The following is a 63,750-nucleotide window of genomic DNA, read 5'->3' on the forward strand; positions in this document are numbered from 1 at the left end:
ATCATCCCATTCCTTTCTGGCTTTTAGGGTTTGTGATGAAAAGTCTGATGTTAGTCTGATTGGGGCTCCCTTGTAGGTGATTTGATGGTTTTCTCTTGCAGCTTTTAAGATTCTCTCTTTGTCTTTGAGTTTTGCCAATTTGACTGTAACATGTCTTGGAGAAGACCTTTTTGGGTTAAATACAGTTGGGGATCTTTGAGCTTCCTGAATCTGAAGATCTGTGTGTTTTCCTATACCTGGGAAGTTTTCTGCTACTATTTTGTTGAATATGCTTTCAATGCTATCTCCTTTTTCCTCCCCTTCTGGAATATCCATGACTTGGATATTTGAGTGCTTAAGGTTGTCTGATATCTCTCTTAGACTGTCTTCAATGTTTTTAATTCTTCTTTTTTTTTTTTTTGTCTGACTGTGTTATTTCAAACAGCCCATCTTCAAGGTCAGAAGTTCTGTCTTCTGCTTCTGCAAGCCTGCTGGTTAAACTCTCCTTTGTGTTTTTTATTTCGTTGAATGAATTCTTCAGCTTGGCAAGCTCTGCTACATTCTATTTCAGGGCATTGATTTCCTTGTACATTTCTTCTTTCAGGTCCTGTATACTTTCCTCTTTTCATCGTGTTGTCCAGCTGAGTTTTCTTGTATCTCATTTAGTTTCCTTAGAATTATCACTTGAAATTCCTTGTCAGACATTTCAAGGGCTTCTTGTTCTTTAGGATCTAGATCTTGAGAGGTATTACCCTTTGGTGGTGTACTTTCCTGATTTTTCATATTTCTGGTATCTTTCCTTTGTTTAGTCATTGAGGCAGGGGATTTCACGGTCCACTGGTTCGACACTATTGTCTGGCTAGGATGCTGCTGGGGCTGCCAATGTGGTATGGCTGCCTCAGTGTCTGCTCAGTTGCCCGCTGGCACCTCAGGTGCGTGGTCGCCTCAGTTCTTGGGCCTCTCTGGGGAGGCACCTCTCTGGTCGGCTCACACTCAGCCGGGCTGGGGACAGAGACCAGTGGTGGCAAGGCCTACCTGCTCAGTCGCATGCTGGCACTGCAGGGCATTTGGTTTCCACAGATCTTGTTCTTGGGCCTCTCTGGGGAGGCACCTCTCTGGTCGGCTCACACTCAGCCGGGCTGGGGACGGAGACCAGTGGTGGCAAGGCCTACCTGCTCGGTCGCGTGCTGGCACTGCAGGGCGTTTGGTTTCCACAGATCTCGGGCCTCTCCAGTGGGGCACCTCTCTGATCAGCATGCACTTGGCTGGGCTGGGGATAGAGTTGGGTGGTGGCGAGGCCTACCTGCTTGGTTGCGTGATGGCACTGTGGAGTGCATGGTCTCTGTGGATCTGATGAGTTGTCTTTTAATCACTGAACTATGGAGCCTGCTTGTAGCATTGATGAGTTGTCTTTTACTGAGTGTTTGCTCAGTGCCAGGCACTGGGTTATGTGTTTTCATATATCGTGTCTTCTGGAGAGGTTTTTAAAAGTGTCTGCAAATCCCTCGATCTCCACCTATACAGAGGTGTCCCCTCATCTTGAATCTGGTAGGCTCTGTGATTCATTCAATAGAGTATGGCAGACTTCTAATGCTCTGTTGTAAAGGGTCGTGCGTCTTCCACATGGTTCTCTGGGGAGGCTTGCTCTAGGGGAAGTCAGCCACCAAGTAAAAAATCTGACTACACTGACACTGCAATGCTGGAACAGCCACATGGGGGCACAAGAGCTTCAGCTGATCTCCCAGCAGACATCCAGCATCAACCGCCAGCCCTGTTGGTGAACCAGGTGAAACTTCCAGCCCATTTGAGCCTTCAGGTGTCTGCAGCCCCAGCCAACATCTGACTGCAGCCACATGAGGGACCCCTCAGGAAGAACCACTCAACAGGGCCTGACCCATATTACTGACTGACAAAATTATGAGCAAAATAAAATGGTTCTTTTAAGCCACTACATTTTGGGATAATTTGTTGTGCAGTAATAGTAACCATAACATCCCACTTAAGAAATTTATTTATTTAGCTCCTAGGAAATATTAAAGAGAAATGAAATAGCTCAGAAACATCCGATGGGTTCATATCACAGCAAATGGCTCAGAAACCAAGGTCACAGGCCATCTTAGTCCATTCAAGCTAGTAGAACAAAATATCATAGACTAGATGGCTTATAAACTATAGAAATTTCTTTTTCACAGTTCTGGAGACTGGGAAGTCCAAGATCCAGGTGCTGGCAGATTCAGTGTCTGCTGAGGACCCGCTTCCTGGTTCGCAGAGGGCGCCTTCTTGCTGTGTCCTTACATGGTGGGAGGGCCAAGCCAGCTCTCCGGGGCCTCTTGCACAAGGACACCAATCCCATTAATGAAAGCTCCACCCCAATGACCTAATCACCTCCCAAAGGCCCCACCTCCTAATATTGTCATGTTGCTGATTATATTTCAACATATGAATCTTGAGGGGGGACACAAATATTCAGACCATAGCATGGGCTCCAGTACTGGAGTGCTCGAGTTGGAGTCCCAACCCCACTACTGAACAGCCAAGTGACCCTGAGCAAGTGCCTTTACCTACCTGAGCCTCAGTTTCCCCATCTATAAAACAGGGCCAATGATAGCTCCTCCTATCATGGGGTTGTGAGAAGTTCACCAAACAATGCGCATGAAGCCCTGTGAACACACCTGGCCTATGGAGGTGCTTGCTGGATGTCATCGGGCAGTGGTGGGCACAATTAGGTCCTGGAGGTTCAGCAGAGAAGGTGAGAAGCAGTGAGACCAGGTGAGGAGAACACAGAAGGAGAGAAAGAGAAACTGAGGGAGAGGAGGAGGTAAAGGTCTGGAAAGTTCTGGAGCTAGGGCAGCGGCTGGCAGGCTGAACAGAAGATGGCAGCTTGGCCAGGGGATGACAGGCTTGTAGAGCAGTGATCTCTGGTTGCAGCTCTGCCAATGGTGTCCCTGGGAGATCTGGGCTGGGAAGGGTGTACCCAGAACCAACCTGGGCCAGGAAGGAGCCTGCAGGGTTGCCATAAAAAGCATCTGGGAGGAGGTGGAGGTCAGATTAGCAAAGTTGTGGACATTTCGTTATTAATAACCACCAACACCTCATCCAAATGTTGGATCCATGAAACATCTGATTCTGTGTAGCTTCCTTTTCTTTTTGCTGGGGTGGGTGTGGAGCAGGGGCCCCGTTTATCCCGTTCTCCTGTACCCAAAGTTTAATGGTCACAGGCTGTGGCAGCTGAGTGGGCAAGAGGCTGAGTTCAAATCTCAGCCCCTCCATTTGGGAGGTGTGTGTGGCTTTGGGAAAGTGACTTACACTCTCTGTGCACAGTTTTCTCATTGGAAGAATGGGGCTGATAATATCAGTACTAGTCTCAGAGGGCTGTTGGGGGTGAGTGGTTTTGGCAGGATGATGCTCGTGGGGCCAGGTACATGTTAATACCTCTGTTATAGCACCTGTTAATACAAATCTCTTCTCTCCTTGGGTTTGTCCTTTGTCAAGCAAGGGCTATTGTTCTGGAACAGTTTTATTGAACGCTGAACCCTCCAGTGCTTGGAACAAAGCCCAGCACATAGTAGATGCTCAATAGTTTTCGGATGAATGTCAATCTGAGATGATGCTTCAAAAGCTGAGAGGAGCAAGAAAAATAAAAGAAATGGAAAAAAAAAAAAAGGTAACAGAGAACACCTACATTGCTCTTTATCTGTATTTGAGCTGCACCAAAATCTTGGGCAAGGGTTTCCAGTTTGAACCCATGTCACACACGTGGTCTTCCATCATCCTTGCCCCTCCCATTCCCCATCCCTTTTCCCCCCACAAGCTCTGACCTGTCTAGAAGCCCCAGGCTCTGAGGTATCAGAGGGGTCTTGTCTGTGCCAGCTCACCAGTGCATAGCACAGCACCTGGCACAGCGTGGCTTGATGACTATCTGTGGAAGGAGTTCATGATGAATAAGCTAATTCCGGTGTCTTAGTGCAGAAGTAAGCGATGTGGGCAGGCTCCCTCCTGCTCTTGGGTGCCAGCATCATGCCTGCACACAGTAGGTCCATACTACATGACTGAGAGGGGAGTATGGGGGAGTCCCTCAGCTCTGCTAGCCTTAGTGTCTTCACCGGCCAGCAAGGGACTTGGGTTTCTATGTTTCAATGTGATTTCTTCTGGCTTTAAGTTGATTTATGTATAGGTACACCTGCATTTTTAAGTATGCCACCTGCCTTCAGGCAAATGTAGTAAGAGGAAGGTTTGAACTGCTAACTAGCCAAAGAAAGTGGGGCACTCTCTTTTCCAAGCCTCAGTGACCCAATATGGGAAATGTGATACTTTCCACCTCACTGGGTTCCTTTAAACATATACTGGGATAACGAAGGTAAAAGGCGTAGCCTAGACCCTGTATTAGTGTCCCCTACCGGTGACATCTCCAAGTCTTCGTTTCTTCATCTGTACATTGAGAATTGTGTGTGCATGTGTGTATGTATGCATGTGTGTATCAGGGTGGCAGAGTGAAGTTTCCTACCCACGTGTAGACAGAGCGTGCGAATAAACTGCCCCGCAGTTTACAGAGCCCACGCCCTCGGTGATTTCCTCTGCTACGGTCCTGGGAGGTCGCCTCCCTATTCCCATCTTCCAGTTGAGCTGGAGAGCTGGGATTTGGTAAATTTGCAAACGCCTGGTGGAAAACGCTTGGCACCGCGCCGGGCGCATAGTAAGCGCTCAGTGAAAACGCTACTTTTATGGTCACGCCAAGGAAGCTGAGCGCGTCCTCTTCCCAAGCCTGGCTCCAGTCGCCAGCGGTCCTGGCCACGCTCGCGCAGCCCGGGCGCCCGCGCCTCCTTCTGCCCGAGGAGCCCGCGGGGCGGGGCCTGGGGCGGGCGGGGCGGGGCCGGGCTGCGCGGCCCTATCAGCGCCGTCGGTCACGGGGGGGCATGGCCTCGGGGCTCCGGGCGGCCTATAAGAGGCGGAGGGCTGGCCTCAGGACCCACTCGCATCCCTCGGTGTCTCGAGTGTCGAGTCTGGCGATCGGCCCGCCGTGCCCGCCGTGCCCGCTCTGCCGCCGCCGCTGCTCGACGCAGGAGAAGCTAGCGACGTGGTGACTGGAGCCCTGCAGAGGTAAGTGTAACTTTTTGCAAGCCGCGAGCCGCTCTCCCTAGGCTCCGAGGAGCTTAAGTCACCAGAGCGGATGCCATCTCAGGGCTGACTGCGGGCAGGCACCGTGCGGAGTGCTCCGCCTGCATCTCGGAGCCATGCTTTGCCGCGTGCCCTTTCACAGATGAAGAAACTGAGGCTCAGCGAGGACAACGCACGTGCCCGGGCCTTCACAGCTAGGAAGCGAAGGAGCCGGTCTGAGCGCATCCCGTGCTCCCGGGAGGCTGCAAACCCTTCTGCTTTCCCCGTGCCGTTCGCTGGCATTTGTCGCGCTCCCGTGTTCACAGCGGGTGTCGGTAAACGGAAAGCGGAGCGCGTGGATGAAGCAGGTGTTAGAATGTGCTCCATCCACGTGTGGAGGGCTGGGGTGATTTTGGCAGCATGTGCCTTCTGCGCTGAAGTTTACAGAGCCACGCCCCTTTATGATTTCATTTGCGACAAACCTGCAAGCTAGAATTTTTCTTCCCATATTTCTGATGACACTGGAGGTCAGAGAGGTGAAGTGAGTTGTTCAGACATGGGGCCATGTCAAAGTTCTTGCAGTTTGGGGGAACACATGCAGAATTCCTCCTATAGGAAGAATTGTGCTGAGAGCTGAAGGCTTGCTCTGGGGTCCTGGGGAGATTGGCTGCCCCAGATAGAGAGAGCCAGGGCTAGCCCCCTGTGGTGCAGACACAGAGCCTCCCTTGCCAAGGGCTGGGCTGGTGGACAAGCCAGGAAGGGTTTAGCTGATGCCTGCTCATTGCAGTCTGACTTGAATTGGGTGTTTTCCAGCCTAAAGGTGAGTTGCTGCTCTAGTTCAGAGAAGCATCTGGGAACCTGTGCAAATGCCCAGCCCATCTTGCAACCAGGAGTGGGTTTGTGAGTTTACACCTTGAGCCTTTGAATCCTTTTCCCTGGTAGAATGGGGGTGAGCCTGGCTTCCCCAGGTGAGCCTGCCTTCCCGTCTAGAATCAAATCTGACAGCTGAGAGACCGGAGTCTTGCAGAACAAGACCAGGGGCATTCCTCCCAACCCCCCAAATAGACTGATAGGGGACCTCCCAGGGCTCTTTGTGTATGTGCCCCTGATGTTTGCTTCTGCCCCTGATCTGGCTTTTCCACACAGGAGAAGGAGCAGGAGGCATGGGGCTGTACTGCTGCTGAGTCAGGTACTTTACTTGTGTTATCATCCCTGCAACACATCTGGCCAGTAGTTCTCTTGATCCCTATTTCACAGCTGAGGAAACTGAGGCTCAGTGAGTGAAGTGTTTGCCCATGGTCCCCCAGCTGGTATGCAGTGCTGTCACCCCCAGGTTGGTCTGGCTGGGTCTTGCTTCCTTTAGACACTTCTCCACCCACTGCTAACTTCATCTCTGAACCTGACCTTCACACAGGCATTGTTTTGTCTGAGAGGGGCTCCAGGTAAAACAGCTGGATGGTGTATCCAGGGAGAAGAAATGAAGAGAGTCCATTGAGATAAAGAGTAGGAATAGTAATAACCCCATTTATAATAATACTAGCAACTGACATTTATCCAGCATTGACTACAGGCCAGACATGCCCAGGGTTTTCATGAATGATCTCACTGACTACTCTGTGAGGTGGGCACTTTTCACAAGGAGTAAGGTGAGGTTCAGAATGATTAAGACATGCGCCCAGCATGACACAGCCAGGGCAGGGTAGAGCTGCCATCCTGGCTGGGCCCCACCCTAGATTCTGGGGGAAGGTGCTGGTCCAATGACTAGCCACACAACTGTCACAGCAGAGCCTACTACTGGTCAAGGCTTTTCATGCCATGTGGGTGCTTTTAACGTTGCCAGGGATCTGGGTTCCCATCCCTGGTTAGCGGTGGAGCTGGAAGGGGATGCACTGACACAGGGGCTTGGGCTCAACTCTGCTGACAGGTACCAGTATCAATGCACTGAGAGTCCTGCCCCAGGACCCAGATCAGTGCTGCCTCAGGACTGGGGAGGAGAGCTGGCTGGACAGGGGGGCCTGGATCAGGGGAGGAAGAATGTGAGGCCTCTTAAAGCCCCCACACTTCATTCCTCAAAGACCCCAAGTTGACTATCTGGCCTTTTGTGGGCTGTGTTTGAAAATTTATAGAGGCAGGACTCCCAGTGCTGACCTCTTTGGCCTGTGGGGACTGGAACATTTCTTTTCTCTGTCACCAGGGTAATTTGCTATGTATGGGAGGTGCCTCCATGTCTGCCTGCTCCTGACTCAAGAGGCTTTTTTTTTGTTTTTTGTTTTTGCGAACTCACTGGTTTTTGATCAGTCCCAGATGTGCAAACCCAGCATCACTCAAAGGGGCTGATGGCTTGTCAAGAAAGGAAACTAAACAAGGGTGTGATTTTATTTCACTTCATCTCCAGTTCATTGAGCTGAACAGATGCTCAGACCTTCATGGGATGGGGACCCAGAGCAACCTTGTAAATTCCTAAATGGAGCATGTTTTGTTCTGGAACAGGCAGGGTCAGGCAGATCCGGGTGATGACTGGTAAGACTGGCCATGTTCTTTTTCTTTTTTCCCGGAAACAAATTTTTATTGTGGTAAAATACACATAAACATAAAAGTTACCACTTAAACCATTTAAAAGTATTCAATTCAGTGGCATTTAGTACACTGACAATGTTGTGCAACCATCAGCACTATCTAATTCCAGAACATTTTCATCATCCCGTAAGGAAACCCCATACCCAGTAGCAGTCACTACACATTCCCTCCTTCTCCCAACCCCTGGCAGCCACCAATCTACTTTCTGTCTCTATGGATTTTCTTATTCTGGACATTTCATATAAATAGACTAATATATCTGGGGCTGGCCCAGTGGCGCACTGCTGTAGTGCGCCGCTTGGGAAGCGCAGCGGCGCTCCCGCTGAGGGTTCAGATCCCACATACAGACCGGTTCCCGCTCACTGGCTGAGCGAGGCGTGGGAGCAACACCGAGGGTTGCGATCCCGTTGCCGGTCCCGGTCCGGTACGGGCACGACACTGAGGGTTGCGGTCCGTTGCCGGACATGAAAAAAAAAAAATGGACTAATATAATATGCGGCCCTTTGTGTTTGGGTTCTTTCACTTAGCGTAATGTTTTCAAGGTTCATTGTGCTGTACCATGTATCAGAACTTCATTCCTTTTTATGGCTGAGTAATATTTCATTATATGGATAGACCACATTTTGTTTATCCATTCTTCCTTGATGGAAGTTTGAGCTGTTTCCACCATTGGCTATTATGAATAGTTCTGATATGAACATTTGTGTATAAGGTTTTGTGTGGATGTACATTTTCATTTCTTTGGGTACATACCTAGGAGTGGAATTGCTGGGTCATATGGTCACATTATGTTTATCTTATTGAGGACCATGTGTCCTCTTCTTCTGACTTCCTTCTTGAAGAAGCATCAGCTCAGTACATCTCATTCCAGAATATGCTGAGGTCTTTCCCCATGGGTACAGGGAAATCCTGGCATTGGGATGTTTTATGGACAGTGTTGACATTCCACCCAGAGTCACAGCAGCAACTGCCAAAGAATCCTGTCTGAGACGCTGCTTTGTACCCGAGGCTGTGCAATTGTGGGTACTCTTGGACAGACACACACCCCCCTTCAAGGCTGTGAGGACATCATGGTCCAGCCCGAGGGAGATTTATCTTCTTTGATTGTCTCAAGTGCTAGGTCAGCTTAGACAAAAACCAGAGTCAGAGCAAAAAAAGTTCTAATAAAGATTATGCAACTTCTGGACCATCATTAAAAAATATTATTAATTATGAAATCCCACATTTTCAATCCCAATTTTGGAACACGTCCCATTTTGAGTGCAGAATGGCAAGGCAAGGTCCCACAGGTGGAGGCACCATGTATACCTGGAGGAAGGAAGGGGCGGGGGCCCTTGCAGACAAGCAGGAAATTCCACGCAGCTCAAGTGTAAGGTTAGGCTCTGCAAGGGTCTGTCCTGCAGGTGTGCCGAGCTGTACCTCTAGGCAGGCACCACTGAGGGGGGCACTTCACTTAGGAGAGTAGCTCGCTGGCATTTGCATTTGAAAACAGCTTACTCTAGAATGAGCTGTGTCTCCCAAAGTGTGGGGAGCCCATCGCTGGTGGTCCCCAAGATGGCTGTGTGTGTGCATAGAGCCAGGAGCAAATCCCCCCAGACCAAGAACTGTTCTTTGAATTCTATGTCAGTTCTTCTGCTTATGGTGAGGTGCAAGTCTCAGGTGGTGCCATCTGTCCCTAACATGTCCCCCACACCCTGATCTCCCTTTACAACGAAAAGTGAGCATCCCGACAACAAAGCCTTTGGCCGGCATTTGCGCCCAGCTGGGAGGGAATAACTTTGTTCTGTTTTCATCGTGTTTCATTTTATTCCCTGCTCCCCTCCATGGCAGAAGCGATCAGGTGTCTACGAATGGTGGCAATAAAAAATTATCTTTTTAAAGTAAATTTCTTGGAACCCAACTTAAATAAAAATATGAAATATGTACTGGTACAGGTAGATGGCAGGAAGGTGGGCAAAACTTGGGAAGGGGGGATGTAAAGGGCTGGGGTTTGGGAAACGCTGGATCAAGGTGAGGGAAGGGGAAGATTTGAGAGATGGTTACCACCACCTAGAGCGCCTTTTCTCCAAGTGGGTTTCTTGGAGCAGCGGCAGCAGCCTGGGAATGGGGGTGGGGCCTGCAATCTGTTTCTTAATAAGGCATCCAGCACTTTCTGATGCAGGCTCAAGTGTGAGACTCACTGCCCTAGAAAGCTGACAAAGGCTTACCCTGGGGCCCTGGCATGAAGACAGGGTATAGAGGGGCTGGCTAGAGAGGGCAGGTGTGAAGCCGCATGGAAGGTCCTATCTACAGGGCTGGTGTGACCAGAAAGAAGTCGCATCGCAAGAATGAGGGAAGTGGCTTGGGAGCTAAAAAACCACTCCCTCGAATCAGTGAGGCTCCCTAAGAACAAGTTGGCGTTTTTATAAGCTGTTGGCACTCTGTGCTAAGGGCTGTGATTCCTGGTGCTCTGGGGCCTGAGCAAGTGTCCTGAGGATTCCAGCATCTTCCTTTACAGCATTTAGTGCCCCTGTGTGCTCAGGAGCCTGCATCTGTTTATAACCCCTAAAAGCCACCCCTGAAAGAATGCACGGTTTCCTCAACAGCACTTAACATGTGTGCACGTGCATGTACGTCATCTGCTGCCATCCCTCTCTGCCACCCAGGCCAGCTCCAACACAGCCCGTCTGTTCTCATTGGGAGGGAAGCACCCACTGCTGAAAACGTTGTTTATTCCTGGGCACCTTCAAGGCCTGGGCTGCCCTGGGACTGAGGAGATATTTTCAGCAGGGCTTTGGCGTCACTGGACAAAGTGCTCTCTCAGACGTGGGATGAACTGGGCCCTGTCTGGGAGAGCTGGTGCATTGGTCCAAGGGGGAGGTCCAGCCGCCAGCAGGGCTGTATCTGGGCTCCGACGTAGACGTTCGCTTTGAAGGGCTGTCTGGACCAGACCCAGCCCTGTCTCAGCTCAGAGCCTCTCGAGGGACAGCCTATGGGGATTTTCTCCTGCATAACGGTGGAGTACTCCTTGCGGCCACTCATGCACCTCCTATCCCATCCTTCAAACCGACGTCAGAGCGATTCTTTTCCTGCTTTTTGTTGAAGATGAACACAGTAGAGAAGAGCGCATAATTGTTCGTGTCCTGGTGGATGAACTTTCATGTGGTGCAGCAGCCCCAGGCCAAGTTGCAGAGCCTGGGCAGCCCCCAGAAGTCCCTTGGGGCCCTCCCATTGCCCCGCACCCCCCAAGGGTAACCATTTCCGGACTTCTAATGGCACAGGCTGCTTTTGTCTGGTTTTGAACTTTACGTAAATGGAAACATGCGTCTTTAATCATAGGAGTCTGGCTTCTTTTGTTCAACGTGATGTGTGTGAGGTTTGTCTGCACTGCTGCATGCCAACAGGCTTTCGAAACATAAATCAGATCCTATCACCATCTGGCTTAATTCCCCCTGAGGGTTTTTTGTGTGTGTGCATTTGGGGCAAAATCAGAACTCCTCACTATGGCCTTCAAGGCCCCTTGCCACCTGTCCTGGGATACCTCTGTGGCTCATTTCTCCCAGGCCGCACTGGCTTTGTGCCTGTCCCTAGTCATACCGCCCTCTGGGCCTTTGTCCTCACAGTTCCTGCCATCTGGAATTCCCTTTCCTATCTTTGTCCACTGGACTAGAGTGTTCTCTGCCCCCTCCTCTGCCCCCACTAACCATCTCTTAGCCAGGGCTGTTTTCCTCGCACCACTCTGGCTCTGAAACCTTCTATGTTTACCTATTCGCTGCCATGTTTACTGTCTGTCTCCTCCCATTCCCGAGGGCAGACTGTCTTGTCTGCTCCCAGCTCCCAGGGACTCTGCAGGGTTTGCTATGGGGTTTTTCATCTGTAAAGCAGTGTGGAGATTCTGCAGCCTGGTGCCCCGAGTTCTTCGCTCATTCTGGCTGATGCCACCCAATACCAGTGGGCCATGCACTGCAGGCAGGGAGGCTGGTCCTGGCAGGCAGCCCTGTGGCCTGGAGCAGAGATGATCAGGGACCCTGGACTTACCCAGGGAAAGAAGGGAAAGAAACATCATTAAACATCCTTAAGTTCCTGGGATTCTGCTGCTGGGCCTTTTATAAACACTAATTTGTGTGGTCTTTGCACCCTCCTTCCCCCAGCCCTGGGAGAAACTCAGCCTCGTTGCTTAGGTGACAGACTGTCGGCTTGCAGAGGTTGAGGGCAGTAGTCTGCTCTCGTGGTAAGGTGGGATTCGAACCCAGGTCTGACCCAGTGTTGGCGCTTCTCCACACTGCCTCTGGCAGTCAGTAATTGAGGTCTCCTGTCATTTATCTAAAGCTTTACTGGGAACGTTGTTTCCTGGGAAACATCCACACATCTGCAAGAAGGGAGAGGGGGGCCCCAGGAGTTATGTACTGGATGTTTTAAGAATATACTAATTTATTATCCAGTCACATTAAAATGGCTTTTGTTTTATATTATTTTGGCTTGCATCGAACGCACCTAGTTTTCAGTTCTTTTTTTGCACAAAGTAGATAAAATAAGTGTTTGTTGAATGGTTGTTCTTCTCTTTTTGTACAGAATTTTGTACAGCCCGAATTTTAAATACTATATATTCTCAGCATAGTATTTAAAAAATCAAATGGGTTTTGTATATTGTATTTGTTTTTTTGGGGGGGGGTTTGTCTTCTTTTTTTTTACTGACCGGTAACAGGATTGCAACCCTCAGTGTCGCGCCCGTACCGGGGACCGGCAACGGGATCGCAACCCTCGGTGTTGCGCCCGCACCGCGCTCAGCCAGTGAGCAGGAACTGGTCTCCACATGAGATCCGAACCCTCGGCGGGAGCACTGCCACACTCCCAAGTGGTGCACTCTCCAGCACGCCACCGGGCCGGCCCTGTTTGATTAAGCATCCAGGCATATTGTCCCATAAATCCCACAAGGGTATATCTTTTGCAGGGGACAGAAGGAAAAAAGGTACGGGTGGGGGGCCCTGGTGTTGCTGTTGAGCCAGTGGGACTGTTGGCCATCCTTGGCTGTGGGGAGACCAGCCTGGGCAGAGTGGCAGGCAGCAAGGAGCCGGCCTGTTTCCTCCCCTGGGTCTGGCCCTAATCCTGTTGAGAACAGTTTCAGGAAAACCCACAGGATCCAGCAGAGGACGGGATGCCTCCCCACCCCCCTACTCTGGTACTTACCCAGGCAGTCTTAACGGGACTGAGATCTGCCTGAGACATGCTGTGTGTGTTGGGGGAGGGGAGGCATCCCTCCTTTCAGCCACCACTTCATTCCTGGAATTTCTGGGTGGTTTGTGGGTATGACTCTGATCTGGCCTTGGCCTCTTGCTCAAATTTTGAGTTCTCCCTTGTTAATTCTGAGGAAGAACAGAGGCTGGGGAACCCCCCAGCCTTTTGGGATTCCTGGTGTCATGTGGGCAGCGTGCCTTGGCTGAATGACGTGGGGCAGTAGGTCAGAACTGCCCTGACGTTTTGGAGAGTCGCTGCATTTAGAGCCAGGATCAGTAAGTGATTGGTGCATGATGAATAGATCGACCTTGTCTCAGGCCTTCCCATGACCCTGAGCAAGCTGTTTGTCTGTTTTGAGCCTCAGTTTTCTTATCTGTGCAAAGGCTAATAATTGTCATGACCCAGCACCGAGCCTGCTGCCTCATCTGCCCGTCTAGCACTGGCTGCATTATTGTGATAATGTTTGTTGGGGGCGTGAAGTTGGACAGGACACAGTGCCAGCCTGTGGCGTGCGAGACCTGGCTTGTACCAGCACGTGAGAGCTGATAGTTAAGTTTTCGGACAGGTTGTGAGCCAGTTAAATATAACAATCATTAAATGTTAAATTATATAAACTTACAATTCAGTAAGTTATGTTGAAAATAGGGTAATAAATACTCAAAACTTATCACTTTCTCATTTTTTATTACATTTTGTTATTATCTCTGCTCTTGAGGTTGTGATATCTACAGCATCTGTACAATGGAAAGACTACATAACGGTGTGCTGTTGTGGATAACTTTTTGGAAACTCCACGTCCAGTGACTTCATGTTGGTTGCTTGAAATTGGCCATGGTGGGAGTATTTACACCAAGGGAATTGGCAAGTGCTACAAATCAAGGGTTGTTTGGTTTGGTTTGGTTTTGAAAGTTGATTGTCAAACATTTGCCAGCACACCACTGGTTCCAACCCTTAAGAAGTTGGTAGTGTAGCTGCAGAGGCAAGCATTCTAAGCAGACACAACCCAGGGTGGTGGGTTCTAGGGCTGAAGGAGACCCATGGGCCTGTTAGCTCCCCTCAAATTGAGCCATGGAAGGGGACAGAGCCATGTGACAGAGTGGGTAATTGTCATCAGCATGAACTGCCCAGTGCATGTGCACATATGGTTCCTGGCCAGGTGTTGACGTTAACCCTCCAGACCTGGTTCACCATATCTTGGAACCTCCTTCTTCAGAAAATTGGAAAAAAATGACCAGTGTCCAAGGTCATATACTGAGCTAGAGTACGTTTCAAATTTAGTGGAGGGTTTTATTCTCCTATGCATTGGATGTTTCACAGGATTTTTACAAGTTGGATTTTGTTAAGGCCAAGGTGGTGCTTTGAAATACTATGCAGAGAGAATCACGTCTCCGCTGCCTTCCATGTCATTAGTCTCAGCCTCTGCAGCTCCTCCACACAGTGCACTTGTGCAGCGTTGTAACAGCTAGCAGTTACTGAGGGCTGACGTCCATCGTCTCAGTCATTCCTCACAGCTGCAGGGTCTGTAACTCCCCTCAGCCTTATAGATGCAAAACTGGGGCCCAGAGAAGCTAACTGCTGTGTCTGAGGCCATGCAGCACTGAGAGGCAGTGTCAGGAAATGAACCCAGGTGTCTCTTCCCTGACAGCCCTGCTGCAGTCAATAAAGAAGAAGCCAAAATCACACGTAGTCCTAATATGGCTCTTCTGATGTACTTGGGAGGAGGAGAGCCACACATTCATTCCAGAAATATTTATTGACACCAACTTATCAGACATTGGTGATTCTGCGGTGAACAAGAGCGACAGACTTGCGAGCGTGGTTAAGCCCGAGGAGGCTTCCAGGATGCGGTGACCTTTGGGTTGAGTCTTTCTTGATGGGCAGGAATGAATCTGCCCAGCCTGGGCCAGGAGCAGGGCACGTCGGGGCCATGGGATGAGCTGTGGGAACAGCATGTGCAAAAGCAGAGCGTTTGGCGCGACCTCGGTGCTGCGGCTGACGGGCTCAGTCCTGAGATTCATCTTTCTGGCAGCCTTTCCTAAACACAGGCAAACGCAGCCCGGGTGAGGTGACGCAATGCTCTTAAACCGTGTTCCCTTTCTCTCGCTAGCTCCTGGGTGTTGACTCTGAGGGGGGCGTCGCCCAGGAGGAAACCATCAAGGAGACCCCTTGCTAGATTTGGAGCACAATGATTTGCTACTAAGTGTCACAAAACCCTTGGCCAGGGTGGAGGGGGGCGGTTGGAGGACCACATTGGAGCAGAGGCATGCTGAAATTTCCCTGGGCTTTTGGAAAGCTTGATTTCCAGTCTTGGTCTCACCTTAAACTAGTCACACAACCTCACAAATACCAGTTAATGTCCCTTGGGCTTGAAAGCTCTGTTAGTTCCTGTCCCAGCCTCTGCCGTGTCATCTTGGGTGTGTTCTCATGAGATCTTGGAGCTGTGATCGTACTTGTGGTCTCACGGGCTCAGTTTTGTAACTCCGGCAAAGGAGAACGACATCTTCCAGAGATCTTGTCTGCTGTGCTGCACCGCAGTCCCTGGCGGATATTTTAAGTTGTTGGCAAGAGGCTGGGGTGACAGAGAGTCAAGGAAGTCTTCTCTAGAAATGACGCTTGCCTTCAGCAGCGCCTGGGACAGCCAGGGAGCAAAAGTGCAGAGCTGGAGTGTGGGCCTTGCCCCCAGGTACTGAGGCGAGCTCAGCTTGACGCATGACGTGGGAGCCCCTCCAGGATGCTGGGAAGGCAGTGGGGCCTGGGCATCTGGAAGGCACTCTGCACAGAGCATCCATCATGCCAGGGCCAGGGGTCAGCTTGTCACATTTGAGTCAAGGGCACAGCAAATGGACATTGGATGGGTGCCAAGGGCCAATGAGAGGTGCACTTTGGTGAAATGTCACTGTGCTGTGAAGGTTTCTTTCCTCTCCCCTGGGGGTGTTGTACTGGTGTGTTCCCATGGACAGAGTCATCATTTGGCCCCAGAGACCAGTATCCCTGCCCCACTGAGCCCAGCAGCCCTCCCAAGAGGCGGAGAAGAGTGGTTGTGTTTGTGGGAGTCCCTCTCCCTGCATGGGGGTGGGGGAGGGTCTTGGACTTTCAGACCCACAGGAAAGCCCGTCCTGGGGGAGGCAGGGCAGCAGGAACAAAAGGCCAGGTGTGGACTTTGAGGTCGGGCAGAGCCCCCAGCCCCAGGCTTCCTGCCTGTCAGTCGTGCAACCTTGGACTGGTCCCACGGACCTCGGTCTACTCATCTGCAGAATGGGAGTGATAGAACCCAAGCCTCTGGGTCACTGGAGGCGAAATGAGACAGAGGAGATGGAACGCTCACACAGCGACTGGCATGGGGTGGTCTTCCTCGGTACAGCCCCCTTGTCCCTGAGGTTCCCTGGTGCGAGCACATTCCTGTCGTTGGAAAGCCCTGCACAGGCAGCCCTGCACAGGATGTAGCCTCATTTGGGGAAAGTTTGAGTTTTTCACTTGTGAGTGAAAAAGGGTCAGAAGCACTTCAGCCCCAGGTCTGCCTGAGCCACTGCGGCAGCGGAGGCCGAAGGGTCACCCCGGCTGAGGGTGCTGGGCATCGTCCCTAGGCACCGGGCCTCAGCTGGCTCACTGTGGCTTTGACAGACAGCTCCCGCCAGCTTCCAGCAGGGACCCCAGCCTCCGCCTCCTAAGCTGCCTCTTCTTCCCACTTGTTGCCTTCCACATGGCAGCCCAGGGGTATCTGGAAACAGTTGTGTTCACACGTTTGTTATCTAACGTGTGTACTAGTCTGACAGGGCTGCTGTAACACGGTACCGCAGACACAACAGAAATCTGTTTCCTCCCAGGATCCCGAGGTCAAGATGTGGCAGGCTGGTTCCTCCCGAGGCCTCTCTCCTTGGCTGGCAGACGGCGTCTTCTCCCTGTGTCCTCACACCGTCATCCCTCTGTGCGTGTCTGTGTCCTCATCCCCTTCACTTATGATGACAGCAGTCTTATGGATTGAGGCCCGCCCCTATGACCTTATTTACCTAAATCATCCTTTAAAGGCCCTATCCAAAAACAGTCATTGGGGGCTAGGGCTTCACCATGTGACCCAATTTGGGGAAACACAATTCAGCCCCTAACTATGTGCTTGTTTCCTGTGTGCCAAGCACTGCCCTGGGCTCTGGGGACATAGACCTGAAAGAGACACTGGCCCTGTTATCATGACTTTTCTGCTTAGAATCTTCAATGTTCTCCTGCAGCCCACACAAGCAGGAGCCATCCAGATCTGGACCTTTTCCGCTCCCCAGCATGGGAACCCCCAGCCCAAACCACTTCAGACCCAATAGTTTGGCAATGCCACCCAGCACACCACTGTCAGCAGCTTGACCGAGGGCAGGTCTGCATGCCCCAGGCCAGTGACTGGCAAGAGGCATGGGGAGGCAGTGGAAAAATCACCCTCCTCTCCCACTTCTGTTCCCTTACAGTGTGGAGCTTCCACTAAACTCCGTGCTTCTCCCAACTCTTGAGCTCCACCCATCACTTTGCAAATTCCCTTTGGGATCCTCGAGAGAAAGACCAGCCTGTAAGCCAGGGAAGTCCCTTTAACAGTCAACACAAAGGCGGCTCATCCAGTCTCTTGGAATAAGGAAGCACATGTTCAGAACTTGTCGGAAGGGGGCGTTTGCTTCACTGTGTTTTCATGTGTTGGCACTTTGTTTGGGTGTGTTAAATAACACTTTCAAACAAAAGAAAATAGACAAGCACAAAGCCTAGCAGGGCCTACCACCTCGGCCTTGCCCCTGACGACGCCTTCTCATGGTCCCCATTCCGCATTTCTGCCAAGGTGCCTGTTCACCTGCATGAACAGATGTTGACATTTTGCCATGTTTGCTTGAGATTTTAGAAATAGAAATAATATATACAAAAGATGAAGAAGAAGCCATTCACATTTCCTTTCCATTTCTATTCCCCTACCCCGGAGTCAATGCCCACCATGAACTTGGTCTGAATTTAGTACTGGTTTTATTACACACACACACACACACACACACCCATATGCACATATGTACATACACATACATATATGTACACACACACCATGTACACATATGTATACATATATCCATAAATTACACAAAATATGGTTTAGATGCTTAAATTTACATAAATAGTATCGTTAACATCATTAGGATAATATCCTACTAACTTTTTAAAACTCACCATTGTTATTTGAGATTTATTTATGCTGACATGCACACAGCCCTAGTCCTTTCCTTTTACCCGCTGTGTAATATTCCACCATGTGACCCCTGTCCCCCACACTGCCACACACAATTTACTCACCAATCTCTCTATGTATAGCCCTTTGAGTTGTGCCCATTGGTGATTGAAAGCAGGCCCAGGTTTTAGTCTAGTTGGGTCACAGGATAGTCACATAAGCAGTTTATGCTTCATGCCCTTGAGGGTCCCCCGCCCCTCTTGCCACACAAGTGTAGAGTACAACAAATCAGGTGCTATGGTGACGCCAGGGGACACCCAGTGATGTCCGTTCCCACTCTCTTGAATCTGAACCTGACGTCACAGCTTTCTGAGAGTCTCTTTGAGCCTGGCCTTCTGCACTGGACATGTTCATATATGGTGGTGTGACTAACCTGAGGGAGAAGCCAGGATCTCTGAGAGAGTCCACATTCGTGGGTGGTTCCCAGCAGGGCAAGTGAGTACGCGGAAGCCCTCCCAGCCATTCCTGGGCTCTGCCCCAGAGAGGAGGCCTTCGAGGAGGCCAGCACATCCAGCCCGCTGCAGAGAAAGCCGAGCCTCTCCTCTTTGCATGGGGGCTATTTTTATCCAAGGCACAGGCTCTGTCAGGACCTTGGAGAGTTTCCAGGGGGTTAGAGATGGGAACGGCCGCATTCCCATAGCTCTTTGGCTAACTCTCTGCCGCCTGGTGCCAGCGTTTCTGCTTTCTGGGATGCCCATCTTGGACCTATCCCATCCCTGCCTCCATCCATGTGTTGCCCCTGGAAGAAGACGCCCTTCTTTGGCTGCCAGTTTGCAGTCCCAGCTATCTCGAGAGGTGAAAACCCGGCCATTGCCATGTGGGCAAAGAACAGGGAAGGCTTTTTGAAGGACTGAACCCTGTGTTGAGGCATGGCTACCACCCTCCCCATCCAGGCAGAATCCTGGAGCCCCATGCTCTGGCCCCCAAAACCCCTGCACTGTCTTTACTCAGCCTTGTCCCACTGGGTGGAGACCACGGTTTCCTCCTTGAGGCCAGGGACTGCGTCATCTTCATCTTCGTGTCCCTAGTCTCCACCCCAGGGTCCAGCACAAAATAGGTGCTCAATAAAGGCAGTTGTACAAATGACCACTCTTCCCTGGGGGTAAAGCAGAGGCTGGGGCATAAATGGACACGCCCATCCAGGCCCTCCCTTGTCTTCTTGGATGAATCATATGTATTTTTTAGACAACAAGCCAGGAGCAGGACATCTATGGTTTGTGGCCCTTCAGTGGAGGTGAGACAGTTGGCCCCCAGGGACATAGGAGCCAAGGTAGCTTGCTGGAAATGTCTGGGTCTTCAGAACTATCAGCTTGGGCATCAGCATCTCCACTTACTAGGAGGGTGGACTTGGGCTCATCTCGCCCCCACCCTATACCTTGTCTTCCTCATCTGTAAATGGGAACGGTCACAGACTGACCTCCTGGGCTGTCACAATGATCAGAAATGATGTACATAAAGTGACCGGCCCGTGCAGGTGCTTACGAAGGGTTTTCTGAAGGAACAAGAGGCACAGCAGAAATCTGCCTAGTAAAATCCTGACCTCAGCATTTTAAAGTTTGTAAGTTTGTGAGACTGGGCTAATAACAGGTAGGGAGCATAGTAGTCAGTTTTCTGTTGCTTATAATAGAAGACCTGAAACTGGGTGACTTATAAATAAATGAATTTTTTTTTTACAGTTTTGGAGTCTGGGGATGTGTCTGGTGAGGGCCTTTTTCTTGGGGACTCTCTGCAGAGTCCCGAGGTGATGCAGGACATCCCTTGGCTGGCGGGGTGGGGAGCAGGAGCACGTTAACGCATTCACTTGCTCTCCTTACAAAGCCACCAGTGAACACCCACGATGACCCATTTATCCATGCCGGAGTCCAGCTCCAGCTGGTTCTTGGAGCCCGAGAAGGATGTGTGGAGTCAGCGAAAAGAAAAAAAAAAAAGACAACGACGGACCAATGATGTCAAGTGCATCAGTGGACGACGGACAAAAGTCGTTCTCCTTTATTTACACCACGTCTATCCTCTAATTACAGAAAGCAAACATTTTTCATCAAGTTAATATTAAACTATGAGCACAAAATCGATCAATACAATATTTAAATCATCCTTTTTTGATTATACTGCATCATAACTTTTTAAAGAACTACATGTCATTATTTACAGATCATAATCTTTTAAAAAAGTACATATCACTCTTTAAAGTGAAACAAACTTGACCAGCAGGCAAGAGTTTCAAACCGAGGTCTGTGGCCAGTGGCCAGAGACCTCACGGTTGGCAGCACATGCAGTTTTTAAGTAAAACGTTTAACCCTTACAACATATGATTTACATATCCATCAGCTATTTTGATTTTAATTTTTTATCTTAATCAACTAAAAGTAACAATTATTTAAAAAGCACATCTTTTTCTTTTTTTTTGTCTTTTTTGTGACCGGTAAGGGGATCGCAACCTTTGGTGCGGTGTCACCCGCACCACGCTCAGCCAGTGAGCGCACCGGCCATCCCTATATAGGATCCGAACCCGCGGCGGGAGCGACGCTGCGCTCCCAGCACCGCACTCTCCCGGGTGCGCCATGGGGTTGGCCCAAAGCACATCTTTTTCTAATATGATTTAACTATTTGTGTAAAATGATTCTTTGTTTTAACGTTTTTGAACAACTTAGGGGCCCAAACCTAACTAATTTTTCCATAAACAAAAACTTTAAATATTTTACTCATATTTAATCTTACCATACTATATATTTATCCTCTCTATATGGCCCTGTATTTAAAAAAAAAAGGTCTATCAGCTCCTACATGTAGCATGCCATATCTTCCTCCAGGAGCCCACCAGACTTTTAATATTTAACCAACATAATTGTCGTCTCTGACAGTGAAAACCAAACCCCTGCGTGGTAGAATAATGACCCGGGCGACTTGTGCCTCGGGTAAATTTACAGGAAAACTTACTGTTATTTTACTCTGCTCCACCGCCCCATCCGTCCGTCTGTACAGGAAGCCTCTTGGCTTCTTTGTACCTTCTTTTTGGAACAATGGTTAGAACAAACCATGGACCCAGGTATACTTTTCAACATTTTTACCTGGGTTTCATTAATCAAATCAAACTTGTTTTTATTAACTGAGAGGTTTCCCAAGAGGCCGGTTTCTTTAACCAAGAAAAATGTAATTTCATTTGTATCATTATTAAAAGGTACAACTGCCGCCTCACACCAGATGCATAAGAGCATAAACGTTCCCATAAAACATCCAATTATTTCCGGGGGGTTGACAAGTACATGCAATCCAGAGAATACCAGAATAGGGATTTTCGGGAGAACTTCTGCAGGGCCCTTTACCACGCACACGGAGATTGTACGCAGCTCTGCTGAACGGAGAACCGTCCTCCTTACATTCCCACGCCGGAGTCCACGGACACATGCATGGCTTCCCACATATCCACTAACTCATTTACCCATGAATAGGTTAATCCACTCATGAGGGCAGAGCCTTCACAATCCAATCACCTCCCAAAGGCCCTGCCTTTCAGCATTTGCACACTAGGGATCGTGCTCCCTCATGAGCTTTGGAGGGGACAATCACTCAGACCATAACAGGGGGTTTCTTTATTGCAGACACGCTCAGTGTCTTTAATAAAGCCGTGGGCACCATGGATCTCTGAGAGGGATGAATCCCACCTAATGTGACCTGAGGACCATGTCCCACAGCACCCCAGCCCCAGTATGCATCAGGGTTAGGGCTCCAGGAACATGCTCGGGATGTGAAGCTCCAAGACAGGGCCATGAAGGTCCAGGAGTCCTGGGCCACCTCTTTCTTCTGTCCCCTCAGCCCTGCTGTTGGTTTTATCAGTCAAAGGAGATCTGGCTAAATTCTGGGAAATTAACCTGTCTGGACATGGTCACCAACAGGTAACCATCCTGATGTGGTCATTGGGTACTAATCACCCATATGAACCTCTAACTTAGAGCAAAGATCAGCAATGCAGTGTCTGCAGTAGACTCCGAATCAGCCAGAAGCAAGCTGTCTCATGGTTTTTGCTTAGTGGGGTCAGGGCTAAGAATGGAGTTTAGAGTCCCCCTTAGAGACCATTTCCTCTGTCCACTGTCACTTTCTCCGAGGATCAAATCAGCAGGTGAGCATTGCTCTGTGGAGCATGGGGCTGAGTCCTTGGCTGGGCTCTAGATGACTATGTCATAGTGTGTCACAGATACATGAGTGGAGCCCAGTGGGAGGGCAGTGATCAGAGGAACCTGTGCAGTGATGGGTCTGGCATGGCCTGTAGACCACTTTTGGTAAACTGAGTCTCCCTTCACAGGGACTAGGAAGTTTGCGACTAACACTGGTTAATGGTGTATCCTTTGGTGATGTGAAATGACTCTATCAATCCCTTCTGGGGACGGGAGACAGAACTTAACTCATGCATGTGTAGAAATGCTGACTTGAAATGAGAAAATACAGTGGCAAGAGAATACTTGAGGCCGGGAGAAACTGTCCCAGATCCTATTTGGTATGCAGAGAGCTCGCTTGCTGGAAACCCCTGGGTTGAACTCCAGCTCCACCACTTCCTGTCTGTGGGACCTTGGTTATTTAGCTTCTACAAGCCTCAGTTTCCACATCTACAAAATGGGGAGAATTGCCCTGCTTCATTCACTGCTCAAGTCAGTACTAACCCGACTTTCCTCCACTGCCTTCTGCTTCCTTCCAGAGCTCTGAGCGTCCAGCTCTGCCCCAGGAGCCCAGGCTGCCCTGTCGCCCGGTCGATACCACAGGTGTGGAGCCATGCGCTGTGTCCCAAGCGGCGGCATCCCCTTGGGGCTGGTGTTACTGGTCTGTGGAGCCCACGGCTTTTTCCTGCCCAATGTCACGCACTTAGAGAAGCTGCTCAGCAAATACCAGCAGGACGAGCCCCACTCGCGCATGCGGAGGGCCATCCCCAGGTCAGACAAGGAGGAGATCCTCATGCTCCACAACAAGCTGCGGGGCCAGGTGTACCCATCGGCCTCCAACATGGAGTACATGGTGAGCACTGACGCTGGACGCAGGGGCTGGCGTGAGCGGGGGGCTGGGGCCACCATCCGGCTTGGTCCCCAGTTGGTGGGCGGGGCAGGCCCAGTTACTCGTGGGTTCACCGTGGAACCCACATTGCCCTGCTGCCGACTCCTCACGTTGCCTCTTTGTAGCTGAACCCAGAACCCAGCCCTTGCCTCTCCCCACCGGGCCCCGCAGAGGCACCTCCCAGCTGTGTGACCTCGCATCGCCTCAGCTGGTGTGAGCCAGTTTCCTCCCTGAGCCTCACTACTTGCATGGCTCCGGTGACAATGGGATGAGGTGGTGCAAGATGCCCCAGCACAGAGACACATACTTGGGCTGCGGTATCACCGCCATCATTGTGCCAGCCTGGGTTCTACCCCACCCACCTTGGGCCATGTCTTCTCTGAGTGGTGAAGGGCAGCTGAGTCCATGAGAAATGGGGTGTCTGTCAGAGGGGAGGCGGTAGAGAAGAGGCAGTGGAGGGTCCTCCTGGGAGAGGAGAAATCCATCTCAGGAGCGGAGGGGAACAGGCTCTCCAAGTCTACACCTGCCGCCTCCACTCGTGGAGCCCCAGGGTCCAGTGGAAGTTTCCACGTGGATGTTGTCTGTCTAAGGCCACGCTGCCCAGGGGGATGTTCTTAAAGGTGGAGAGTTCTGTCCAATACAGGGCCATTATCCATGTGTGGCTTTTGAGCACTTGAAATGTGGCCAGTGTGATGGAGGAACTCAATTTTTAATTTGATTTCATTTTAATTAACTTAAATTTAAGTAGCCGCATGTAGCTAACAGCTACCATATTGGACAGGACAGGTCCAATGGGCCAGAGAGAAAACTTAACCACCCTCTACGCCAAAAGATCTCCCTTGTGATGCCTGTTCTGACATTATCATTTCCCATTCTCCCAGCCCTGTGAAGTAGGTACTGCTATTTCCCCACTTCATAGATTAGGAAACTGAGGCCCTAGGTCACAGCGGGTAAGTGGCAGAGCCAGGATCTGAACCTGGCTCTAGCTGACTCCAGGACCCGTGCTCTCAGCCACGGCTCTATTATATTACGAGGGCTCTTCTGCAGCATCTCCCACCCTCTCGCCCAGCCTGTTCCTGTCACACCTCGATTATTGAGCAGCCTTGCCCTGGCGGGGAGGACTTCATTGCCTCCCGTTTTTCCCACTTCCAGCCCATTCTGAATCCATTCCTAAATCTTCACTCCTTTCCATCCTTTCTCCTGCTCTGGAAACTCCTGTGACCTTCTGTGTTCCTGTGGGAACCCAAATGCTTTTGCCTGGCACCGGAGCCTCATAAGGAGCCCTCATCTGTCTTGATAACTTCTGTCACTTCGCTTCAGCCAGAAAGGCCCACCCGGTGCCCTGCAGATGCTATGCAGGCACGGCCACCACCCTTATGCTGTCCCTTCCCGGAGCCCTTTCCCCCATCGCCTGCTTTCTCCAGCTCCTGCACAGCCTTCATCCCAGGCCATGGCACCGCACCTCTCTGGACTTGGCTTGTCGATGGTCACTTTGCTCTCATGGCCATTGTGGTCAGAGACCACCGCGTGCCCGAGAGCCCCTCTGTGCACACACAAGATCTAGGACCAATGAACTGACTGTCTGAGCAGAGCCCTCTGAGCAAGGCTGGCCTTTAGGAATGTTTCTCAAAACTGTTCTTCCCTCAAGAAAATTGTCCTGGCATTTATTCCAAGGGCTTGTGCTAATTTTAGAAGGAAATATGAGCACTCTTTCAAAAACTAATGCATTGGGCAGCTTGTGCAGACTTTTTTAGGGTTAAAGATATAGAACATTAGGTTAGATTTCTTTTGGATTTCAGGTGCAGGCTCCTGCCCCATCCTCCCTGGGGCCACAGCCAGATGCCAGGGCAGGAGCTAGCTGGGCATGGTGACTGCAGGTGGGAAGCCCCTCCCAGGAGCCAGCATGCCTGGGTCCAGGTCCAAGTTCTGTCACTTGCTAGCTGTGTGATTTTGGGCAGATTACTTAGCCTCTCTGTTTATGTTTCCTCATCTGATCCCTGGCCTTTGCCAACTGGGGAAGGAGTTAATGGTGACAGAAGGCAGCCATGGTCAACCCTCCCGGGCTCTTGGGATGGGCTTTCCAGATGTGGCTGGGTGACATTGCCATTTGTCCCCAGACTCCAGAGCAGAAATTTCCTTCCTGGCTGGTTTCCCAGACCATTGGGAAATGGGCCTCACTCTGTTGGGGTCACTCCTTGTCCCACTGATCAGGAGCCTCCACTTTGTTCATTCATCAGCTCTGAATGACTTTTAAAAACCCATGTCTCAGAGGGTAAGTATCTGCCACTTTGGGAGACATATTTAAGGGGTGCCCGAATGCCACATGCATAGCCATCATCTTTGGAAGGCGCTCTTGGCCTCCAGGTGATGTCTTTGAGAGGATACATTCTCAGCCATGTCTTTAAAGCTGTTGTCATGTTACGTTGTCATGGGCTGAGCTGACCTGTTGGCACCCCTGCCTGGATGAGGGTGCTACCAGGAGCAACCCCAGGCCAGGTGGGCTGCGTGTCTCCCCCACAAAGTTGCCGTGGAGGGCTGACATGAGTGCTGAGAGGCTGTTACGTGCCATATGAATTGTGTCCTGTGTAACCCTGACAGTAATGCTGGAAAATAGGGAGTTTTAGCACCATTTTGCAGATGAGAAAATTGAAGCTTGAAGAGGTCAACCTTTAAAGGGCTTGCAGAAACCACACAGCTGTAAATGGTGAAGCTTTGATTCAAAGCTACCTTGTCTCTCCCCCAAACCTGCACACGGGAGGTGCTTAACTATTTATTGAATGAGTGGGTGGAAGGCAGTCTGGCCTCCTTTCTCCGCTGCTCTGCCTTCTGCACACCTGGGATTTCATTAACGGGTTAATTCTATGTGTTTATTAAACGCCTCCCACGTGCCCAGCACATCGTGAGATTCTTGATCTAAAGAGGTGGACAAAAATAGATGAGATCCCTGTCCTCCTGGAGCCTACACACTGGCACAGGCAGGAAGTATTTATGGAGCATCTTCTATATGCCAGGTGCTGTTCTAGATTCTGGGAGGAAACATAATTATGAGACATGCAGAGTATGATGAAGAAACACAGGGAGCTATAAGAAAGAATGTTGGACATAATTATGAGACATGCAGAGTATGATGAAGAAACACAGGGAGCTATAAGAAAGAATGTTAGGAGTGGGAGAACCTGACTGAAGTTGCGGTGTTAGGGGGCCGCTCTGTGGAAGCAGCATTTGAATTGAGACCTGAAGAGTGAGAAAGATTGAGCGACAAGTGTACAGGGAAGGGCGTTCTGGGCAGAGGGAACAGAAGTTGCCAAAGCTGCCACCACCTCACGAGTCTCTTTCCTTAAGGGGGAAAAAAGCTTGGAGCCTCAGGGGAGCTCTCAGAAAGCCAGTGGGGCTGGGACCCGGTTCTGAGGGGTGCGAGGCCATTGGAGGAGGTTAGAGAGGCAGGCAGGGGCATATCACACAGGGCTTTGAGGCCAGGTGAGGAGCCTGCATTTTATTCTATGAAAAGGGGGGTTTGAGAAGGAGGATACGTTCATGACTTTGAAACGCTGCTGCTGCCGTGCAGAGGAGGAGGATTGGAGGCCCAGTGGGAAGCAGGGATGCTCTGGGAGGCAGCTCAGTTGGGCAGGTGACAGGGTGGGGCTCGGGTGGGGAGGACATGAAGGACAAAGGACCATCTGGAAGACATTGCCCACAGGTCCTGGTGATGCTCGGTTTTCTGCTGCTGTTGCTTTTTCTCTGTTTCTCTCCGAGCTCTGCATCCCCTATAATAAAGTCCCCTGGAATCAGAGCGACCCCGTCTAGGGGCTGTTTCTGAAGGGGCGGAGAGTGGGCAGAGAGATGTCACAAGCTCAGGATCCCAGGCTTTCCCTTATGTCTGCTTTAGCCTGAATACACACTGTCGCCCTTTTAGGTTTTCCTTTTTCACTCCCAATCTCTGAGAGCAGAGGGGGCTTGCTGGAAATGCTGTGGGAATGGCTGCTTCATGAAAAATGAAAGGAAGGGGACCACAGAGAAGTTGAGACCGATGAAATGTCCCATCCGCCTAGCCCTGCTGGCATGGCCTTGGTCTCCGTGAGGCGAGGGGGCTATGCGCCTCTCTCTGGACAGCCCACCCTGCACCCTGGGACTGGGCTCAACTGAACCCTAACCCCCGGGTTTCCAGATGCTTCCTGCCTCTGTTCAGGAGCAGGATTGGTGCAAGCTGGCCTTCCACACAAGTGAAAGGAGCTCATCTGCAGCAGGGCAGGCCGGGCCACCCGGACAGCCCGTGATGGACCTTTCACACTTTCCTATTCCTGTCCTTTGTGATATTTCAGGATTGGAGTTGGGATCTGCGTCCTTTGGTCTAGATGGCCTGCCTGTCAGGGATGCCGAGCCTTTGTTGATGTTGTAGGGGCACCTCCGAGCAGCAGGGCCATGAGGAAGGGAAGGCAGCCAGGCCCAGCCGCTGCACCCCGGCCCCTCCAGCCCTGCGCTGCCCGTCTGCTCTTGTTTCCACCCAGACAAGCGCCACTGATTTGAGAAAGTGTCTTGAAAACGTGGCTTCCTACTCAGCACTGCCTGTTGGGGCTTTGAGCCACAGCCCTTTGAAATAGGCCTAGCACTGAAAGGTGGATTTTAAAACTCCTAAGAGTTAAGACACACTGTTCTGAGGTTTCACAAGTGGGCAGGTTCTGCAGCCAGCCTGCCTGGCTTGAGGTCCCAGCTCTGCCACTTGGTAGCTGTGTGACTTCAGGCAGATTGCTTAGCCACTCTGTTTCTATTTTTTCACCCACACAGTGGAAACAATTAAAGTACCTTTCTCATAGGGTTGTTTGGAGGAAGCAATGAGATAATGCATGATATGTTCTAAATAAATGTTAATTATATTGTTGTTATTATTTTAGTAACTATTATTTTTGGTGGGGTAGGACCAACATTTGGTGACAGTGTGCAGAGCAGAAGAGCCCCCTTGGAAGCCAGACAGGGCTGGGTTGTCTAAGTTCTAACTTCCTGGTTGTGTGACCTCATGCAAGTTACTTAACCTCTCTGAGCCTCAAGGTTTTTTAAAAATCTGCAACATTGGGAGAACAAAACATCTCAAGGGCTTGTTATGGGAATTAAATAAGAAAATGACACAAACGTTTCTAGGACAGCCCTGCAAGTGGAAAGTGTTCAGACAACAGCAGCTCCAGAGGTGCAGGACCCAGCACTGCCCCTGGCACATAGTAAGTGCTCAAGAAAATGAACTTCCTTGATATCAGGGTCCTGTTTACTGAGGACTACTTTGTCCCTCACCTGGGGGCTTGATGCTTGCTCTCATTTAACCTCCCCCCAATGCTATTCCAATAGGTATCATTAACACATTTAGAGATGAGCAAACTGAGGCACAGAGAGGTGAGGCCACTTGCCCAAAGTAACACAGTGAGCAAGGGGCCAAGCCCACCCAGGTACAGCTGGTGCAAACTCTCTTACCAGTAGCCCTCACTGTCCTGTGCTCTTTCTTCTCACTCCCCGAGTCATCCCTTTGAGGGGTGAAGAATGTCCCCTGTGCCCTTGCTGTAGAATGAGGTGGACCAGTGTCTTCAGGTGGGAAAGCAAAGGCTGAGTGGGAGATTAGGGCCAGGAGGGGCTGGAGGAGTCAGTGACAGCCGGGTGAGCCTGGTGAACTGGGTCTCATTCCTGCGTGCGTTATTTATATATATATATATTTTTATATATATATAAAAATATATATATATATTTTATTTTATTTTATCAATGTCCAACATGGTTGATTTTTGTGGCCCATTACCAAATCCTCCCTCCCCCTCACTCTCCCCCCTCCCTCCCATCAACCTCATATCTGTTCGCTTGTCTTAACAACTTCAAGGAATTGTGATTGTTGTGTCTTCTTCCTTCCCCCCACCATTTGTTTGTGTGTTTAATTATTTATTTTTAGCTCCCACAAATAAGTGAGAACATGTGATATTTCTCTTTCTGTGCCTGACTTGTTTTGTTTAATATAATTTTCTCTGGGTCCATCCATGTTGTTGCAAATGGCAGTATTTCATTCTTTTTTATAGCAGAGTAGTATTCCATTGTGTAGTTTATAGCTGAGTAGTATTCCATTGTGTAGATGTACCACAGTTTCCGTATCCACTCATCCGATGATGGACATTTGGGCTGGTTCCAACTCTTACCTATTGTAATGAGTGCTGCAATGAACATAGGGGAACAGGTATTCCTTCGACTTGATGATTTCCATTCCTCTGGGTATATTCCCAGCAGTGGGATAGCTGGGTCATATGGTAGATCTATCTGCAATTGTTTGAGGAACCTCCATACCATTTTCTGTAGAGCCTGCACCATTTTGCAGTCCCACCAACAATGTATGACAGTTCCTTTTTCTCACCAGCAACCTCACCAGCAATTATCATTCACAGTCTTTTGGATATTAGCCATCCTAACTGGAGTGAGATGGTATCTCAGTGTGGTTTTGATTTGCATTTCCCGAATTCTGAGTGGTGTTGAGCATTTTTTCATGTGTCTGGTGGCCATTCATATGTCTTCCTTTGAGAAATGCCTATTCAGCTCCTTTGCCCATTTTTTAATTGGGTTCCTTGGTTTTTTTCTGTAAAGTTGTTTGAGTTCCTTGTATATTCTGGATGTTAATCCTTTGTCAGATGTATATTTTGCAAATATTTTCTCCCATTCTGTTGGTTGTCTTTTAACTCCGTTAATTGTTTCTTTTGCTGTGCAGAAGCCTTTTAGTTTGATATAATCCCATCTGTTTATTTACCTTTGGTTGCCTGTGGTTTGGGGGTTGTATTCATGGTGCTCAGTCCTACTTCCTGGAGTGTTTTCCCTATGTTTTCTTTAAGAAGTTTAATTGTTTCAGGGTGTATATTTAATTCTTTAATCTATTTTGAGTTGATTTTGGTAGATGGTGAGAGTTATGGGTCTAGTTTCATTCTCCTGCATATGGATATCCAGTTATCCCAGCACCATTTGCTGAAGAGGCAATCTCTTCCCCGGTGTATAGACTTGGTGCCTTTGTCAAAGATCAGATAGCTGTAGGTGTGCAGGATGATTTCTGGATTCTCTATTCTATTCCATTGATCCATGTGTCTGTTTTTATGCCAGTACCATGCTGTTTGGGTTATTATAGCTTTGTAGTATAGTTTAAAGTCAGGTAGTGTTATGCCTCCAGCTTTATTATTATTATTATTATTGCTCAGAATTGCTTTGGCTATGTCTGGTCTTTTGTTATTCCATATAAATGTCTGGATAGTTCTTTCCGTTTCTGAGAAAAATGTCATTGGAATTTTGATGGGGATTGCATTGAATTTGTATATCACTTTGGGTAGTATGGACATTTTCACAATGTTGATTCTTCCAATCCAAGAGCATGGGATATCTTTCCATCTTCTTGTGTCCTCTGTAGAATTCTACCAAACCTTCAAAGAGGAATTCTCTACAAACTATTCCAAAAGATTGAAACAGAGGCACTTCTCCCAAACTCATTCTATGAAGCAAACATCACCCTGATACCAAAAACAAGTCAAAATATTTAACACTGTGTGGGAAGAGCCTTAGCTGGCCATTTCTAGAAGGATCTTGCTGTGTGTGCAAGCTGCTGCCCACCCCCACTGCCCACCCCTCCAGGTGGACGGTGTCTGTCCTTCATGGAGCACTGGGTGTTCTCCTGCTTGGAGATGCAGTCACCATCTGCCTCCCTGAGCCTCAGTCTCCCCAACTGTAAGTTCTGAGGGCTGTGTCATCTTCACAGGGCTGCCAAGAGAACAGAGAACACCCTTCAGGGTGCTGGCCACAGACAGGAGGCCCCGTGAACACCCTCTACCCTTGACTCTGGGTCTCATCAGTGCCCTAAGTGGGCTGATCCTCTCAGGTGAAGTGAAGGTCTTTGGAGACAGAAGTGCAAAAAGGCTGGATCTGGCTGAGTGTGAGGAAACCCATTTCAGAGCACTGATGGCAGCCATCGGTCTCTCTGGGCGTTCCTTCATTTCATCCTAGGCACACCCTGGGGGACAACAGATCAGCTCTGTTCTGCAGAGAAGGAAGCTGAGGCACAGCAGAGCCAAGCGACGACGTGCTGAGCTGGGTGTGGCAGAGCAGGAGCCGCGCCCTGACTGGGCTCTGAGAGGGGGCAGCATAGTGTGGACTCCCCCAGAGCAGAGTCCCAGACAGGACTTGGCTGCAGGTGGTTTATTGGGGAGGGGGACCCATGAGTCCAGAAGACAGGAAGAGTGAGTTCAACATCAGGGTGCTCTATGGGGGTGGCGCGGTGGGAGCAGGGGCTTAGCTCTGCCAGAATCTGCAGAGGAAATAGTGTAGAAATTGGACCTCCCTCCCGAAGGCAGGAGGTGGCTGCATTTATCCACAGGACTGTTCCCCATTGACCAAGTGTCACCCCGGGGGCCTAACGTCCCCATGTCAGGCTGTGCATGAGCACAGCTGGGGAGTGGGGGGTCTCTCACAGTATTGGAGGAAGATCTGAGGCGGAAAGTGGCTCTGGGCTTGGTGGGCACTGAAGGTGGGGCACTGTCGTCAAGAGATGAGTCTGAGCATACCCAGAATGTAATGTCCACTGCTGCTGAAATGGGAGTGTGTCCAGGAGTGTGGCCAAGGCACCAGAGGCATCTGCCCTGGGGCAGGACTTGCGCCTGGATGTGGAGGAGTCTTGGCAGGATGGGGGAGGGAGGGAGGCAAGGCGTACCGCTGTGTTGGCAGTGTCATGATATTCCACACTGGGGGCTTCCCTAGTTGATTTAACATGTCCTGGGTTCTGCCAGGACAGTTTTGCATGAGCACCTACTGTGTGCCAGGGGCTGGGGATGCCCAGAGCGAGGGGACAGCCCCTGTCTCCCCAGCACTGCAGCAGGTGTCGGAGGACTGCAGGGAGGCCCCGCAGCAGCAGCTGGCTGGCAGCAAGCCGAGGGCCGCCCGGCATCTGCTCCTCCACAGAAGCCACCCGCCTGCTTTGTTCCTGATGGCCTTTCCTGAGGAGTTACTTGTGCTCCCCGGGCCAGCTGGGAGGCAGGCCAGGCTGCAGAGCCTGTCTTCCAATTCTTTGGCCCAGACCCCTGCCCAAAGCCCCCTGATTCAGGATGGGCCGTGCTGGGAGGTGAGCAGGTGGTAAAATATACATACCGTTAAATTTACCATCTTAACCATTTTAAGTCCAGTGGCATTAATCACATTCACGCTGTTGTTTAACTGTCACCACCGTCCACCTCCTGATCTGTGTCATCATCCCACACCGAAGCCTGGTACCCAGGCATCTGGTCACTTTTGTTGCTGGATTCTCCTGCGGGAGGCCAGTGAGGATCTCAAACACCCCGCAGGCGCCTTGACCACTTTTCTTCCCCTGCCCGAGAGTGGCTGGCATGGACGAGGCTCTCACCGACCAAATCCAGGCCCTGGCTGGGCCCCTGGCAGGCTTCATCTCCCCAAGGAATACTCATGGTGAGGGCATCACCACGCCCGTGTTACAGCAGAGGAAACGGGCTCAGAGGGTGAATACGTGCACAGGTTCACACGGCCATTCTGAACCACACCCCATGCCACACGATCGTTTGTGATTTCTGTCCCCAGGCCTAGGAACAGCATCACACTATCTGCTGTGGCTGACAAAGAACAGTGCTCGTAGAGAGAGCTCAGGCTCCAGGTTTCTTCAGATCTGGGTTCAAAGCCTGGTTCTGAAACTGGCCATGGGACCCTGGGCAAATGATGTTGCACCTCTAAGCCTCGATTTTCTGTAAAATGGGAATAAGAATGTCTACCTCAGAGGCCCATGGTTAGATGCAATGGAAGCATTCTGATAAAGTCCGAGGCCTGCTGCACCTGGTACACGTTTAACGAAAGGAAGTCACGATCATCAGGACAAGCCTCCCGAAGACACCTCTGCTGACACTCACCTTCCCTTCCATACGGTGGGCGGTGCTATGCTTTGTGAGCCTTCGGCATTGCCGCCCCATCTTACAGATGCTGAGGCCCAGAGAGAAGGGACTTGCCAGGGTTGTTGGCAAGTTAGACGCTGAGCCAGAGCTCTGAGAATGGCCTTGGAGCCAGGCACCTCTGGTCCTTCCCTGACTTGCCATGTCCAACTTGCTAATATAGGAACCCAGCATTATAGAGGCTGAAAACCGGCCTGCAGGTCAACCTGGGGGTGTCGCTACAGTTGGGGTTCTTACACCCTTCCTGATCCTGACGTGGTGCCCGTTTCTCTTCCCTCTGCAGACCTGGGATGAAGAGCTGGAGAAGTCGGCGGCAGCCTGGGCCCACGAGTGCATCTGGGAGCACGGGCCCACCAGTCTGCTGGTGTCCATTGGGCAGAACCTGGCTGTCCACTGGGGCAGGTGAGAGCCGCAAGCTCCCCTTGAACTGCCGTGGTCCCCCCACGTGTGAGCTGGCTGTCACCACTGAGCACCTATGACATGCTGGGCTTGGTACTGTGTCCTTTATAGAACTCAGCCCACAGAGAGAGAGAGAGAGAGAGAGCATCTATCCCATGTGCATGTAAGAAACAGAGGCTCAGTGCCCAGGAACACTTCCAAGTGATTGACAAAATGGATTTGAGTCTGATTGGCTGACCCCAGATACTGATGACTGGTTGAGAGGTTTATAGAGCTTGGATTTCCCTTTCCATCTTTAAAGGGCTCTGCTGATGGTGGGGAAGACTTGGTTGGGTGAGCTAGGAAATGGGAGTGTCTGCTCTTTTCGTGGGTGTCTTCACTGTCTTGTCGGCCCCCAGCACGTCTGGGTTCTGTTCCCTCTTTAAGGTCGAGCCAGGTTCCACCATGTCGGGAAGATGCCCTTCGCCTTCCCCCTTTGTCCAGCCATCAGGGGTGTGCTAACTCCTCTGACCCTTCGAGGCTTCTTGGTCTGGCAACACCTTTGTCCTCTTTCCTGTAAAAGATGTTGACAGTTGTCTGTTAAGTGTGGCCACCTGGCCTTCCCAAAGTAAACTTGGGCCATATATCCATGCACCCAGAGAGGTGGGCAGTCCCTCCCAGGGGCTGAGGGCTGATTCATTGGAGGAAGTGGAGAAATTGTCTTGTGACCACAGCCAAGATACCGACTCACGACCAACAAGACCTAACCAGCAGGTGGGCATGCAGTGCCCAGAGTCCTGAATTCATGTCCTCAGACCCAGCCACACTCTGGGGCCTGGGATCTGCTTCCATTTTGCCCTGTTCATGAAAAAAATTGGATGGGCTTTGAATATACTCTCAAAATGGAGATGAGGGTTTGCTTTCACTTCAAACTGAGATATTCCCTGGCATGGAGCTCCATCTGGCTGGGAGCAGCTACACTCCCCTTCAGGCCAGTGTGTCTTCAGAGCCCTGGGCAGGTGTGAGGTGGGCCCACAGCTGTGACTTCGTGGAGGAGCACTGTCATGAGGTTTTTTTCTTCAGTGAATTTCACTTTTTATAAACAGTCTTATAATAACATTAAAAGAAAATGTCTAAAGGAAGGAAAGTCTCCCATTCCACCAGCGTGGTTCAGCTCTTCATTTTTCTGGGTTTCTTTTGTAGCATTCGGCTGTATGCCAACATAGTTTTACCTGCGGGTAACTGTAGCCTGGACAGCTTTTAATTCTTTCCCCCCACTTCTCCTACAATAGCAGATAATTTCCTATTATATAGTGTCATGATTGTCACCTCATAAAGGCCACCGAATGGTGCCTCAAGTTGACAGACCAAGATGCAGCCATTCCTTTCTTGCAGCTTAGTTTTTGTATTTTGTTTTTTTGTTTTGGTTCACTTGATTTATTTCATTAGGATAACTCCTGATGGGTCCCAGGGAACAGAGACTTTCCCCCTTCTTAAAGAATTTTGCTAACTTTCTTTCCAAAAGAGCTCCTGGTTGAGGGTCCACTTCCATATGACCATGCCTGTGACCTTAAGTCCATGGGAAGTGGATGGCGGCGAGTGCCCCTGTGCTCTGTCGCTCCCTCATTGCGGGCACGTCCTTCCCCGAGCTGGCTCCAAGAAGAGAGGCCATGTCCTGGGCACATCCCTGACCACTGCCATTCGCTGTGGGTCCAAGCAGTAATTGTTACAAGACCTCTAACTGCCTTGCTGACCACATCGCTCTTACAAATGCTCATTTTCCCCTGCAAGCCTTTTCTCTTTTCTGAAACCACTTTGTTTACACTTGCTGGTGATGGCATGACCGTGGATTTGCATCCATTTTTTTTCCTCGTTAAAAAAATTACTGGCGCCAACCTGGCAGTTGGGGCTGAAGCAAGGGGACAGTGGCCACGAAGTGATGACCTCGTGGAGGACGTCCCAGGGAGAGGGCAGCTGGTGGCTCCCCTGGGAGATGTTGATGGTGCCTGGGAACCTCCTTGTGGGTGATGGGGTGAGGGAGAGGATCCAGATGATAAAATCCTAAATAAGTTTTTAAAAATGTTTGCACCTGAGTGCAAAGCTCTGAATACTTGGAGGTTTCTGTGCCTTGAATGAGTTTTCTGCTTTGTATCTGAGTCCTTGGATACCCCATGCAGCCGAGGAATGAAGCCAGTTCTGTTGCAGAAACATGAGGCTATAGGCTCCTCTTTGGGGGGGGTGACAGGGACCCCTCTGCTCTGTCCCCCATAACCAGATATTTCTCAACTTCCAGACTCTCCTGTGCCGTGGCCGTTGCCCTATGTGGATATCACCTCTTCAACTGCTTACTTAATATTTTTCTCTATATCGACTTTATATGGACTCATGTCTTAAGTTTTGTCTTAAGCCATAATATCTGTGAAATATGCAGTTCATGGGCTGCATATGTTTCCTCAGTGACCATGAACATAGATGCATAATTAACATGAACAAGAACTCGTTGGGGGCCAGGTAAAAGTCTCCTGCATACAGGTGGACCCCAGGTGTGCTCTTCACTTTTCTGGTTTTAAGCACTTTTAACAGGTGCTGGGTGGAATTAGGGGCTATTCCCCCCAAGCAGCGCCACCCCTAGCCTGCCCCCGGGGTGGCAGTGCCTCAAGCTTCGGTCTGTACTGGTGGGTGTGCGGTGACTGGGGTATGACAAGCTGTTCCTGTCTCTGCAGGTATCGCTCACCCGGGTCCCACGTGCAGTCCTGGTATGACGAGGTGAAGGACTATACTTACCCATATCCTCACGAGTGCAACCCCTGGTGTCCAGAGAGGTGCTCGGGGCCCATGTGCACCCACTACACACAGGTAACCAGGGGGACTGGCCGTGACCTCAGTCCTGCACCCCAAACCACTCATTCACACACACACACACCCTGGGCTATCGTTGCGGAATCCATTCAACCTCTGTGCTGTTACTGCCTGAATGTTTTTTCTTCAATTCGGTTCTACCCAAAGTGTAGCCAGTGGGCCCAGCTGTTAGTGGTTAGAAACTGAGAGGAAGCACTAGAAACTTCTATGGCAATTTACTTTGGTGGAGCATTTTCATTGTTGTATGTGGAGGGTTTCTGGGGTTTTTTTTGGTTTTTTGTTTTTTAAGAAATGTATGTATCTTCAATGGGTTAAGGGAAAATATCTGCTCTTTCACCCCTTCACCGCATACCCCTCTAGTGCCACACCTTGTAGATCCAGGCCAGACTTTGTCACCCTGGTGTGCCTTGCCTGTTGAGCTGTGACACAGGGATGTCATCTTTTCAGATAGTATGGGCCACCACCAACAAGGTCGGCTGTGCTGTGAACACCTGCCAGAGGATGAACGTCTGGGGAGATGTTTGGGAGAACGCGGTCTACCTCGTCTGCAATTACTCCCCAAAGTAAGAACAAGACGGCATGGTCATGTAGGTTGGGATGCATTTGCCTGCCATGGAGGACCCAACGAAAACTGGCTTAACAGTGGAATCCCTTCATTATCTCACATAAGAAGGAGTCTAGAGGTTGGCACATGTGGTTAAGCTTCATAGCTCAGCAGTGTCAGTGAGGACTCAGGCTCTTTCTTCCTGCTCTGCCACCCTCTCTTCATGGTCCCAAGATGGCTGCAGAGCACCGGCAATCACATCTTCTCAAGCAGAAGGAAGGAGAGCGGTGGAAAGGGCCCTCTGCCGAGGCCTCTCTCACCCTTGGCCCACTTCCTCCCTATGTCATTGGCCAGATCTAGACCAGTCATGGGTAAGGGGAACAAGATAGCCCTGCTGGTTTTGATCAGTGAGGTTGTTGCAATTGGTTTTGCTTGTCATCCTCTGGGACCACGTGAGTGAGGTCAGAAGCAGGAATGGCTATTGGCTGGGCCACAAGCAGGGTCTGCCATGCAGTATTATTATTTTTTCTCTCTGTAAACACACCATAGGTAGCACCCTAGAAAACACATGTTTGCGTGAGAACTCGTTTTTCCTCTTTCTAGTTCCCCTGCTAAAAGGGCCCACATCACATCTTCATACCGCAGCCTGTGTCCCTCCTGACAGCATCCTCAGACCGTCGATGCATCATTCACCCCTTACTCATTCACCTCGACCGCTCACTGGACAAGTATGTGCTGATTCTCAGAACTGCTCGTCCAGTTTACAGCCTGCGGTTTCGCACACTGGTCACTCAGCTGGCAGCCATCCTGCACCGTCCCTGCACACAGTGGGCCCCCGAGGCATACTTGCTTAGTGACAGTGAAATGGGAATGACCTCATTTATTTGGTCTGGATCAGGAGTGGCTTCAAGAAGGTGAGATGAAAGGGAATCACTGAGGTTTGCAAGGGAAATAGAAGCACTCCAAAAACAGTCTGGCACGCCTGGGGTGGCACTCACTGTCTCAGCAGCCCACGTGTCTAAGAGCAGGGGTGTTGTGTCACCACTGGGGAGGTACGCACGTACCATGAAGAGCAGTGAACTGGTCCAAGATGGTGAAATTCCTGGTAGAGCAGCAGGTGGGGAGCAAGGAATAATTTGATTTGACTCTTTATATAAAAAAATACATAAGAAGTTTCAATCAGAAATAAAATCCTTCTCTTTTTTAGCCATCCCCCCTTGAAAAAAGAAAAACCTACATATAGTAAAATATGCTAATCTTTTTTTTTTTTTTTTTTGTCTTTTTTGTCTTTTTCCGTATCCGGCAACGGATCACAACCCTCAGTGTTGCCCCCGTACCGGACCGGGGACCGGCAACGGGATCACAACCCTCGGTGTTGCTCCCGCGCCTCGCTCAGCCAGTGAGCGGGAACCGGTCTGTATGTGGGATCCGAACCCTCGGGCGGGAGCGCCGCCGCGCTTCCCAAGCGGCACACTTATCCAGTGCGCCACCGGGCCGGCCCAAAATATGCTAATCTTAAAAGTACAGCTCAACACACACTCCATGTGTTAGTCTGCTCTGGCTGCTGTAACAAAATACCACAGACTGGGTGGAAAAATTAATTGAAAATTAATACAAATCTTCCCATGCACTTTTTGAAGTACCCTCAGATTTCACACAGTCCTGGAAGCTGGAAGTCCCAGATGAAGGCGCCAGCACGGTCGCGTTCTGGTGAGGGCTCTCTTCCTGTCTTGCAGGCAGACGCCTTCTCACTGTGTCCTCACATGGCAGCGAGAGAGCAAGCTCTCTGGTGTCTCTTCTGATAAGGACACTAATCCTGTTGGATCAGAACCCTACTCTTGTGACCTCTTTTAACATTAATTACTTCCACAGAGGCCCCATCTCCAAATAGAGTGACATTGAGGGTTAGGGCTTCAACATATGAATTTGGGGGGACACATATATTTGGTCCATAGCAATAGGTGGAACTACCATCCAGATTAAGATAGGGAATATTTCCAGTGCCCCATTATGCCCCCCAAAGTGACCACCATTCCGACCTTTGTCCCCATCAGTCAGTTGTGTCTGGTTGGGAGCCTCACATGAGTGGGGTCATACATGTCATCCTGTGCCCAGCTCTACATCGTATCTGAGAGATTCATCCAAGGTGTTGAGTGTTCAGTGGTTCTTTCTTTCTGACTGCTGCGTGATATTCCATGTTCTTTCTTAAAGAGAGACTTTGAGCCCCTGGACTGTGCAGACTCTGTCCCAGGCACCAGGGTGGGGACAGTGGCACAGTGGCAGAGAGGGTAGGCTTGGGTGTGGTGCAGGGTTCAGATCCCTTGGGGGCAATTCTTGGCTGGGGTGGGGATGGGGATGAGCTCGTACCTTGATGCTAATGATGTGTATGAGGGGAGGACAGTGACACACTTTTGGGGCTATTCCAAGATTAAGGAGCTCGTCTGTCTCATTAAATGCTAACTCAGAATCATTATTGCTCCAGGAGCATTGGAGGTGTGGTTTGTCTTTGAGGAAATCTGGAACCCTAGATATGGAGGAGATTTGGCTGGGGGGAGCAGGATGTATCCATGTGGGTTCCCAAATACTCTGAGGAAACCTACTCGCCCTCGCCTAGGATGGGCTCTGAAGCACTCTCAGTCAGCTTTGTGACATTCCATTTGAGGGAACCATCCCAAAGGCCCCTGTGAGTCCCAAGCCAGCCTGGATATCTGAGCAAGGGTGTCAGATGAGTGCGGTTTGTGGCATGGTACAGGACACTGTCACTCTGCCATCTGCAGCGTGGGAGGGTGGAAGGAGCGGTGTGCGCACTGTAAGGGCTGCGGGAGCTCCTCCCCCAACCCTGCCCATCCCCCACCCACCCTCCCTAGGTCTGATGCCCACACACCCTGGTCAGTGCCATCCCGCTATTTGGAGCTGCAGAAGGTTCTAGGCCCACCTAAGGGTATGTGTTAAACAGAGACTGTGTTCTCTGCAGCTTGTCTTCGGGCCAGCACTAGCAGGGCCCCGTTCCTCCCTGCCTGGAAAGTGGTCAGAGAACGTTCCCAGCATGAGCTTGTTGATTTAACAAACTCAGAGTGCAGCCTCTACCCTGAGCCAGGCACTCAGGCTGGCCACAGTCACCCATGTAATGCTCACAACAACCCTACTGTTACCAGCCTGTTCTACAGAGAAGGGGGCAGAGGCTTGGGGCTAGAGGAAGTCGGCTGAGACTGCCCTTCACTGCTCCCCTGAAGGAGGCCAGGATGACTGGGCAGCCAGAGGGAAGTTTCTAGAACAAATCACAAAGACTGGTCCCTGGTCACTCATGGCCCCAGCTTGTGCTGCTGAAGGGCTTAGGAATTCCACTCACCACCTGCTACCCAGCCCCCTGGAGAAATCTGATGGAGCAGCCTCCAGTTTTCCTGCCCTGGGAACTCTAGGAGGTGGATGGCATCCGTGACACACAGAGAGACCTTTGTCCCAGCCCCTGGAGCAGAGTGTGCCAATGGCTCTGAGCCTGACAGCTGGGGTTCAAGTCCCAGCCCCACCACTTGCTTGCTGTGTGACCTTAGACAAGTTACTTAACCTCTCTGTGTCTTAGTTTCCTTCTCTGCAAAAGAATGAATTTGAGCTCTTCCCTCCTGGGCTGTAGGGAGGAGGGGGTGAGGAGCACAGAGAAGCCCATAGACCAGGGCTTGGTATGTGGTAGGAACTTGGTAAATTCACGCTTTCTCTGGAACATGCAAACTTTAACTCATTTGAGAAATGGCTTAAAAGTGGCATCCTGGCAGCTTTTAGTGCAAAGGTGCTGGACTCCAGCAAGGCCCAGGGGAACGACTTCGGTAGAAGTGGGGCTACGGGGGGTGCTGGGGGCCAACAGCACACACACTGACGAGACAGGACAGAGGTGCGATGGAAAGGTGTCTTGTAGTTCCCTTCCGTAGCATCTCTGGGATTCTAGAATTCTCTAGCCTGTGCACAGAAGGGCCCAGGATGGCTGCCTAAATTTCACAGGGCGCACAGCTTCCTCCCTCTCTGACCCACCAGTGACTCTGTTCGGGCCCCAGAGTGGACCTGGGAAGAGGATCGGTCCCCAGGGTCTGGAGCGGTGTTCCCTCCTGACAGGTGTTTTTGGTCTGTCTTCAGGGGGAACTGGATTGGAGAAGCCCCCTACAGAAACGGCCGGCCCTGCTCCGCGTGCCCGCCCAGCTACGGAGGCGGCTGCAGGAACAACTTGTGTTACCGAGGTAGGAAGGGACCTCCACGCCACGTGGGATGGGTTTTTCCCTCCATCTGAGTCACACAACGGTGTTACATAAAATGGGAAAATTAAGGGCTGGCCCAGTGGTGCACTGCTACAGTGCGCCGCTTGGGAAGCGCGGCGGCGCTCCCGCCGAGGGTTCGGATCCCACATACAGACCGGTTCCCGCTCACTGGCTGAGCGAGGGGCGGGCGCAGCACCGAGGGTTGCGATCCCGTTGCCGGTCCCAGTCCGGTACGGGCGCGACACTGAGGGTTGCGATCCGTTGCCAGACACGAAAAAAGACAAAAAGGAAAAAAAAAATGGGAAAATTAAAAAGTGGAGTCAGAGATGCCCATTGCCCCACTGCAGACACCCTGAGCAGCTCCCACGCTCCCTTGCCATGAGCAGGGATTTACCTCCAGATGCCAGGAGACCCCCTGCTGTCCCCTGGGAGGTCCGCCCCCCACAATGGCGGTCTCCTGTGGCAGACACTGCACTGGGGTCTGGACGCAGCATCCAGCACAGATGCACAGCTCACCTTGGTTTGTGCTCACAGCTTTACAGTGGAGTAAAGCAGGCAATCAAACCAGAAATTAACAGCAGACAGCAAGAACATGAGGGTCCCACACAAGGGCACCAGTGTCCAGGAGGGCCCGGCAGGGGGCTCAGCCCGTCCCTCCCATCCTCTCCCCCCTCTGGCCACCCTTCCCCTGACCGTGGCATAAACGTCCCATCCCCCCACAGTCCAGTCAGACCTGGAGCTTCACAGGGTGCGTCACTGTCCACCTGTCCACCAGGTGTTTTGCCGTTGGCCATTCAGGATGTCTCCACGTTTTCTGCTGCTATAAATAATGTGCAATTTTCATGCCTAAAGCATTTCTCACATTTTGGAGTATCTCTCTTGGCTCTCCAAAGTGATGTCCCAGAAGGGCCGTAACTGGGCAAGGGGCTGACCATGCTTCATGCACTTGAGATTTGTTTTACTTGTGGCTCCACCAATGGCCTTGTAACGACCGACAGGCTTTGCCGAGACTTGGTGGGACTCCGCTCAAATGGGGAGGGTGGGCAGGAGGGAGTGACCCGCTGTGCTGGACCTTACCTGCGGGGCAGACGTGGGGTCAGTCCTGTGGGCTCTAGGGTGAAGGACAGGTGGACTAAAAGGGGAGTCCCAGACCCTCTGCAGACCAGGTGCCCCATCGTCCCAGCCAGCTGTTCACGGCTGACTCTGACCACTGGGGGGTGGGGGAGACATCCCAAGGGGGAAGGGGACAGAAGAAGCAGGACACTGAAGGAGGGTGATGGATCTGTCTGCGAACTCTGCTCTGACAAACCAATCGGTGCCTAGTCCCCTGGGTCATGCGTTATGTGCCATAGCTCTGGTATCACTCTTGGGGGAACCTTCCTGGACTTCAGTGCACCTGCCTCCATGCTCATTACCCCCAAACCCCTCACGAACCTTGATCACCTGTGGTTACAACTGCCGGTTCACTCCAGGGCCTCCAAGAGCACGTAGCAGGAGTGTCCCACATGTTGTCAGAATAAACATACCCCCAATATCTACAGAGTATCATTCTCACAGAACAAATGCACACAGAGAACTTAGATGCCAGTTTACCCACCTTTCAAAGACCCACGTATACTTATTTCTTTATTTTTGGTGGAAAACACCCAACTTCAGGTGGCAGGTGTGCCAATTTTCTCAGCTCACCATGCAGAAAGTCTCATCTAAAGCAGCTTATCTGCATAAGCTACTTAATAAGTGTGTATTGAGGTGCCTGGTTAGGCCGTGACCTATAATGGAGATGGAACAGGGATAAGGGTAGAAAAGAAGAGGTTTTTTTCTCTCCGGCCCCTCCCCGTGTGGTGATAAAAGGCATGGGCTTTGGGGAAAGGTGGCTTGACTTCCAGCACGGCCACTTCCCAGCTGTGTGAGCTTGGGCAGATTGCTTAGCCTCTGCGAGCCTCAGTTTCCTCATCTGTGAAAGGGGGCCAATCATGTCTCCTCAGGCAACAAAACACCAGGGAGGGCTAAGCTGGCGTGGGATCATTTGGCCCGTGTTCAGTAAACGTTAACTCTAAGCTTTGACACCACTTTTAGAACCAGGTGGGAAAGTGCTAAGCGATGTAAATGGTGCTTGGGCCTCGAGACCCCTGGTCCGGAGCTTACAGTGCATGGAGTAACCTTGCAGTGACCTTGGCATGGAATTTCCCTAGGCCTGTGCTGGTCTGCACGGGGAACTTAATTAGGATGTGCTCAGCCCCAGCCTGTCCTCTGGTTAAGCACTCCACTTTTCATGTGTGTGTCTGAGGGCAAGAACTGTCTGCCCATTTTCTTAAATAGTGAGCCCTCAAATGCTTTAGCCTGCTTTACCAAACTATATTCAGCTAAATAAAGCTGCGATTATGAGGTATAAAAATCCTAAAGGCCAGTGGAAGAAAACCTAGCTTATTCCAGAGACAGCTCCAGCTTTCAGTAAAGGGCAAACCTGAATAGACACATTGATGGGAAGAGCAGACAAGAGACAGGCTTCGGGTGCCAGCAGGCCTTTGCAAGTTGGTGAAACCATGTCTTCATGAAGTTTCCGCCTATAGCTCTTGCTACAGATGGTGTTTTCAAAGCTCCCTTCTTAAATGTCTTTAAACTTTGTCACCAGGCATATTTTTTTCCTTTAGGTGACAGAATTCTCTGGGGAGTTCAATTATTCATTCATGCATTGAATTTTGCTGAGCAACTACTGTGTGCCAGTCCTTGGTGTACAGGGATGTGAGAAGCAGGCAGGCTCCTGGTCTCTGGGCGCTGACAGCTGGCGGATGGGGCAGGCCGTGGTGAAATTAGAGCTGTAAGCGTGCTGCCCCAGAGCAGGGCCTGTGGCCTGTGAGTGCCACAAAGGGTAGAATTGGGTCAGGATCACTTTTCACCTTCTGGCTTAAACCCATCCATCCTCCCCCTGGGACAGGGCTAGCCTGGGGTGGTGGTCATGGGGTGGTGGTCGTGGCGTGGTGAGCTGGCTGGTTAAACAGCTGCAGAGCACCTGGCCTGGAAAAGCACCGGAGAATTGCTCATTTGGCCCTCATGTGGGCGTTTGGTGCTATGGAGACACAAAACTCTGGCCTGCCCTTTAGCAAAGAGAGCTCATTCCTTTTAAAAAGAAGTGGAGGGCCGGCCCGGTGGCGCACTGCTACAGTGCGCCGCTTGGGAGCACGGTGGCGCTCCCGCCGAGGGTTCGGATCCCACAAACAGACCGGTTCCCGCTCACTGGCTGAGCGAGTTGCGGGCGCGACGCCAAGGGTTGCGATCCCGTTGCCGGTCCCGGTCCGGTACGGGCGTGACACTGAGGGTTGCGGTCCGTTGCCGGACATGAAAAAAGACAAAAAGGAAAAAAAAAAAGTGGAAATAAAATTTAGGGATTGATGAACACTTGACAAAACTTGAGTTTTAATACCAAAACACTAAGAGGCCTGCGAGGGTGTGTATTTCCCCTCCTTGAAATCGATCTTTTCCAAACACCTGTGTTGCCTTGTTCATGTGAGGGGCTTGGGAGGCGGGGCTTTCCAGCTCTGGGCCGCAGGCCTCTGTGGGCCTCGGGAGGTGCACGCTGTCAATGACGGTGGAAAGGGATCCCCTAGCAGAGATGCCCACCAACTCATCTTTGATAAGGCCACTCAGGCAGATGAAAATAGCCATCAGTTTCTTTGCTTTGGCTGGATTTATAGTTTGGTATCCTGGTGGTCTGGTTACAGATCCTGGTGGGCAATTTATAATTGCCTTTCATGATGAAAACTGGAAGATAATTGAACTGACATTTAATAAGTGCAATTTGTTTAGTTAAAGTCTTTTAAAGCATGGGGGTCATGGTCTTGATTGCAGAAATAATAATATACGATGTCCTAGAATGGGGAAAAGATTGGGACTCAGCAAACTACACATTTTTTTAACCAGTACTTGGATCTTCAGGTGGTTCTGCATCATGGGTTCAATGTTACTGGACAACAAAACTCTAGTGCAGAGACGTGAACTCAGCTGGTTAAGTGGTTCTGACTCACAGGGGTGGAGAAGGGAGCAAGATGTGCTGGTGGGGAGGAGAGCTGGGTTCCAAGAGCAGGGACACTGGTCTTGTGCACCACAGTGGTGGCACCACGAGGAAGACCCCACCCCCATGAAAACCTAGGGGCAGAGGGGCCTCAGGGGGCACAGCCACAGCTTTGGGCACATATTTGTGTGTAGGAGGAGGTAGACAAGAACCCATTATGACAACCCAGGCTAGGACCCCTGATCTCTGCTGATATGACCCAGCTGCCCTCAGGTTGGTCCAGGGCAAACCAAGCACAGAAGCTGCCCACTCAGCCTGGCTGGGAGGAGTCCACCTGGCCAGGTCTCTTCAGAAACCCAACTTTCTCTTTGCTGCTGAAACGATTCTTTGCAAAATCAAACCTCAGACAAGTTTAGTTTTCAAATTGCTTTTTCCCCCAAAGTACGTTTTTGTTGAATCCCAGCCTGTTATTTTTTTCTCCCATGTCGCTATGAAGAACAGACCCATGACCAAAAGCCTGAAACAGATGAGATGAACGAGGTGGAAACGGCTCCTGTCGCCGAGGACAAACATGTCTGGGCCCAGCCGAGGGGCAGCAGACCTACGAAGCCCAAGAAGACGAAAACCTCCACCGTCACCTACATGAGTGAGTCAAGTCTGTCCTCCCTGCCCTTGGCGCCAGCTCTGAAAGGGAGGCCGGTTTTCTGGGGGCTGGAGGACGGGTGCGGGTGGCAGCAGGAACAGGGCGGGGCATTGCTTGCAGAAGTGCAACCCTGAGATGTTTTTAAAAAATGATATTTTTAAGTCATTTCACAGGCAAGCATTATAGCAGTTTTGCTTGGATGGCATTTTTTCCCAGGCAGGTATTTTGAGGTTAGATCTTCCCTCGTCCTTTCAAAGGAGACCTGGGCTGAAATGGGGTTCCTCTGGGAAGCACTGGCCTCCCTAAGGGAGGACGCAGCCTCGAGGCTGGCTCGGGGAGGTGCCACTTACTCCGTACCAGGTACCGGCTGTGCCCTGGCCCGTGACAACACTCTTTGAGACTCGGTTTGCTCATCTGTAAAGTGAGATAATAATGCCTACATCAGGGTTGCTGTGAGGGTTATTTACAGTAATGGGTCACCCAGCATCAGCTAAAATCCTCCTATACCCTGAGAACATCCTGAAGTTGCCTCCAATATCCCCTGTCAGATGGGAAGTTCAGTGACCTCCCAAGAACCCCACATTCCTGTGCTCACCCCTTGCTGTAGGGATCTCTCCTAAAGCTTTTCCTCTGTCTGCCTTCACCTACCCAGGGTCCAGAATTCAGCTCCCTTTCCCACTTCCCGGGACACTGCTCCTGGAGCCCTTTGTACAAAGATTGGGGGCTATGGAGGTGCATTTTCTTACAGACTTGTCAGTAGGCCTGGGCTGAATGCCTCTGGTTCTCTCTCTGTTTTCCTGCTATGCATCCAGTGAATAAAACTGTATTCATCCTTGAGAGGCCTACCTGCTCCTCTTTCTCAGAAACCTTCTCCTGTTTCTCCGATGACCTTCTCCCCTGCCCCCCACCAGTCTTTCCGTCCTCTTGGACCTGCAACATCTTTCTCCTGACATTGGATCATTCCGTAGTTTTCTTTGACCAGGAAATATGTGGATGCCCTTGTCTGTCCGGAAGTTCAAAATGGTGCCATTGTGTTTTTAAGTGAAAAACGATAATACATGTCTTTTTTCAAACTGTAACACTGCTCCAAGACTCTGACATGTCCCTATAAAATCAACCAAACAGGAAGGCTCGGCAAGAGTCATGTTGGCCACGGGGGAGGCGACTCAGGTGACAACAGCTGGCCCTCTTCACTTCCTGTGGGTCCCGCTTTCCACAGCCCTCCGTGGACCAAGTACCCTTTCGTGGCTGTATTTACTGTCTCACTTGATGCTCTCGAAAACCCTGGGAGGTGGGAGCTACAGCCACCCCCATTATCCGTATGTGGACATTGAGCCTTGGAGAGGGGAAGCGACTTGCTCGAGGTCACGCTGCTGCCGTAGACGGTGGGTCTGGGATTCGAGCCTCCCAGCAGAAGCCTGCAGCGTTAGGCATTGCTCTTGCTCCTGTTGTGGATTCCAGAGTGTTCTAGGATGCCCCTTGGAGTGGGAGGGGTCTACTAACCCAAATGCACCCTCCTGGTTTCGGGCTGTGACATGTATTTCCACATTTCTCTCCTAGCCCAAGTCGTCAGGTGTGACACCAAGATGAAGGACAAGTGCAAAGGGTCCACGTGCAACAGGTGAGGTCTGGGTGGTCTGCGCTGCCGCTGCTCCCAGTCCCTGAAGCATCTGCCATGGGCAACAGGTCACATCAGGATCAGTTAGTCACTTGCCACCCAAACCAAGCTGGGTAGAAACTTACGGGGAAAATGACATTCACTACTTTTAGCACAAAAGAGGTGCCCGGTTGAGCCAGAAGCCAGCTCAGCTTGCTCCGTGTCATAAATCAGACTGACCAGAGTTCCTTCTCACTACTGCCACTTAGTAAGAGCTTGGCACACAAAGGTGGTCCATTTCTGTCAACCTAGACCGGGGTTTGCCAACCTGGGCACTACTACTAACTACTAACATGTTGAGCCAGATAGTTCTTTGTGGCGGGGGCTGTCCTGTACACTGTGGGATGTTTAGCAGCATCCTGGCCTCTACCCGCTAGAGGCCAGTAGCAAGGCCCCCAGTCATGACAACGAAAAATGTCTCCCAACATTGACAAATGTCCCCTGAGAGGTAAAATCACCCCCACTTGAGAACCACTGATCTATAGGGTTGACCCACACTCTGGGGCTCCTCCCCGCCTGGATATGCGTTCCGGTTAAGTGTTTTGTACCTGGTGGGGAGGGGGTCATATCTTGCAGGCCATTCCACTGGAGAGGTGAGCCCAAAGCCTCATTATTTTAACCCAGTGGTTCTCCACGCCATCAGTGCTGTGCCGGTAAACCAGCTCTCAAAACAAATGACAGTGGATTGTAGCCTTTGCCAATTTCCATGGTGTAAATGCTGCCATCATAGCTGCCTTCCAGCTACCCAGGGTTTAGCACCAGCTTTCAGTTTTACTGAATATTTACAAGCTGCCCTCACCAGCCAGAACTCAGGCTCCAGCACACTGCTGATCATGCATTGGAAGCACACGGGGGAACTTTTAAAAACTACTCATTCCAGTGTTCTCTGCCCAGAGATGCTGACTTAGTTAGTCTGAGATGGGCACAGGCATTGTGTGTGGTTTGAGGTTTTTTTTATGGGTGTTTGTAAAGCCCCTCCAGCTAATTCCAATTGGCTAGAGTGTATGTTCTCAAATCTGAGAGTCTAACAGAATCTCCTGCGGAGCCTCTTAAACGTATAGATTCTGGGGCCTCACCCTGATCCAAGGAGGTTGGGTGAGCCCAAGAATTTGCCAATCTTTCCTTGAGAAACAACAGACCAGAGGACTGGGAGAATTCACCAAGCTACACCTGACATAAGATGGCTGTGGCCATGGAGACATTTGCTTGAACTTTAGCTACAAGGAGCTAAATCACAGGTTTGGGGGTAGGGGTCCGGCAGAGCTAGAAGTGGAAGGGGTGGGGGTAGATTTGGACTCGATAAAAACAATAATGATCTTTATGGCAATAATAACAACCATCGTAAAAAACCCCTTCACCTGTGTAGGTTCACTTAATCTTCATGGCATCCCTGTGAAACCCCCAAACGCTGGGAATAGGTAACCAATTGATTTCAGTTTCCCGGGACTTTCCCCAGTCTTAGCTCTGAAAGTTTCAGGAAACCCCTCAGTCCCAGGCCAACTAGGGTGCTCGGTCACCCTAGCTGGGAATGTACTTTAGACAACATCTGAGAGAAGCTGTGGCCTTTCCAATGAGATGAATTTTACAGAACCTAAAGGAATCCATGACTACTGTGTCCCCAAGGTGCTCTCTCTACAAAAGTGTCTCTCCTCCTTACTGTTAGTTATCTATTTACCTAGTCAAGGCTGAGCTTTCCAGCAGGTGCCTGAATTACAGATGCTCTGGATTATTGGTTAAAATGGAATTTGCAAGCTATAGAAACACCAGATGTGCAAGGAGCAGATGTGTTATAAACATGTTATAAACGTGAAGATCCTGGCCAAGGTTTTTGCCTGTGTTGAGGGCTCTGTTCCACCTCTCTGTGTGGAAGGGGGTTCCAGAGTTCTGCGCTGCAGCTGCGGAGGGGAGGCTTACGCTGGGCAAGTGTGAGGGCACATGTTGGCCAGTGGCACCTGGGCCGGGAGCAGATCGTACAGGATGATTGGAGACCTGACTGGGGTTGTTGCCTGATGGGGCCCACCGGATAAATGAGCTGTCAACGTATCCCCCAGTAGGTGAGTGAATTCATCCTGCAAATGGAGTTATTTAATATCGTCCACTCGATGTTGAAGGTCTGCCAAAAAGGAGTTTGGTTTTGGCAGTGCAGCTGCCGGGCTGTTCTTTCTGGCAGGAAACAGCCGACAGGTGCAGCCACCGCACGCAGATCCTCAGGTTCATGATGGGAAAACCATGTCATCGGCAGAGGGACCTTACTCGCCATCCTGTGAATTCTGGCATGAGTTTGTCTAAAGTTGAATCATGTTATTTAAAGCACATGTTAACAAGAGGGGACGTCAGCTCCTATTTTACACTGTGGGGCTTTGGAGTTTGGTTTGCCAGGGGTGTTATGAAATGGACTTCAAGCTACCCAGGATAAGTCATTCAGTGGGCTCCTGCGTGGTCCCGTGAACCGCTGGCAGAAGGTCAGCAAGTACTGCAGACTTAAAACTGATTAAATTGTTGGTGAGAGGAGCCAGATGTGGTGATGATCGGTGGTGGCAAAGCTGTTCCTAAAGCTTGTCTGTCCTTGTGCCCAGTGTTGGCAGGACATTTGCATGTCTCTGTGCTTGGCGAATTGGGAAGGCAGCAGGCAGCACCTGGAAGTAGAATCCACTCTGCAAACTCACGGGTCTGGGATTTTTGGAGTTTGAGTTGTCCTCTTGTGATGACACGCCCTTCTACACTCCAAGCTCATCATGAGAGGTCCTCATCTGAGTACTCATTGAAAAGAGATGCACAAGGACTGGAGGACACTGCTTCTCAGACAGCATGGAAACAGCTCCAGAGCTGGGGGTGGCTGGGGCACTCCACAGCAGAGAAGAGGCGGGGGTCTGTCTTCAGTCAAGAAATGTAGTTCAGCCCCAACCTGCAACATGAGAACGTCCACAGTCTCATGATCTGGCCGTCCAGTTTTCTGTACACAGTGATTTTACATAAATGATATTCACTGGGCTTTTTTCCCGACCTTAAAAGGTATTCTTGTTCATTGTACATAATTCAGAAAAGAAACACAAAAAAGTATAAAGAAAAAAATGTCTCAGAATCTTATCGATACCAGTAGCAATTTGAGGTATTTCCTTCCAGTCTTTTTTTCTGCACATAGATGAGGCTAATACTGCTAATGCATCTTCAATTAATATTTTCCCAAGTCAATAAATATTCCTCAAACACTTCATTTTTAGTGGCTGCATAATACTCTGACATATGCAGGTACTTCAGAAAGTTTGTGGAAAATAGAATTAAAAGATAATACAAATATTTTCATGGAAAAATGGAATTAAAACATATATGAACTTTTTGAAGTACCCACAAATGGCTACACAAAAATACCTTTGGCCACTCCTTTGACACCTGCTGGCTTATTTCCAGGTTTTCACAATTACAAACAGTTGGACTACACATGTAGTCTGCTTTTCTGACTTTTTACTTGGGATATATACTTATAAGGGAAGTTTAAGAGTCAATAGATAGGAATTTTTAAGGTTTTCTCAAAGGTTAGAGTAGTTTATGCTCTTTCATGAACAGAAACAGTATCATTGAGTTTACCCTGTGAAAAAATCCTTGCAGTTTGATAGAAAATGGCATCTCCTTTCAACTTGCCCTTCTTTGATGACTGGGGTTTGAAGGATTTTTGCATCTGAAACCACCTGTCTTTCTTCTGTGAATTGTTTATTCATGTGCCTTCGACGCCAGTCTTAAGCCCGTGAAAATAGTCTTTAAGACTATCATGTTTGTGTGAACATGAACTTCAGTCTGGGCCTGGGGAAATTGTGCCTTATTTGAAAACAATAGAATCTACATTAATGAAGCTTTTCTATATTTAATAATAGAGCTATTGAAGAAAAAAATGATAAAATCATTGCACAATCTGATCCACCTGTTTATCTCTGAACATCGTTTTATTTCCTCTCCGTCAGGTATCAGTGCCCGGCAGGCTGCCTGAAAAACAAAGCGAAGATTTTTGGAACTCTGTTTTATGAAAGCGTGAGTATTTCTTCAAATGGCTTGATGTGGAATCCTACCGTGTATTTTTTAAGACAGTTGGTGGTTTTAGTAGGAAAAGATTTTCCTTCCACTCGTTAGTCAAACCTGACATTTCTAGGATGATTGTGCATGTATTTATGGGCTCACACACTCACGAGGCCACTTTCGGGAAGCAGGACAGATTCTCATGAAGGCCAGGCTCCATTGTAGACCGAGAATTAATATGCTCGACTGCATGGGGAGAAAGGGCTGCTTGTCACTGTTCTTAGTGTGTAAAGCAACTCAGATGGGTTCTTAAAGATAAGCAAGGCCAGGAACAAAGACGTGGTTATGGAGAAAGGTAAGAGCCGGGAGTGCATGAGCTTTGGCCCGTCTTTTTGGCTTTTAGTGGATTGAGGACAAGTATCTTGGGTATTTCTGGAGAAGATCACTGACAAAGATTAATTAAGAATATGTTTATTGTCTTACCCCTCCCCTTCCTGCCAGTCATCCAGCATATGCCGGGCTGCCATCCACTACGGGGTCCTCGATGACAAAGGAGGCCTGGTGGATGTCACCAGGAATGGGAAGGTCCCCTTCTTTGTCAAGTCTGAGAGACACGGCGTGGAGTCTTTGAGGTAACTATTCTGTGACCAGGGTTCCTTAAAACATTTTCTTCCTGGTTATTAAAGTATTGTTCAAACTTTGAAAAGTGTTGAACAATATAAAGAGACAGATAGAAATAAAGACCACCTTAGTCCCATAACTCAGAAATAACCCCTCTAGGCGACTTAGCCTGTTTCATTCCAGTGGGTTTTTCCTCGGTGTGTGTTTACCTTGGTTGAGTTTTGAATCCTACTTTTTCTACCTTCCTTGACACAGAGAACACTTCAGACACGTCATGGTTGGTGGCCGGTGGTGCCCTTGACTGTGTAGACTAATTCTTGATCAGCACTTTTTCCTACTTCCTAGAGAACGGGTGGTTGATGGGGGGGCAGGTTGTCCTCATCACTCTGACTTCCTGGGTGGTGGTAGGGAGGCGGGGAGGGCAGCAGAGTCTGGGTCTTGGGTGTTCCTGTCTGCTCTGTCTGTGGAACCAGGAGCCCTGGAACTCGCTGGGGACTTTGGGACCAAACAGACCTGGCTCCACTCTTCCCTGCTGCCTGACTTTGGGCTGGGTTCTTCACCGTTTCTGGGTGGCAGTGCCCTCACATGCGATGAGGGTCACAGTAGCACTCAGAGCTGACACCCAACTGGTGCACACCCGGGCAGTGAGCTGATTGATAAAAAATGGAAACATTCCCACAGTGGTTAGGAAAGGGCTATTGCCCTGAGCCCTTGAATCTCCTTCTGCCATGCCCAGGAGTCCCACTCCCCCTCCAGGACCTAGTGCCTGGCACAGCAGGGGGTTCTGGGAACCCTGCTGCCCTCACTGCAGCCCTGGGCCATAGCCCATCTCTGGGGCTTGAGCCTTGTGCTGATGGAGCTTCCCCTGGGGATGTGGACCCACAGGGGAGATCCGGGGCCCCCCATGTCACATGCCCACCAAGGGTCTGCAATGAGAGGAGCTCTGAACAAACGTTCCTGAGATTCAAAACCTAGATGAGTAACCCCCTCTGAAAGGTCATGTTCTTCAGGTGATGGTGCAACAGTCTATCTTCTGTCTGAGCTGGGAACCTGAGATGGGGGGTTAGGTAAACAAAACAAAGAGCAAGAAAGTCTTCATAGAAGCCAAGAAAAGATTCGCAGAGAAATTTGTTGGGTAGTCTCCAATCCTGACCAGCCAAAATGAGGCTCAGCACAGGCGGCCACACGGCTGGGAGCTCTGCAAAGGGTTCAAATCCTGCATCGACTGGGACTCCTGCCCCGGAGGCACTGTGTCCCTTCCAATGGCCAATTTTGCATGTAGAGTGGGGGGTCTTCACGCTTTAGAATTCAGGGGGTCTGCAAACATCAGCGCAAAGCAAATTCAGCTTTATGCTCACTACCTCTAAGTGAGATGCAGGCCCTTCCTTCCATTATGAATGCTGGCCACAAACCAGGTTAGCATTAGCAGGGCCGGTGACTTTCTCACGGGTAGAACCCAGTTGCTGCAGACATCTTGAAACAACGTCCCTGCTGTCATTACCCTGAAATGACGGTAGTTAGAAGACCCGTCTCTAGGCTCTATTCAGTGCACTAATCACGAAGCATTGCTCTAGCTCTAGTGCAAATCCATTTTAATGCTTTGATAATGATACTAATAATAACTGATTTTCTTGGTAATTTTTAAAATTTATCTTACCCATTTTAAAATCATTATTCTGCAAAGAGGTCCATAGGCTTCACCAGGCTGCCAGGGGAGTCCTTGGTAGGAAGAAGGTTAAGTAGCCTTGCTCTAGAATATTCTAAACTTTCAGGCTGATGGGAAACAGGTAGGAAAATGGAACCTGAGGCTGTAAATAAGGTAAGTACAGGAGCAAGTGTGCACTTTTAGAAGCATTTCTGTTTACATTCACCTAATGTTTTCTTTTACAGCAAATACAAATCTTCCAGCTCATTCATGGTGTCAAAAGTGAAAGGTAAGCTGTCCAGTCTCTTGTGCACATAGGACAAGATTATCTTGTATTTCCCTGGAAATTCCACTTCCTTTAGTCATTACTTAATGTTTATCATATCTGCTAACATCACTGATCTCAGCATTATAAAGGCTCTTCCAAGAAGTTCCTGGGAAGGTCATTTCTTTAACTAGTTTCTAAATATATCTGGACCTGAAATTGGCCGTAGGTTGCTGAACCAGAAACATAGGCCTGGGGTTGCCAGCTGAATGTCAAAAAATACCGATGCCTGGAGCTAGTGTGGCTAAGAAGTTTCACTGGGAGTGCCAGTTTCTGATAGGTAGTGGCTACCAGGAACATTGTGTTGAGAAGGATTCTGAGGTCTCAATCTGGGCTCAGGTAAACAGAGCTTGATAGATTAGTGGTCTCTGCTGTGGACAAGACCAGGAGACTCAGGCAAGTGTGTGGTGCATGTTTGCCATCTCCGGCCCAGCTTTTTAAATTGCTTCGGATGTGTTCATTTGGCAGGTGGGGTGTATCGCTGGGAGAGCATGCTTGAACCAGAAGTGGAGGGGTGGGTTGTAGTGTCCAAGGGGGCCGTTGGCTGGAGTAAACTAGGCACCGTTCCTGCATGCTGTTCTGGAAATTCACCTGCTGACCACTCCTTTCCTTTGGGAAAGCAGCTCTTGTCATTTGCCTGGGATTCAAGAACATCTGGTTCGATGTCTTTATAAAAATGTGTGGTAACTTTTTTTCTTATTACAAAAATAATGCCTGTTTATTCCAGATAATTTAAAAATACAGAGAAACATTTTTTAAAAAATGAACTAAATTCTACCAGATAGATAACCACTGTGAACATTTTGGTAGATATTCCAGTTTATTTTCCCTATGTATTAAAAGTATAGATATTGGGAATATATACATCAATAAATTTAAAAAATTTGAAATGGAATTACACACAATTTGGTAACCTGATTTTTTTAAAAAGCAATTATGTGTCAGGAATATATTTCTGTGCCTTTCAATGTTCTTCTAAACCTAATTTTAATGGTCTCCCCAGCATCCCATTGAAGTCCCTTGATGTACTAAACCAGGCCCTTTGTTGGATAGTTGTGTATCTCCATGGCCTGTCCAACTGGTAGACTGGACCATGGGTTGGCAATGGCCTGTGGACCAAATCCTGCCTACCTCCTGTTTTTATAAATAAAATTTTATTGGAACAAGCCACACATTTGTTTACACATCATCTGTGGCTGCTTTCTGCTTCAACAGCAGTGTTGAGTAGTCTTGATGTAGACCACAGGACTCACAAAGCTGAAAATATTTGCTACCTGGTCCTTTAAGAAAAAGTTTGCCCAGCCCTGGACTAGATGGGACATGCCATCAGAGACCACAGCTGACCAGTGTTAGAACTGTTTTCTTACATCTGTCATTTAAACACAAGTGACCTTGAAGAAAAGAGTCACCTGCCCCCTTGGCAGGGATCAACTTGCAGGGATTAGAGGTGGGTGGCGCACGGGACAATGGCAGGGGCTCTGGACTGGGAAGTGAAAAGCTGGGCTCACCTGCCCTGGGATGCCTCGGGGGGTCTCTTAGCTCTTTTGAGCTCAGCTCCCTCATCTGTGAGCTTAGCTACCATCTGCCATGAGGATCACGGGGGATAAAGTAGGGAAAAGGCTTCAAAATAAAAAAGCACTAGTCAAATGAAAAGCACCCTTGGCCCCATGGAGACACCACTGGGGATGACAGCATCCTCAACCTAGTCACAGGTTATGTCTCATCCCTTGAGTGGCTCTAAGCAGGGTACAAGTATCCTGCAGGATTCTGGCCCCAGCTCTAGTCAGGGGCCCAATGAACCCACAGGCCCCTGCTGTTCAGTGGCCCACTTCACAGGCCGGTAGCCTGAGGCCCAGGCATGCCGGGGACCTGACCCTTTCCCTCTGTATTCCTGTTCACAGTGCAGGACCTGGACTGCTATACCACAGTTGCTCAACTCTGCCCATTTGAGAAGCCGGCAACCCACTGCCCAAGGTAAGGGGGGGCAGGGCTTGGGGATCTCTTCTCATGGGCAGGAGGCGTCACCTTCTCACAGGGTCTCACTAGCATCTGCTTTTGCCTATGCTGGGTCTGAGAGAAGAAGACACCATGCCAGGGTGCGCCCAGAAATCAATGGCTTGGGGGCTTAAAGTCAGGGACGCTCTAGCCCTTTCCTGTAGATGGCTGGCTCTCCGTCCCGGCTGCACGTTGCAATCAGTGGGCGGCAGGGGGCGTTAAAAACAATTCCCAGGGCTCCTGCCCACACCACGGAAAGCCTCCCTGGGTGAGTGCAGTGTGTGGCTGGGTCCCAGATGGTGCTCCAGCAAATGTAACTGAGAAAGAGAGCTTGTTCCATGTGGCGATGCTTTGACTGACGGGAGAACACGGTTGACCTTGAACAACTCGGGTCTGAACTGCACAGGTCCACTTCTATGTGGGTTTTTTTCCAATAAAAACTGTAAATGTATTTTCTGTTGCTTATGATCTTCTTAACATTTTCTTTTCTCTAGTTTACTTTATTGTAAGAATACAGTATATAATACACATAACATATAAAATACGCATTAATCAACTTAATGTTATTGGTAAGGCTTCTGGTCAGCAGTAGGCACTTAGCAGTTAAGTTTTGGGGGGAGTCAAAGTGATATGTGAATTTTTGAGTGGGCCCCTAACCCCTGTGTGGTTCAAAGGTCAACACTACTTTTGTTTGTATAAATGACTTTATTTGCCGCTAAGCTCTTCCCAGCATCCCTCAGTACTCGAGATGGTTGTTCCTGTCTCTTAGATCAGTTCTACTCTGGAAGGTATCACTTGTCCCCTTTAAATTAGCTGATTGCTTCTGTATTTGATCTGTAATATTTTCTATGGATCACTTTAGAAGTAGCTTTCTAAAAGATCAGCTTCATTGAGGTACACAATAAAATCCACCCATTGTAAGCATGCGATTTGATGTGTTTTGACAAATGTCTGCCGTTGTGCAGCCACCACCACCATCAAGACATAGGACATTGTCTATTTCTTTATCTCCCAAGAAAGTGCCCTCATAGTCAGCCCCTCTCCCTCTGCCTCCACCCACGTCCCCTGCAGACCATGGATCTAATTTTTGTCGCTCTGCCTTTTCAGCACTGGGGGCATCGCAGTGTAGACTTCGTATCTGGCTTCTTTTGCTCCGCATCTCGCTTTTGCAGCTCATCCATGTTGCTGAGGGTTAACAGTAGTTTCTTCTTTCATGTCGCCGCCTAGTGTTCCGTCTGGAGGTGTAGCGCTATTCCTCCAAGGAATAGCTTCCATAAGAATCTGCCCAAACCTCAATTAACTGATTCTTGGAAGATGATGCCTCATAGCATAAAATAAAGGGTATCCTGTTTGTCTCTAAAGTACCTATTAGGACCTCTTGGAAAGGGGGCACAGAAAACATCCTCTTTTTCTAAGACTGAACGGGCCCTATGTCTCTTGCATGCACCCACTTGTCATACAGATGTTCTGTAGCCCTCAGAAGATGCATCATAAAGCTAAGCTGCCCTTCAGGCAAGCTTTCTGCTCCATGGTAAAGATATAAATACAGTGCAAGTCCCCTGGTGCCCTGGGATGAGATGCTCTGGGGATAAAAACAGCCAGCTCGGTGGCTGGGTGACACAGCATCCTAGAGCCCTCATCCTGGGCCTGGTGACTTGCATATTCTCAAGGGACAATGGGTGGAGACCCCTGAGGTCTGAGCAGGGAGCAGCCCCAGGAAAGTCCCCGTTAGGGAGAGGAGACTGGAGGGGCCGTGCTCTGTTCCCTCTGCCCCTGCTCCCCACGGGGCTCCCTTTCCAGCTCCCTCTGCCGCTTGCAGCACCTTGTTGATACCCCTTAAATGTTCAAGTGGGGTAACAGCCTTTTAGTAGATTTTCCTGATTAAAGAGAAGCAGAAGGAAATAATTTGTTTGTATCCCAGAAAATACGAACAAAAAAAACTGGACAGAGTACAAATAACCAAACTGTAAGTTTCTGACCTGCCATTCCAGGAGAAGCAGGAAAGAATGTATTTAGACTCCCAAATTCTGTTTTAGTTTTTTTTTTGTCTACACACACACACACACCCCTCCCCACAAGAACAGTTCCAGAGTCTCAGTCCCTCTGCCTAGCTTCTTTCCTTCCAGGAATCCTGCCTGTCTTGGAGCCAGACGGCTTCTGGCCACCATTTTGGTTCCTTGGTCCTTGGGCGCCAGCCCATGGTGTACTGTTCCAGATGAACACAGAAGGCCTTTTCTCAAGTAAAGCTGATGCTTTTTCCTGGTTTGAATCTCTCAAACCACCTAGGGTCCGCCCATTTCCGGTTTGAGGCACTTTCCTCACCCCCCGGTGCCGTGGGTAGGGCTGTGGCGACTGACACAGTGGTGATCTAATCCTTTACGCCCAGGTTATCAGCACCCCCTCCTTGGAATATTCTGTGACTCACTGAGGTGAGGGCCCTCCACCCTTTCCTCCCCCACATAGGGAGGTGGCTTTAAAAAAAGTTATTGATTATAATCTCCATAATGTACCCGCTGTATGATCTGGCCAACACCCAAGAATGGGAGGTACAAACTCAGGATTTCACACCCCTCTTGTGCAGACTTTTATTCCTTTTTACCTTTTTGTTTGTGCATGTCTTTTTGCATTTTGTAAAAAAATTCTATATGCAGTATTTAAGAAGAGTAAAAATATCTTTACTACTGCTAGGGTGGGAGAGGTATTGTTTTTCTCAAAGAGTAAAATGGTGTGGTACTTTTCTCTCATCTAAGAATTGAAATTCTGGAATTCACATAGAGCTAGCTCAAGATGTTTTTTGATTATACCCATCACATAAATGCTTCCTGTTTTCCAGAATTCGTTGTCCCGCGCACTGCAAAGACGAGCCGTCCTATTGGGCTCCTGTGTTTGGAACCAACATCTATGCAGATGTGAGTATGTGGGTGTTTTCAGTGACCACCTCTCAAAGCCTATTAAGACTTCAGAAACTAAGTCCCAAGGTCTGAATACCAGAACCCTGATATTGCATTCCAGTGCCTCCAGCTAAACTTCGACAACTCATTTCTGCAACTAATGCCCTGGTTCGCCCATTCGGGGAGACATTATGCTTCCACCTACCTGTACTATGAATGCAGATACAGGTGTGACTCATCTCACCCAAACGTTTTCATAGTTTGGAGACTTTCATGCTCCACCTGCTTCATTTTGCCAGATATTTAATCATCTTTCCCATTTTCCTGATACATTTATAGAAACTGGTCCCCTCTGTTCACTGCATTTCTTTCTAGCTACACAAAGCACACAAAAGAAAATATATTACCCCTAATTTACAGTTATTCATAGCCACTCGTTAAATATAATGAGTCTCTTCTTCTATTTTTTTTTTCCTTTTTGTCTTTTTTCGTGACCGGTAATGGGATCGCAACCCTCGGTGTCGCGTCCGCACCGCGCTCAACCAGTGAGCGGACCAGTCTCTATATGGGGTCCGAACCCTCAGCGGGAGCGCCACCACGCTCCCAAGCGCCGCATTCTACTGAGTGCACCAACCCTCGGTGTCGCGTCTGCACCGCGCTCAACCAGTGAGCGGACCGGTCTCTATATGGGGTCCGAACCCTCAGCGGGAGCGCCACCACGCTCCCAAGCGCCGCATTCTACTGAGTGCGCCACGCCTAATAGTGCGCCACTGGGCCAGCCCGAGTCTCTTCTTCTATTCTTCCCTCCTAGTTTGGCAAGGAAACTTTAGCCCCATTTTTAAGTAAATCCTCTAGAACATAGTCTGTTCCCTCTAGTTGTCCAGGGTTTAGAGATGGGGTAACCCAGAAGATGTGAATGTGGACTCAGCTCTGTTGCCAAAAGGCTATGTGAACTGCCAAGTAAATCCTCTAGAACATAGTCTGTTCCCTCTAGTTGTCCAGGGTTTAGAGATGGGGTAACCTAGAAGATGTGAATGTGGACTCAGCTCTGTTGCCAAAAGGCTATGTGAACTGCCAGGTTGTTTACCTGTCTGTAGAATGGCCCACAGCTGGGATTATCTAGTCGAGGGAATTTCTAGATCTAAAATCTCATGATTAGATCAGCACCATTCATCTCCAGCCAACATTTTCCTCAGCCGTCTCTCATCTGTATTTTATAGTTCTTTCCCACCCACCACCACCGTCTTTGCCTCCACCTGCCTACATTTGATCCCGATTCCTGTAAGTGTGAGGTCACTGAGTTTTATAAGGTCAAAGCAATCTTCATGACTAAGCTTTCCTTCCCCATCTTTTTCTTTCCCTCTTTAAATGACTCTTTTTCTTCTTGAAAGGTATTCGGTTAAAATTGTGTTCTAAAAGTTAGAATTTTTGTGAAGGAGTAAAATAATGAGTATGGATTGTTACACTAAGTGTTTGAACAAAATCCTGCTGTTAAAAGACAGAGATTGTGATTTTTAAAATGATTTAAAAATAAAGGATGGGCAAAGCCAAACACAAACAAAGAAAAAATCAGGAGTGGCAATATTACTATCTGACAAAGTGAAATTTAACATTAAATAAACTGATAAATATGTACAAGTTAGTGTTTAAAAAGTTAAAAAATAAAGTTAAAAAATAAAGCTAAACTAACTGGGACAAAGGCATAAAAGGTATAATTTATGCAGAAGATATGAAAATCAAATCTATATGTATCAAACAACATAGCAGCTAAACATATAAAGCAAAAAGAAAAAGGTAGAAATACAAGAGGAACTTAATGAATACTTAGTAATAATATAAATCTACCTTTTATTCAACACCTACTATGTTTTAGGTTTTTCAAAAACAGCATCTCTAAGTATCCTTATCCTCATTTTACGTGAGAGGAAAATAAGGTTCAGAATAACCTGCCCAAAAACCACACAGTTAACACACAGCAAAGGTGAGATGTAGATGAAGGTATGTGTGGCTTTAGATTCTTTTTTTTTTTTTTGTCTTTTTCGTGACCAGTAAGGGGATCACAGCCCTTGGTGTGGTGTCGCCCACACCGTGCTCAGCCAGTGAGCGCACCGGCCATTCCTATATAGGATCTGAACCCGCGGCGGGAGCATCGCTGCGCTCCCAGCGCCGCACTCTCCTAGTGCGCCACGGGCTCGGCCCTAGATTCTGTTCTTTCCCTGCTCTATTAGCTTTGCTTGAATTTACCTGCTATGAACTGATTTACACTGATATGAGCAGGTGTGTGGGTAAAAACCTGTATGCACTTTTTAATTAAAGTATTGACTAGGGTCTTGAGGTTTTGGAGTCACAGTGCTCGTGACAGGGCTTGGCACACAATAATTGCTCAGTCAATTTTTGTTGAACAAATAAACAAGCGAGATTCTGTTCTTTCCCTGCTCTATTAGCTTTGCTTGAATTTACCTGCTATGAACTGATTTAGACTGATATGAGCAGGTGTGTGGGTAAAAACCTGTATGCACTTTTTAATTAAAGTATTGACTAGGGCCTTGAGGTTTTGGAGTCACAGTGCTCGTGACAGGGCTTGGCACACAATAATTGCTCAGTCAATTTTTGTTGAACAAATAAACAAGCTAAGATATTACAGTGGTTAATGCTTAAAGAAAGAATGAGGGAGGGAAGAATAAAGGAGAGAAGGAAGAAAGCAGCCGTTCGTTTCAGAGGTTCTTTTCTGGCCTCAGTTCTAGGTCACTCTGTATTCTGGGAAATGATGATGACTTTTGGAAAATGTCTGTTTAGCTAAGAGATTTATTTTGGGAGAGTTGTCTGCAGACCTTCGAAGGGCCTAATAGTGCCTGCTGTTCCTGCCTGGTCACCGGGATGCATTTCTTGGCAGACTCTTCACTTTGTGGTGAACTGCAGGCAGGAGGAGTGTCAGGGAGTGGCCCAGAGAGCAACGCCTGGGTCAGGAAATTGGAGCTGAGGCCTCAGTTGTGACATTTACCAGTTGTGGGATGTCGGGCAAGCCTCTCCTCCTCTCCGAACCTCAGTTTTCTTATCTGTCCTCGCTGTCCTGCTGGGTGTCCTCACACTTGTGTGTGTGCATCAGAAGCCCCCCGGAAATGGCTCAGACAGATTTCTGGGTCCCACCCCCAGCATTTCTGACTCAGAGGGTCTGGGGTGGAGCCAGAGAATATGCATTTCTAACAAGTTCCAGACGCTGCTGGTGCTGCCCGTCTGGGACTGCATTTTGAGGACCCTTGGTTAGAGATGTTGAGAATTTTTGACAATAGGGATGGTGACAGTGACAATTATGGTGGTGGTACTTGTCTTATTAAGTAACGTCTGTTCTCTCTGTGAAGAGTGCCCACTGTGTGCCAGCCTGCATTACACCCTGGGCCTTCACCTTCACAGTAAGTCTCTTGCCCCTCACAATTACTATCCTGTGTAGAACAGTGTGCAGATTGCTGGCTCTGGATGGCAGTCCTGGCTCTCTCATTTAAAGTCTTTAAATAAGGAGCGAGGCATTTATTCTCCCTGACTCTCAGTCTGTTGAGAGGGAATAGTAATCAGAGCATCTACTCTGTAGTGTTATTGGGATTACTACGCCAGCACGTGTGAAACGCTTAGAAGAGGGCCTCCATGGTAAATACTCAAAAATGCTACCTGTGTTGATTCCCCACTCCATATCGAGAAAAGAGAGGCGCTGGGGTGAACAGAGGTCATCCCCGGTCACACGACCGGCAAGTGTTGGAGGCGAGAGTGGCTGCCAGTCTCTGTACAGATAGCCAGATAGCGGTTGTTAACAAACATTGAGGCATCGTGTTGCATCAGGCCCTGAGAAAAAGGAAGCGGACACTTTGCACATTTTGCAGGAGCGTGGTGAGAGGAGGGGTGTGGGAAGAAGGGAGGGAGAAAGAGGAAGAAACATGTTTGCCGGACACCAGCGGTTGGAGATGTGCATTGACGATGGGGCGGGTGGTACCTGACCTGTGGGGTGAGAAGGACCAGCCACAGGTGGGGGCATTTCGTACTCATGGCCTGCAGTTTGATGTTATCACAGAAAACTCCCTTGTCGCTGGTGTCCAGAAACCCTCCAGGGATGGAGGCAAAGGGCTGTCAGCAGGCTGCAAACCAAAGCCTCTTGGCAGCTCTCACTGAAGAGAATGCTCCTCCCCAGCCAGGGCTTGCAGAGGGCGAGTTCGTGATACCAGAGGGACGAGGGACAGACCCTCCTGGGGCTCCATCGTAAACAGCCCCAGGACCTCACCTCTGCTGTACTGCCGTCATGGGCAGAGTGAGCCATGCTCAGAGCAACCAAATGCCAGCTCTGCCTGCCAGTGAGAACAATCGGCATGCCTGTGTTCACTTACAAAACTCATCCCCGCTAATAGCGCTTTCAGAGGAATTCTAAAATAACCATTTCGTTTAAGTCTCCCTTCTTTGAGATGGATGCAAATTTATTGCCTCTTAATCTTTGGGGGCAAAAACCTCTTTGAGGATTGAAAGTTGTGAATCCTTCCATGGTGTCGGGGGTTGGGGAGGCTTCCTCATGCAGATGGGGTGACAATCATCCTAGTTTGCCTGGGACTGTGGGGTTTCCTGTTTTTGGTGCTAACACCCGGCCCTGCAGGTGTGCAGAGCTCTGCCTGCAACCTCAGGGCCTCTCAGACCCCCTGGAACCCACTTTGGGTAAGGAGCCCTGCCCCCTTTGTTCAGTCTATTTATTGAAGAAGACAGATGTGTTAGTGTGGGATTACAGCAAGTGGCTTCAGTTTCTCACTACACCCGTGGTGCAGAGCGAGACCCGTGGTGCAGAGCGAGACCCGTGGTGCAGAGTGAGACCC

General features: G+C 49.6%; 1 protein-coding gene across 1 annotated transcript; it reads left to right on the forward strand.

The window, feature by feature from the left end:
* The first annotated feature begins 22,869 nt into the window (after positions 1-22,869).
* Positions 22,870-52,065, forward strand: CRISPLD2 (cysteine-rich secretory protein LCCL domain containing 2). Its single transcript, XM_008577686.1, has 9 exons — positions 22,870-23,110; positions 33,371-33,489; positions 36,189-36,321; positions 36,772-36,887; positions 40,994-41,094; positions 45,618-45,767; positions 47,325-47,385; positions 51,378-51,444; positions 51,931-52,065. The coding sequence occupies exons 1-9, from the start codon at positions 22,871-22,873 to the stop codon at positions 52,063-52,065; spliced, it is 1,122 nt and encodes a 373-aa protein (XP_008575908.1). The 5' UTR covers position 22,870.
* Positions 52,066-63,750: the final 11,685 nt, after the last annotated feature.

The sequence above is a fragment of the Galeopterus variegatus genome, unplaced genomic scaffold, assembly GCF_000696425.1.
Source record: "Galeopterus variegatus unplaced genomic scaffold, G_variegatus-3.0.2 Scaffold1563, whole genome shotgun sequence".
NCBI lineage: Eukaryota > Metazoa > Chordata > Mammalia > Dermoptera > Cynocephalidae > Galeopterus > Galeopterus variegatus.

Bases quoted from the DNA above. Each gene is read 5' to 3' on its own strand.
- CRISPLD2 (XM_008577686.1), top strand. From the start codon at position 22,871: ATGCGCTGTGTCCCAAGCGGCGGCATCCCCTTGGGGCTGGTGTTACTG. The intron at 36,888-40,993 runs GTAAGAACAAGA...GTCTGTCTTCAG, and splicing joins GTCTGCAATTACTCCCCAAA to GGGGAACTGGATTGGAGAAG. The intron at 51,445-51,930 runs GTGAGTATTTCT...CCTTCCTGCCAG, and splicing joins GAACTCTGTTTTATGAAAGC to TCATCCAGCATATGCCGGGC.